Genomic DNA, 72,089 nt, shown 5'->3' on the forward strand with positions numbered 1-72,089 from the left:
TTTCTGGAAATTCTCATTCTATTCTCTTTATTGACTCACTGTCTGTAGACCAAATTTCAGCTCATTCCGAGTTGATTTGGTCTGGTTTTTAAGCATTTTGTGAAAACAGCTTTTTCGGGTTTTTAAATTTCGGATCCTGCGATTTCCAAAATTATCCTGGTTTTGAAACGCTTATATCTGGAGTTCCAGATAGAATTTTTCCATTCTGTAAAAACTGTCAGAATTTTGAATCTGTTAATTACAGAACATAAGAAATTTTGGGAATTTTGGATTTCGTTTGCCTTGTCAAACAGTCCGGTTGCGAAAAGCTGTCAGAAATCATTTTTGCACTAGTTAGGTGTAAGATAGTCATTTCACTATTTTATTCAATTTTAGTTAATTTTCAGTGTTTTTTGCATTCTAGTTTGTGCATATGCATCCATTAACATAGTTATACTTAGATTAATTAGTTTTAGAAGTATTTTAATATTTTATTTGTTCTTTAGTGTTAATTAGGATTTAAATTAGTTAATTCCTTTAGAATTAAGTTTATTTTCATTTTTAGCTTTATTTGTTATAATTGATCACTGACTTTGTATTTTTCTTTGTGTTAGGTTGAAAAGCATACTAAAAATTCCAGGATATTCTTGTCCAAGCGTGAAAAGTTGATAATCGGTGAAAGAACATAATTGCCGTTGGCGTGCAGCAGTAGGCTTTAATTGCTTTTCTATTTAGTTTTAGTTCTAAATTGTAATTGTTATTAGAATTGTACTTGTTGACTTAGATTTTTGAATTAATAAATTGAATTTCTTATAAATAATTGACTAATTCTCGTTCCCTGTGGATTCGACCCGTGCTTGCCACTTCTGTGGAAAGTCGGTTATTTACTTTTGGCTGACGATTTTCCAAGTATTTTATTGAAAATTATCTTTTAAAAAGAGTGTTTACAAAAATCAACCAATAAGGGTTAAAACCTGAACTTTTTGCAAGAGGTCTTTTGTTGTTAAAAGTTGATTTAGTCTCAGCAATGAGGCGCCTAAGAACATCCCTTTTCCAAGCTTTAGGGAACCCCATTCTCCTCCTTTTGCAAAACCCTCATGGGTTTGTTGTGCAAAGTCTAGAGGTCCCATCACAGTTTTCCTCGCTCCTCGAGGATTCTGTATCCATTCAGGCTAAGGATTAAACCTGTTACCCCGCTCTTCGGGGTCCTACCCGCTCAGGTTTAGGGTCAAACTTGTACTTCTTGTGAAAGCCATTTCAAAAGATGATTTAGTCTAAGCAATGAGGCACCCCAGATCATCCATTTTCTCAGCTTTAGGGAACCCCATTTTCTCTCCTTTCGCAAAACCCCTTTCGGATTTGTTCGTCCAACTCCAGAGGTCTCATCATGGTCTCTTCATTTCGAGGATTCCGTATGGTCATCCCTCTCAGACTAAGGGATAATCCTCTTGCCTCGTGTTTTCACGAGGTATCTTCCTTTTCAGGTTCGGGTAAAACCTGAGCCTCGTTTCGACAAGGTATGCTCTCCCAGTCCCATCAGGGTCTTCCTCATCAAAGAAATCCATACCTTTTATATCCATCCAGGAAAGGATTATACTTGAGTTTCATATCATGAGGCATTTTCTCAAAAATGTCCCATTAAGATCCTCATGAATTCCTTTCCTCATTCAATTCATCTTGATATATCTTCGTCCTATCCAGGCTAAGGTCCAAACCTGAGTCATTTCAAAAAGCTGATCTTGTATCACCCATGAGACTTGATCAAAATTCTTATTCTGGGATCTTTGCCTAAAGTCCCATCACGATTTGCTCATTTTTTTGTTATCCAGTTATATCATTTTTTAGAATTTCGTCTCCCTAAAGCCATTCAGGATAAGGTTGTAAACCTGAAGAACCCTGTCTCTCAAGATAAATTCTTCCACACCCAGTTCAGATATGTTGACTGGAGCATTTTTCTAAATTTGGAGTGTTTTCTTTACCACTAAGCTCGGCTTTCAACCAGCTTAGTAGCAAAGAGGGGCATCTGTGAACACCTCAAATTTTTCAAAATTTTGTAAATATTCTCTTTTTGCCCCTGAGCCTCATTTTCTAAGTAAATTAAGTCATTTTCACTCAAAATTCCAGTTTATTTCTCAGATTTACTGGAATCAAATCCATTTTCTATATCTAACTTAATTTCGGATCCGGATCCAGTGTTAAAATCTAAATCTGAGCCTCATTATCTGAATTTTAAATTAAATTTACAAAAATGCCAAAAAAAAATTCTGAAAGGCTCAGACAGTCGATCCTGTGTCTATTTGGATCCAATGCTCTGTTTTTCTGGATTCGAGGTTCAAGACATGAACATTTTCTCAAAATTCGGATCTAAACCCATTTTCTGAAGAAATTTTAAGAGATTAACCCCGAATTCTCAAAAAGCCTTTCTTTTATAAATATTTCTCAAAAAAATACAAAAAAATAGTTTAAATCTCTTATTTTCCCCATGGTTTAGAGTTTTATTTCGAAAATACCAAAAAAATGTAGAAAATATAGAGGAAAAAAAACAAAAAAAATGGAAAAGGAAGACCCCAAAAGAAAGTAGTTTTAGAAAATCCTTTTGAAAGTATTTTTACTAAAACCTTTTTTAGAAAAGCTGTTGGAGAAGATCACCATTTTGAAAATATTTTCAAATATCAAGACCCCTGAAAAAAATGTGCAATGGCCTCCTGTGAGAAAACCGCCAAAGGGGATCGAAGGGTTGGCAACCCTGCGATCATCCTCACCTTCCTCAGCCATCCGATCCTAACTACCTTCCCTTTTCTCGATCCTTCTCATGCTTATAAAAATGAGCATCGAAAAGGGTAGAGGGATCCGTCTTCTGCCTCCCCATGTGCTCTTCTCATCGCCCTCCTCACACGATCGCCTTCTCCCTTGCCCTCCTCCTGGCTTCCTCCCTCTGGCGCCTCCTCTATGCTATTGAAGATCAACCTCCCTCCTTTAGGAATCCATCGATCAAGTAAGTACCCCTCCTCCTTTCATTTTGATTTTTTTTTTTGCTTTTATCCCCTTAAAGCACACTTGATAGCATCGGATTGCCTATGACAATATCGATCTATCTCCGTGCCATATCGAGGGAGTCTTAGAACTCCAATATTTTCTGCCATTTTTATTTATTACATGATTTTTGAGCTTTCCTTTTCTATTTTGCATTCTTACTTCCTTCTTGTCACTTGCTGATCATTGAATTTTCATTTTAATCGAATGACCAATCAATATGGATGATCACAGGGATTTTGATTTCTTGCTTTAACCTTTAAGCTCTGGTTTAGTGTTTGGTTTCTGTTTTTCTTTTCTTCTTTTGCACTTTCAATTATCCCCCTACATCTTGTTAGCTCCTTTGATTTTTCTGTTTAACATATTTAGCTCATATTCCAGACCCCAATTCATATTTGATGCCCATTTTGATAGCAATCTCGTTTCCTCATTTTAAGGATGATTCTGCATATTATTCATAGGTGTCTGAGTGTTGTGTTATATGTTCTGTATTTTATCCACCCATCAACTCGTCTGCAATTTTCGATGATCGTCCAATATTGTCCTGTGAGTTGGGGATTGATATGCGATCATTGATTTGGCTACTTGAGGTTTCCTCTCAGTATAATCCTTGGTTTCATTGATGGCCAATATGCAACTGGTATTATTTTCTGTATATCTGCAATTTCACATTCTCTGTTTTGCAAGACTTAATGCATTGCCCATCTTCCTTTTGTTTTCCTTATTTCTGCGATTTTGCTATATGATGTACCTCTGTCATTAGTATTAAAGTAATACACCGTAGTCACCAAAACCACCAGCCATCAGTGATTGATCAATCACTGAGTCTGCAAGCTCTATAACTTCAGTTCGAGATTGATCGTTCACCCCCATCCCTTTCGTGCCACCCGATTCCATTCTCATTCAGGAAAAGTCGGTTGCAACAACACCATTTGCATTCCACATCATATTCTTCTTCTTCTTTTACTTATACATAATAACAGTTCATGGACACTCAATAGTACTGGTCCGATTCAGTAATACAGTTTCAAGTTAGCACTGTTCTTTTGTTGTTTGTGTGCTTTCTCCTACATTGGGAAAATATACCAGTGATAGATCGTGTGATAAAATGCTGAACAGAGATTAAATGAGGTCCTTCAGCATGCTCTGCTGATACCTTATGCTAACACCGGAGTCTCTGGGGGATATGCGTATAGATGTTGCCTTTATTTCAGAAAATTCCTTACACTGTTGTTGTGAATCTCAGCTGTCACTAAATGCCCCTAACATCGTGATCAATCATTCAGGTTGATGGGTTGGTGGCCACTGTTCACCAAATTTTTTTTATTCAAATCTTGCATTTTGAGCCCTACTGAGTTCTCATAATTAGGCTTCATTATGTCCTTCTGACTGAAATTCACCATGTTTTCTCCCATCACACTACTATACTAAAAATTGGTTTTTATCTGCATCTGCGTGCTGCCTACATATTATTCAACATCAAAGGCGTTCATTTGTATGTAAGTAGGATCCACATTGATCATTTAGTAATTGTCATGTCTGGAGAAGCCAAAAATCACCATGGTAATTTTAAAAGTATCTGAAACAAAAAGATATGGTGAAGAATTTGGCAATGTTTAGATAAGCAATACAATGTGTATGCGTCCCTTGACAGTGAGACCTTCCTTACAACAACATTGTTCCAATATATATATATATATATATATATATATATATATATATATATATATATATACATGCCCATGTCTAACACTGATATGCACATATGTGTCCCGGAATGCGAATCCATTCATTTCCATGTATCATATCTTATTTACATTTTTTTTTTGAAGCACGACGTTGTTGGAAAGTATAGTTTCTTTAATCTCGATGATCAGAGCTAATTGGGCATAAGTTGGAGGAGTTGGGAGCAGGTGAGTGATGTATCACTGTGAACACCCCAAATTTTCCAAAAAATCCAAAAAATCCTTCTTTGCCCCTGACCTTCGTCTTCTGAATAATCGGGTAAATTTTTAACCAAAAATTCCATTCATTCCTTAGATTCGTTAGAATTCGGACCCAAAGTCTTATCTCTGACCCACTTTTGATCCGAATCGGATCAAAACCCCTCTTTGAGAAAAATTTCAAAAATAAAAACCCGAATTCTCATAAAATTCTCTTTTGTAAATATTTTACAAAAACACAAAAAAAATAGTTTAATCTTTGGTTTCTCGTAAAACTTTAGGATTTTATTCTAAAAACGCCAAAAAATAGAAAAATCAAGAGAAAATACAATATATATATATATATATATATATAGAAAAACTCAAGAAAAGAACAAGGAAATCAAAGAAGAAAATACAAAAAAAGTGAACTTTAAAAAAAAAAAAAAAGAAAGAAGAAAAGCACCCTTTTGAAAAATCGAAATTTGTTAAGGATCCCTCTTTATGAAAAATCTCGAAAATGAGGGGACCCCTTTTGCAAAATCTTTTTTTTTAGGGTTTGGGAACCCTTCGTAAAAATCGGAAAAGGGAGACGGCGCCTCTCTCTCCCTCTACCTCTCTCTCTCGTTCGCTTGATCCGGAACTTCTCCATCGATCGATCGATCGATCGCCCTTCGATTGATGATCGCCCTTCATCTTCAACTATCTCCCCTTCTCGAATCACCTCCTTCTTCCTTAAAAGGGCACGCAGGGAAAACCCCTTCCGGACCATCTTCTACCCCTCCACCTTCTTTCTTCTTCTCGATCTGTCCCCTCCATACGTATCCTTTCTCCTTCTGTCTTCTCTGGAGATCCGTGCTTTTCTCTTCCGATCAGCCGAAGAAAGCCCACCATCCTACAGCGCCAAAGCTAAGGTAAGCGACTCTCTCTCTTTTTTTTTTCTTTTTTCCCTTTTTCCTATTTTTTTTTTAATTATTTATTTGTCTCGTTTTCCTGATTTTTCCTTCCTTTTTCTTTCTTTCAATCGAAGCCCCCACGTAGAATCGATCTGTTTGCAATAAGATCGACATACGTATGTGCAACAGTAAAGGAATACTTAGGTTCCAACACTTTCTTTCTCATATATATATATATATATATATATATATATATATATATATATATATATATATATATATATATATATATATTTATCCTGAGCCGTGCCTTTCTTTTTTCTGTCTTGATTGTAGTTTGCGTTGGGATTTCTCCTCTGATTTTGATTTCCTTTTTTTTCCTTTTTTTTTATGTTGATTGTCTTTTAACCCTGAGCCTCCGTTTATATTCCTACTTCTTGTTTTCATCCCGATGGTCAAATCGTGCTGGATTTCCAGCTTATATTTCCTGTTCTAATTACGTTTGATTTTTTTTTTGTCTCTTTTGTTTCGTATCTTTAATTTTGCATTCTTTTATATCTGATCTGAAGGCGCGTTTTATGTTTTCAATAGCTTACATTTCACTTGCATCAGTAACTTGATTGCCCCCTTTTTTTTTTCTCGTATGTCTTCTGCTTAAATTTTATGTCGTGATTGTGAATACCCTGGTTCAGACCCTGAAAGGAAGCAGGTTATGGCCTATCTAAATCAGTGAGATCTTTTCATTTTATATAACAGTTAACGTGGTTAAAAGTTCGTTTTATATTGGATCGAATTCCAATTAGTTTGACAGTCAGACTATGTCCCAAGATAATTGAAATCATCTTGCGCTGAGAGGGGGTTAACGACAAAGACAAAAAGTTCTTTCTGCAAAGAGTTGGAACCTCTCCATAAAGATGATCATCCCAGTTGGGTGTTGATATTTATACAAAGCTTATGAAACGTAGGAGTCTGATGGGTTGGATTCAAGCTGTCTGAGATATCCAAGTTGGTATGACTTTGTTCTTTCTGTTGGTATTTGGTTGTTATCACCATCCTCTTACATAGACCTTTCTTGACAACCAAGTTGATAATGTTGTTCCAACTAATGGAGACCACGCTGGGGAGGTATGTTCCGATTGCTTTCCTTTGGTTCATATAGTTCCCCATTTTCTGTCGCTTTCCACATTTCTGATAAAGCGGTATCTTTATTCTTGTTTCGTGGATACAAAAGGCTGTTGGCCTGAGAATGCATCAGCCTATGTTATTGCGTTTTGTCTTCTCTCATTGAAATATTATGTGGACAGTATTTTCTGTGGTTATCTTATTTTTCCTGGATAACTGGGCATGGGTAAAAAGTTCACATAGATATTTTCTGTTGGTTGACAACAGGTTTTAGTTTGCGGTGGAGTATGTATTCATATGAGCATGGCGCTGTTTCACTCAATTATTTAATCGTGAAATTCAAATACTTCAGGGAAGGAAAATAAAATGAGATGTGAATTTGGTATACATAGTCACAAATATTCCATTTGGTGTTTGGAAAACCCAGATGAAGGTTTCTGCATTATATAAAGTGCTATGCCTATTGCATTAGGATCCCTTTGTATCATATTTCTGCCTTCAACATGCTGCCGTTTATGAAGTGTCTTCACAGTAGCACTATTTCATTTCTCTTACCATTGTATTATCTATTTCACTTGTGGCTATTCTCGGTGTTTTGATTGGCATTTACCAGGCTGTCAACCTGTCTGAAACGGTAAGGGGTAATTGTTATCACCTTTTGACGTGGAATAAGATGTTTCTGTTACATTTTCCCTCTGTCAGAGTTTGTTTTCACTATCTTTTGATTGAAGGTTCAAAAGATGTGCGCTTTAGTATAGGCCTGTTTGGTCCCTGCACTGTCTTTCTTCCTGTTTATGTCTTTAAATGGGGATAGAGTATGTATTCCATTGTTTGGTTGATGTACTTGTAGTTTTTTTTTTACTTTATGTATCTTACAGTTGCCACTTATTGCACATCATGTCCACCACACAACACATTTTGTTGTGCACCCATCTTCCTGTTTCACAGCACTTGCATATTTTCTATTACTTCATGATCCACAGTATGAATCACAACTTCATCGGAAACATTCTTTGATATCTGTCTTCAACAGTTGGTGATAGCCTATTAGTGAGAAAGGATGAAAGCCATGTCCCAAGGATGCTGTTGCCGATCCTTGATCATAGGAAAACCAACTAGTTCTGGTTTGTCAATCACGGAAAACGACTATTTTCCAGAAGTGTTTTGTTTGAATTTCATGGGGATTCAATTCCCTGTGTAGAACTCCCCTGACTTTCGAAGTTCCATTCCAGTTCCATCACCTCATGATATCAATTATATACCACCTACCCAGCTGCACCCTTGTAGCACCACTTTATTCCGATTCTCATCCCATACTGCACCTACTTATGTGTTCATATTTTCTTTCCTACCACTTACACCTTTACAGCATATCACGTGGCACCCCAACACTTCATTGCTACATTGGAAGCAGTAGCCTCCAGCATCCTCCTTACGCTTCTTATCGTTATGTTGGTGACTCCCACAGCATGTCATGCATGTTCCATCGGTTGAGGTAGGTGTCGCCTTCTCATCTGAATGAGAGTATCTCTATATACATTTTCCATATGATCATAACATCTTAGATTCGGTTTAATATCTTCTACCATCTCTCATATTTTTGCAATCTCGCTCTATACTAACTCTGTTTTGCAGGTAGTAAGTTAAAAAATGTTATCTTAGGAATATTTAGTTGAAGATTGCAAATAGCTAGATGTAATGAGAATTCTTTATATTTTCAGTCTTAGATTAGAATGAATGAGCATAGTAAATATCATAAATTGCTTGTTTTTCATGCATTTTTCCTTTATTTCTTAAATTCTCACAATGGTGAAACACGAATGGCACGTGCACCATTTCGTAAGAGGTAATGGATGTTAAGTCGATGATCCACATCAATGGCCATAGTCAGGGTGTGGACAAAACTTAGCATTTTTACCTTTTACAAAATAACACTGGATCCGCATTGGATCCACTTTCAAAATCATCATATTTTCTTTAAATATTTTCCTCTTTTATTAGAATCTAACCTGAAATTAATTCAACATATATACCAATGGCCATAGTCAGGGTATATTGAGAACTAATTTCATTTTAAATTCTATAAAAGCACCAAAATGTATTACATTCTTCACTTGAATTTAAATGTGGTTATTATATAATATATTCAATGACCATAGTCAGGGATATATTATATCTTCAACCCCATTTTTAATTCACTTAAAGAATGAAATAGCTTTTCAAAAACCAATTTCAAAGGTTTAAATTCATTCATCATGGAATTGCATCATATTTTCAAAAATTTCCTTTTCAAAAATTCCAAGTGATTCTCCTTCTTCATTTCTCAGATCAAATCTTATTCAAATCCAATTCTATCTCATTTCAATATTCAAAAGTTCAAATTTCAAAGTCCAATTTGACTTTGAAATTCCAAAAATCATTTTATATTTAAACTTTCAAAATTCCAACTCAATTCAAAATTCAAAGTTCGATTCAACTTTGAAGTTATCTTCTGATTCCAAAATCAACTTCACCCCCTTATCTTTAAATAGGGTTTGGATTTGAATCTCAAAACTTAAATTTAAATCTGAGTTTCTAAAACCCAGATCCATCTTTAAATGTCCTATTTGGACTTTTTCATAACCCAAATCCAAAGTTAAATCCTAATCTCAACTTGGATCCATATTTCCAAGTATAAACTCAATTCCACTTTGGATCTCCAATTACAGATCCAAATTCCATTTAGGATCCAGATCCTCATTCTACTTTGGATCTCGAATTACAGATCCAGATTCCATTTAGGATCCAGATCCCCATTCTACTTTGGATCTCAAATTACAGATCCAAATTCCATTTAGGATCCAGAACCCAATTCTACTTTGGATCTCAGACCTCAGATCCAAATCCATTCTAGGATCCAGGACCCAATTCTACCTTGGATCTCAGACTTCAGATCCAATTTCATTCTAGAATCCAGAATCCAACTTCATCTTGGATCTCAAATTGAAGATCCGAATTCCATTTAAGTTCTAGAATCCAACTTTACTTTGGATCCCTGACTTCAGATCCAAATTTCATCTTGGATTCCAAATCTCGGATCCAATTCCATTCAAAACTTCAGATCCAATTCCATCTAGGATCCAAAGATCCAACTTTACTTTGGATCTCCAACTTCAGATCCCAATTCCATTTTGGATTCCAAATCTTTAATCCGATTCCATTCAAAATTCCAAATCCAAATTCCACTTTAATTCCAAAAGCCAATTCCATTTCATTCCTGATTTCAAATCAAGTTCCCATTTCAGATCCTAAATTCAAAATTCAACTTTAAACTCTATTCAGAATCCAGATATTGGATTCGGATTTCATCTTGAAAATCCAACTTTTAAATCAATTCCATTTCTCAATTTTGTTCAAATTTCCCAATTCTATATTTCCTTCTGATTCAATTCCATTTTCATTTTTATTCTAATTCAAAGTCCATTTATGACTTTGAAAATTCTTTTTTCTCAAAACTTCAAAATCATTTTCCAAAATCCAGATTTGTTTTCCCAAGCTCATGATTATTCTAAAGACTTAGAACTTTAATCTTAAGTTCTAAGTTAGAAATCGTTTCTTCACATTATCAGATTCACTTGGAAATTCTTCAAAACATTTTCAAAAGAGCATACATCTTTGCATTTGCACAAGCATGATTCTTTGTGCATTTAGACTTAGGATAAATACTTAGATAATTTCTTTGCAAAGCAAAAAGCATAAAATTTGACCCTTGGTTCGATTACCCCTGGTAAAGGCGACAGGAACGGTCGAACCTCGTACCGACGAGCGGATCCCGTCTCCCAGTTTTCCCGCAAATATTTCAAAAACGGAGGCGAGTTATTTCAAAAAAATTTCAAATTAAGGTCAAGTGAGACCCGCAAAAGAGTTCCTCTCCTTCTTTTCTCTTCTCTTCTTTTTCTCTTCTCTCTTTCTTTCTATCTTTTATCTTTCTCCCTTCAAAAAGGAGGAAAATAAGAGGTTAGAAAGGAAAAGAGAAGGAAGAGAGAGAGAGAATATTACAAGAGGAAAAATTTTGCGATGATCACAGTTTTGGCGACCGAGATGGGACTCATCTTCGTCTGGTCGAATTTAATGTCTTTTCTTTTGCTTTGATATTATCTAAGTCTTTATTCTAAACATATGTCAGCTTCATTTCCATGCAAACCTTAGGAGCCTAAATTTTGTCCTAAGCTGACATCATTGCATATAGGATTTAAGTATGGTTTGGTAGGACCATATTGAGGAGATTATTCCATGCTCACATTAGACTTAGGTCTGAAATACAACTCTCCTCAATTTTAGGGATTGAATGCAAAACAATGAATACAAGTGTATGCTTTTCTTCATTTTAATTTATCTCTTTAGGACTTGCATTAGAGTCATCTGATTTCTTGCATGTTGCACATATTTTTGAAAACCTCCTTACCTATATTGTCCCGGTCTTCACGTTGCTGGGTTGTCTCACTGAACCATAGTTCGGGAGAGAGCCTCACAACTGGACCACTTATTTGGGTTTGCGCCCCCCTACCACGTACCTAAGGGCCATAGTCCGAGGTATATCGGTTGGTGCTCAAGGATGTTGGGAAGCCATTACCTTAGAACCGGAGGAATATTTCTATGCCACGTACTTCGAGCTTCGGCTTGGGTATATCGGCGTATCTTGATTGAAATCAGATAATCTGAATCCTAGAGTTAGGATTAAGGTCCTACAAGCCATTTCAAAATATTGCATTTAGAGTCAGCCTCTAGGGATTGTTGTTTGTGCATCCTTGTTTGTATATCTATGATTGTATGATATTCCCCATATTTTTCAAAATCCTGGGTATATATTATTCAAAATTTCCTCTTTATTTTAAAACCCAGGTGTATTTTCCTTTTTCTTCTCTTAATTTCTTCTAATTCTTTTTAATCCTGCCTGCAATTCTTTAAAAATTTCGAAATCGTTTTCTATATTCTATTCCTTATCCTCATTTACAATAAAACATCTTTTGTCAGGAGATGTCCTTTTCGAAATTAATCTTTTGTTCATATTTTATTTTTTCAGAAAAACAATGCGGTTGTCGCAAATTTTGGGTGACAACCCGATCCCTCGTAATGGGATGTTTTCATTGTCAAATTGTGATTTCTTCCTTTATTAAAATCTCCTTCCTAGATCTTTTCTAAAAACCCTCCATTTATTCATCAGTGAAAACGTCAACGTTTCATCATGGTTCAAACGAGAGCGAGAAGAAGGGCAGCTCAGCAGCACAATGACAGCGAAGTAAACTCTTCCAGATTGTTTCAAAAACATAATTCAAAGGAAGATGATGTTGACCCGGCGATGTATAAGATCTTTCAAAAAATGATGGCAAAGATGATGTCTGAGCAAGGAGGGGCAAGTTCAAAGAAGACATCTTCTAAAAGCAAGACCAAGAGAAAGCCAGTGAAGATGCATGCCAGGATCAGCAAGAAGAAGGTCCAGCAGGACAACACGTCTGAGGGCACAGAATCAGCAGAAGAGGATTCCGAAGAAGAACAATTTGTGTTCATCCCAAAACATCTGCGACAGCCCAAGAAAGTGGCAGAAGAACTTGACTCAGTCAACAAGCCTAAAGATGGAACCCCGACAGTAGATTCAGTTCAAGTATTGACTAAGATGGTCAAAGATCTGCAGATTCGAGATAAGGGAAAGAGGGTATATACCAGACAGGACTTCTACCTTGGTCTAGATGGGGACAACAACTTAAAAGATCTCCCCCAAAAATTTATTAAGTTCGATGGGTCCGGCAACCCAAAGGCCCATCTCGCAATGTTCTTTGCCGAATGTGCCAGGTTCAGTGAAGACAACCGGGCCCTCTTCTTATGCTTTCCTCGCAGTTTGGAGGGCGTAGCAGCTAAGTGGTATGCAGAGCACATCAACCCCGTCGAGCTGCGTGATTTTGATAAAGTTGTTAACCTGTTTGTAGAGAGATTCATGTTCAATACTGAGGCACTGCCAACCCTTAATCACTTATGCAATTTGAGGCAGGATGACAACGAAAAGGCCATAGATTTTATTCGTAGGTGGAGAGATACATGCAACAAGATGAGAACCCCCGTCTCAGAAGAACATGCCCTTCAACTCATCCTCAATAACTTCTCTCAACCGCTGAAAAGCCTCATTTTCCCATACCCTTCCAAGTCATTTATTGAGTTGATTGAGCGAGCTGAATGGCTCGAGATGGGAATAGATAACGGATTCTATGACGGTACCACCTTGGCAAGGGGCAATCAAGATGCAAAGAAGAAAACCCATTTCACTCTTTCCGCTGGTCCCTTGTCCGACAACAAGGGTAACAAGGATGATCATGTCAGCAATTCAGAAGGATCGAGAGGTCAAAAAGGAAGGTCTTCTAGCAGCAATAAGCCTTCCCAACCTAATTCTCAACAGCGGGAAAAGAATCAGGAAAAACCAAAGCGTAAGGATTGGGGTCCTGACCGCGAATTCACCCCTTTAGAGTAGACACTCGATGAGGTTCTGGAATATATGCTCACAAAGAATATGATTCGTCTGCCAAAAGCTGGCAATCCTTCAGTAGTCTTGGGCAGATGCAAGGAACAGTTCTGCAAGTATCATTGAGCAGTGGGGCACGACACAGAGCATTGCTTCATTCTGAAAAATATCGTCCAGGACTGCATCGATAAACACCTTCTGATAGAGGAGAAAACTGAAGAGCAGCCCGCCATCCAGACATAGCCTTTTTCGGATCATTCAAAAAGCTGATGACACTAGAGTCTTTTTCTATTGTCCTCCCTTTTCTTTACCAAACCATCATGTAAGGGCAAGTCAGCCCGAGTCTTTTGTGACCTTTTGGTCAAAAATACCTGTAAATATTTCAGTCTTTGCTGTCAATTTTGCTTATAAATGAAATGTCAATTTCCTTCCTATCTTTGAGGTTCAATTCTTATTTCTTTTCGCAATACTGGGGCATCTTTTATTTAAAATTTCACTTACACTTTAAAATATTCTTTTGCCATCAAATTCCTATTCTTTTCAAAAACGCGGGACAATCCTGACATCATTCATGAGAGAAATGATATTACCTATGAGGGTCTTTCAAAAACCATGAAAATTCTAGTTCAAATATTTTATTACAACCTATTTTTTTCAAAGGTCAACCCTCGTGTTGATCATTTTTTTTCTATAAATTGATTTCAAAACATTGCATTTCAAAGATCAACCCTTGTGTTGATCATATTTTCTAAAAAATGATTTTGAATCATTGCATTTCAAAGATCGACCCCTGTGTTGATCATATTGATTTCAAAACATTGCATTTCAAAGATCAACCCTTGTGTTGATGATATTTTCTGAAAATTGATTTCGAATTATTGCATTTCAAAAAAATCAACCCTTGTGTTGATCATATTTTCTAAAAAATTCGGTCTTCGAACCATTACATTTTAAAGATCAACCCTTGTGTTGATCATATTGATTTTGAATCATTGCATTTCAAAGATCGACCCCTGTGTTGATCATATTGATTTCGAATTATTGCATTTTAAAAATCAACCCTTGTGTTGATCATATCTTCCAAAATTGGTCTTTTAAGCCATTGCATTTCATAGATCAACCCTTGCATTGATCATATTTTCTAAAAATTTGGTTTTCGAATCATTACATTCAAAGATCAATCCCTTGTATTGATCTCATTTTCCCAAAATTTTTATTTCATTTCATTCAAAGATCAATCCCTTGTATTGATCTCATTTTCCAAAAAAAAAATTTGATTTCATTTCATTCAAAGATCAATCCCTTGTGTTGATCTCATTTTTCAAAAAATTGATTTCATTACATTCAAAGATCAACCCTTGTGTTGATCATATTTTCTAAAAAGATTAATTTCGAATAACACATTCAAAAATCAACCCTTGTTGATCATATTTTCTAAAAATTGATTTCAAATCATTACATTTAAATATCAACCCTCATGTTGGTCATACTTTCTAAAAAATTAGTTTTCAAATCATTGCTTCAAAAAATCAACCTTCATGATGATCTCTCATGAATGATCCCCTTTCAAAGATTAGCTCTCATGGTTAATCCTTCTTTCCAAAAAATGAATTTCTCATCTTCTTCTTTCATTTTAAAGATCCCACATGCAGGCAAGATCAAAACTCTTTTTCTCAATTTTTATCAACCTTTTGTTTATCCATCTTTATCAGTTTTATCAATTTTATTCATTTTTTAATTATTCATCCATTTCATTAATTCTTCTTGATTCTTATTTCAAAAATTACCCTTTCAGGTTAGGGGATAAACCTGATGCCTCTTTCCCATGAGGTATTTCTTTTTCCTTCTTTTCTTTTTCCAGGATAAGGGATAAACCTCAAACCTCATCCTACGAGGTCTTCATTTCTTCAAAACAAGGGATAGTCTTGAATGTCTTTCCTCTTCTTTTAGAGCTTCATTAATCTCTGCCAAATCCTTTTCTTTATCAATTTTTCAAGCTTTGCTGATTCTTTTGATTCTTTATCAAGCCTTTTATCAATTCTTGCCAAAATTTTATTTTTTCCCCATTCAGGATAAGGGGTTAATCCTGAGAATTAGGCCACATACAGCTTAACTACGATGGCCTATTTCAATCCATAAGTTGAATCCTTTCTTCTCAAATTGAGATCTTTAGGTTGAATTCCTATAGAATAAAAAAACCGTAGGTTAAACCCCTGTCAAACCAATATGGCTCACAAGTTAAATTCCTCTTGAACTAAAATTCCTTCTCAAAACAGACGAGCTTTAGGTTGAAGTCCTACTGATTCACAGTCCTTAGGTTGAAATCCTTTAGGACCTTTCTTTCGATCTTTAGGCTGAACCCCTACTGATCAGCGAGCTTTAGGTTGAAGTCCTACTGATTCGCAGTCCTTAGGCTGAAATCCTTTAGGACCATTCCTTCCCTCGATCTTTACGCTAAACCCCTACTGATCAGCGAGCTTTAGGTTGAAGTCCTACTGATTCGCAGTCCTTAGGCTGAAATCCTTTAGGACCATTTCTTCTGATCTTTAGGCTGAACCCCTACTGATCAGCGAGCTTTAGGTTGAAGTCCTACTGATTCCCAGTCCTTAGGTTGAAATCCTTTAGGACCATTCCTTCCCTCGATCTTTAGGCTGAACCCCTACTGATCAGCGTGCTTTAGGTTGAAGTCCTACTGATTCGCAGTCCTTAGGCTGAAATCCTTTAGGACCATTTCTTTCGATCTTTAGGCTGAACTCCTACTGATCAGCGAGCTTTAGGTTGAAGTCCTACTGATTCGCAGTCCTTAGGTTGAAATCCTTTAGGACCATTCCAGTTGATCTTTAGGCTGAACCCCTACTGATCATCGAGCTTTAGGTTGAAGTCCTACTGATTCGCAGTCCTTAGGTTGAAATCCTTTAGGACCATTCCAGTTGATCTTTAGGTTGAACCCCTACTGGTCAGTGAGCTTTAGGTTGAAGTCCTACTGATTCGCAGTCCTTAGGTTGAAATCCTTTAGGGCCATTTCTTTCAATCTTTAGGCTGAACCCTTACTGATCAGCGAGCTTTAGGTTGAAGTCCTACTGATTCACAGTCCTTAGGTTGAAATCCTTTAGGACCATTTCTTTCGATCTTTAGGCTGAACCCCTACTGATCATCGAGCTTTATGTTGAAATTCTACTGATTCGCAGTCCTTAGGTTGAAATCCTTTAGGACCTTTTCCTTCAGTTGATCTTTAGGTTGAGCCCCTACTAATCCGCGATCTTTAGGTTGAATTCCTACTAATTCGCAGTTCTCATTTTGAATCCCCTTCAAGACCATTCATAAGTCAAATTGTAGGTTGGATTCCTACCGATCTATATTCTTCTGCGGTTCTTAGGTTGAATTCCTATTGAACCAAATTCGTCTTTCAGAAAGCAAACCTGTAGGTTGAAACCCTACTGATCTTTATTTGGCGGTTTTTAGGTCGAATTCCTACTGAACCAAAATTCATTTATTTCCAAAATTTCAGTCTGTAGGTTGGATTCCTACCAATCTATATTCTTTTGCGGTTCTTAGGCTGAACTCCTATTAAACCAAAATTCGTTTTTCCAAATTTTTCTATAGGTTGAATTCCTACTAACCCATATTCTTTTACGGTTCTTAGGCTGAATTGCTATCGAACCACATTCATTCTTCAAAAAAATAAATCTGTAGTTTGAATTCCTACTAATGTGTATTCTTTTGGCGGTTCTTAGGTTGAATTCTTATTGAACCAAAAATTCATTTTTTCTTCTTTCAATCTAAAGGATAAAGTCCTACTGATCCATATTTCTTTTGTTGTTCTTAGGTTGAAAGCCTATTGAACCAAATTCGTTCTTCGAAAATTCAGTCTATAGATAAATTCTTATTTGCCACAAATCCTTTTTCAAAATTCTTAGGTTGGATTCCTATTAAATTAAACTTCATTTTTCAAAATTTCAATCTATAGGATGAATCCCTATGGATCCAATATTCTTTACGGCTCTAAGGTTGAGTCCATGTTAAGCCAATGTTGTGTGATAAAACCAATGTTTTCATGGTATTTCTTTCAAATTTCAGCTAAAGGTCCTATCAAAATCTATATTGAGTGATTATTTCATAAAAAGATTCTTTAAAACTTTTCCAATTTGCTAAAAATGTGTTGATTCCAATATTTTACTGCACAAAAAGAATCACCTCAGAGTACCTCTAGTATTCTTCTCAAAAGGGTGAAACTCTTTGCGAAAAAGAGTAAAATTCAAATCTTCTCTCTGTTGGTCAACCAAGAGGATGTAAGAAAGATCCTTGGTATGATTAGCGAAAGAAATATTCAATGATGTTGAAAAGCTAGAAGTGAATCAATATTGATCATGGCTATGACGCATGTTTTAAGACGACTTTCTGGCAATCAGGCAGTGGAAATATCCTGAGTGATAAAAAGAATCCACTCAATTCGTATCTCCTCATTCATTCATTGAAGCTTCAATCAAATATCCGCAAAAGGGATCTCACAATTGTCGTCAAGATGAAGGCGAATTAAGCGAGTATACCCCCGGGGCCAAAGAAGATTTGTAACATCTCCAAGATGACGGAGTTTGTAACGGATCCTTCTAGGGAACGTTCAGATCACCGCCAAGATGAAGGCGACTGCGTTGAGCCTCCCGACAAACCCTAAAAGATATTTGATTGCTGCCATCATTTAGAGATTTTTATCAATAAGCCAATATTCCCCAGTATAATCCCTGAGAAAAAGAAGGATCAGAGCATCTCCAAGATGAAGGAGTTTGTGACGTACCCTTCCCCGAAGAAAAAAGAAAAGCCAGGACATCTCCAGAATGAAGGATGATCTAATAAACTTCCCCTGAAACCCAAAAAGCTCAATGACTCAAAAGAGTGCCAAAAGATCATTATGGGAAAAGCCTCAAGATATCAAACTACCAAAGTTTCCAGGAATCATCTTTTCTTATACGAAATCCTTTCATCAATGTCTTTTCACTGCTTGCTTTTATGAAATTAAGAGTATTTCTTCTCTATTCATGTCAAGGAAATGGATAGCTTCCTTGAAGAAACTCAACAGCTTTAAAATTTGAATCTAACTCTAAAGATCCAAGGAGTTAACCTCATTTTGGAGGAAATACTCTAGGTAAAAGAGGGAATATCTTTCGCACATACGCGCACGTTTTCAAACATTTGAATCAATTACAATTTCATCTTATTGGCAAAATTTTCTAGTTATCCAAAAAAAAAAGAGATAAAAAGCTCAATATCCATTTTGATACAACCTAGCGTTGTTTGTATATTCTTTAAACGAGAGTTGCCTCATTCGGGTGAGGTATCTCTCCCAGTCCCATCATGGTCTTCCCCATCAAGGAATCCATGCTTTGTATATCCATTCAAATAAAGAACTATACCTGAACCTCGTCTCATGAGGTATTTTTCAAAAATGTTCCATCCTGGTTAAGGGTTAAAATCTGTGACTTTCAAAAAAATCCTTATCTTTGTCTCAGCCGTGAGACTTCTTCAAAATTTTTTCTTTTACCATTTCGGGATCTTCATCCGAAAGTCCCATCACAGAATTCTCTCCTTTTCCTTTATCTGATTATTTTCTTCTTGAGCATTTCATTTCCTTCCCAAAAACCTTTCAGAATAAGATACAAAACCTGAAAAATAAAGCTTTTCAAAAACAAATTCTTCCACACCCAGTTCAGACATTCTGACTGGGGCATTTTTAAAGAAAATTTGGCGTGTCTTCTTTGCCGCTAAGCTCGACTTACAACTGTCTTAGCAGCAAAGAGGGGCATCTGTGAACACCCCAAATTTTCCAAAAAATCCAAAAATTCCTTCTTTGCCTCTGACCTTCGTCTTCTGAATAACCAGGTAAATTTTTAACCAAAAATTCCATTCATTCCTTAGATTCGTTAGAATTCGGACCCAAAGTCTTATCTCTGACCCACTTTTGATCCGAATCGGATCAAAACCCCTCTTTGAGAAAAATTTCAAAAATAAAAACCCGAATTCTCAGAAAATTCTCTTTTGTAAATATTTTACAAAAACACAAAAAAATTAGTTTAATCTTTGGTTTCTCGTAAAACTTAATGATTTTATTCTAAAAACGCCAAAAAATAGAAAAACCAAGAGAAAATACAAAATATATATATAGAAAAACTCAAGAAAAGAACAAGGAAATCAAAGAAGAAAATACAAAAAAGTGAACTTTAAAAAAAAAAAAAAAAGAAAGAAAGAAAGAAGAAAAGCACCCTTTTGAAAAATCGAAATTTTTTAAGGATCCCTCTTTATGAAAAATCTCGAAAATGAGAGGGCCCCTTTTGCAAAATATTTTTTTTTAGGGTTTGGGAACCCTTCGTCAAAATCGAAAAAGGGAGACGGCGCCTCTCTCTCCCTCTACCTCTCTCTCTCGTTCGCTTGATCCGGAACTTCTTCATCGATCGATCGATCGATCGCCCTTCGATTGATGATCGCCCTTCATCTTCAACTGTCTCCCCTTCTCGAATCACCTCCTTCTTCCTTAAAAGGGCACGTAGGGAAACCCCCTTCCGGACCATCTTCTACCCCACCACCTTCTTTCTTCTTCTTGATTTGTCCCCTCCATACGTATCCTTTCTCCTTCTGTCTTCTCTGGAGATCCGTGCTTTTCTCTTCCGATCAGCCGAAGAAAGCCCACCATCCTACAGCGCCAAAGCTAAGGTAAGCGACTCTCTCTCTCTTTTTTTCCTTTTTTCCCTTTTTCTCGTTTTTTTTTTTATTTATTTGTCTCGTTTTCCTGATTTTTCCTTCCTTTTTCTTTCTTTCAATCGAAGCCCCCACGTAGAATTGATCTGTTTGCAATAAGATCGGCATACGTATGTGCAATAGCAAAGGAATACTTAGGTTCCAACACTTTCTTTCTCATTTATTTATATATATATATATATATATATATATATATATATATATATATATATATATATATATATATATATATATATATATATATATATATATATATATTATCCTGAGTCGTGCCTTTCTTATTTTTGTCTTGATTGTAGTTTGCGTTGGGATTTCTCCTCTGATTTTGATTTCCTTTTTTTTTCTTTTTTTTTATGTTGATTGTCTTTTAACCCTGAGCCTCCGTTTATATTCCTACTTCTTGTTTTCATCCCGATGGTCAAATCGTGCTGGATTTCCAGCTTATATTTCCTGTTCTAATTACGTTTGATTTTTTTTTTTTTTTGTATCTCTTTTGTTTCGTATCTTTAATTTTCTATTCTTTTATATCTGATCTGAAGGCGCGTTTTATGTTTTCAATAGCTTATATTTCACCTGCATCAGTAACTTGATTGCCCCCTTTTTTTTTTCTCGTATGTCTTCTGCTTAAATTTTATGCCGTGATTGTGAATACCCTGGTTCAGACCCTGAAAGGAAGCAGGTTATGGCCTATCTAAATCAGTGAGATCTTTTCATTTTATATAACAGTTAATGTGGTTAAAAGTTCGTTTTATGTTGGATCGAATTCCAATTAGTTTGACAGTCAGACTATGTCTCAAGATAATTGAAATCATCTTGCGCTAGGAGGGGGTTAACGACAAAGACAGAAAGTTCTTTCTGCAAAGAGTTGGAACCTCTCCATAAAGATGATCATCCCAGTTGGGTGTTGATATTTATACAAAGCTTATGAAATGTAGGAGTCAGATGGGTTGGATTCAAGCTGTCTGAGATATCCAAGTTGGTATGACTTTGTTCTTTCTATTGGTATTTGGTTGTTATCACCATCCTCTTACATGGACCTTTCTTGACAACCAAGTTGATAATGCTGTTCCAACTAATGGAGACCACGCTGGGGAGGTATGTTCCGATTGCTTTCCTTTGGTTCATATAGTTCCCCATTTTCTGTCGCTTTCACATTTCTGATAAAGCGGTATCTTTATGCTTGTTTCGTGGATACAAAAGGCAGTTGGCCTGAGAATGCATAAGCCTATGTTATTGCGTTTTGTCTTCTCTCATTGAAATATTATGTGGACAGTATTTTCTGTGGTTATCTTATTTTTCCTGGATAACTGGGCATGGGTAAAAAGTTCACATAGATATTTTCTGTTGGTTGACAGCAGGTTTTAGTTTGCGGTGGAGTATGTATTCATATGAGCATGGCGCTGTTTCACTCAATTATTTAATCGTGAAATTCAAATACTTCAGTGAAGGAAAATAAAATGAGATGTGAATTTGGTATACATAGTCACAAATATTCCATTTGGTGTTTGGAAAACCCAGATGAAGGTTTCTGCATTGTATAAAGTGCTATGCCTATTGCATTAGGATCCCTTTATATCATATTTCTGCCTTCAACATGCTGCCGTTTATGAAGTGTCTTCACAGTAGCACTATTTCATTTCTCTTACCATTGTATTATCTATCTCACTTGTGGCTATTCTCGGTGTTTTGATTGGCATTTACCAGGCTGTCAACCTGTCTGCACCGGTAAGGGGTAATTGTTATCACCTTTTGACGTGGAATAAGATGTTGCTGTTACATTTTCCCTCTGTCAGAGTTTGTTTTCACTATCTTTTGATTGAAGGTTCAAAAGATGTGCGCTTTAGTATAGGCCTGTTTGGTCCCTGCACTGTCTTTCTTCCTGTTTATGTCTTTAAATGGGGATAGAGTATGTATTCCATTGTTTGGTTGATGTACTTGTAGTTTTTTTTTTTACTTTATGTATCTTACAGTTGCCACTTATTGCACATCATGTCCACCACACAACACATTTTGTTGTGCACCCATCTTCCTGTTTCACAGCACTTGCATATTTTCTATTACTTCATGATCCACAGTATGAATCACAACTTCATCGGCAACATTCTTTGATATCTGTCTTCAACAGTTGGTGATAGCCTATTAGTGAGAAAGGATGAAAGCCATGTCCCAAGGATGTTGTTGTCGATCCTTGATCATAGGAAAACCAGCTAGTTCTGGTTTGTCAATCACGAAAAACGACTATTTTCCAGAAGTGTTTTGTTTGAATTTCATGGGGATTCAATTCCCTGTGTAGAACTCCCCTGACTTTGGAAGTTCCATTCCAGTTCCATCACCTCATGATATCAATTATATACCACCTACCCAGCTGCACCCTTGTAGCACCACTTTATTCCGATTCTCATCCCATACTGCACCTACTTATGTGTTCATATTTTCTTTCCTACCACTTACACCTTTACAGCATATCACGTGGCACCCCAACACTTCATTGCTACATTGGCAGCAGTAGCCTCCAGCATCCTCCTTACGCTTCTTATCGTTATGTTGGTGACTCCCACAGCATGTCATGCATGTTCCATCGGTTGAGGTAGGTGTCGCCTTCTCATCTGAATGAGAGTATCTCTATATACATTTTCCATATGATCATAACATCTTAGATTCAGTTTAATATCTTCTACCATCTCTCATATTTTTGCAATCTCGCTCTATACTAACTCTGTTTTGCAGGTAGTAAGTTAAAAAATGTTATCTTAGGAATATTTAGTTGAAGATTGCAAATAGCTAGATGTAATGAGAATTCTTTATATTTTCAGTCTTAGATTAGAATGAATGAGCATAGTAAATATCATAAATTGCTTGTTTTTCATGCATTTTCCCTTTATTTCTTAAATTCTCACAATGGTGAAACACGAATGGCACGTGCACCATTTCGTAAGAGGTAATGGATGTTAAGTCGATGATCCACATCAATGGCCATAGTCAGGGTGTGGACAAAACTTAGCATTTTTACCTTTTACAAAATAACACTGGATCCGCATTGGATCCACTTTCAAAATCATCATATTTTCTTTAAATATTTTCCTCTTTTATTAGAATCTAACCTGAAATTAATTCAACATATATACCAATGGCCATAGTCAGGGTATATTGACAACTAATTTCATTTTAAATTCTATAAAAGCACCAAAATGTATTACATTCTTCACTTGAATTTAAATGTGGTTATTATATAATATATTCAATGACCATAGTCAGGGATATATTATATCTTCAACCCCATTCTTAATTCACTTAAAGAATGAAATAGCTTTTCAAAAACCAATTTCAAAGGTTTAAATTCATTCATCATGGAATTGCATCATATTTTCAAAAATTTCCTTTTCAAAAATTCCAAGTGATTCTCCTTCTTCATTTCTCAGATCAAATCTTATTCAAATCCAATTCTATCTCATTTCAATATTCAAAAGTTCAAATTTCAAAGTCCAATTTGACTTTGAAATTCCAAAAATCATTTTATATTTAAACTTTCAAAATTCCAACTCAATTCAAAATTCAAAGTTCGATTCAACTTTGAAGTTATCTTCTGATTCCAAAATCAAGTTCACCCCCTTATCTTTAAATAGGGTTTGGATTTGAATCTCAAAACTTAAATTTAAATCTGAGTTTCTAAAACCCAGATCCATCTTTAAATGTCCTATTTGGACTTTTTCATAACCCAAATCCAAAGTTAAATCCTAATCTCAACTTGGATCCATATTTCCAAGTATAAACTCAATTCCACTTTGGATCTCCAATTACAGATCCAAATTCCATTTAGGATTCAGATCCTCATTCTACTTTGGATCTCGAATTACAGATCCAGATTCCATTTAGGATCCAGATCCCCATTTTACTTTGGATCTCAAATTACAGATCCAAATTCCATTTAGGATCCAGAACCCAATTCTACTTTGGATCTCAGACCTCAGATCCAAATCCATTCTAGGATCTAGGACCCAATTCTACCTTGGATCTCATACTTCAGATCCAATTTCATTCTAGAATCCAGAATCCAACTTCATCTTGGATCTCAAATTGAAGATCCGAATTCCATTTAGGATCTAGAATCCAACTTTACTTTGGATCCCTTACTTCAGATCCAAATTTCGGATCCAATTCCATCTAGGATCCAAAGATCCAACTTTACTTTGGATCTACAACTTCAGATCCCAATTCCATTTTGGATTCCAAATCTTGAATCCGATTCCATTCAAAATTCCAAATCCAAATTCCACTTTAATTCCAAAACCCAATTCCATTTCATTCCTGATTTCAAATCAAGTTCCCATTTCAGATCCTAAATTCAAAATTCAACTTTGAACTCTATTCAGAATCCAGATATTGGATTCGGATTTTATCTTGAAAATCCAACTTTTAAATCAATTCCATTTCTCAATTTTGTTCAAATTTCCCAATTCTATATTTCCTTCTGATTCAATTCCATTTTCATTTTTATTCTAATTCAAAGTCCATTTATGACTTTGAAAATTCCTTTTTCTCAAAACTTCAAAATCATTTCCCAAGCTCATGATTATTCTAAAGACTTAGAACTTTAATCTTAAGTTCTAAGTTAGAAATCGTTTCTTCACTTTATTAGATTCACTTGGAAATTCTTCAAAACATTTTCAAAAGAGCATACATCTTTGCATTTGCACAAGCATGATTCTTTGTGCATTTAGACTTAGGATAAATACTTAGATAATTTCTTTGCAAAGAAAAAGGCATAAAATTCGACCCTTGGTTCGATTACCTCTGTTAAAGGCGTCAGGAACGGTCGAACCTCGTACCGACGAGCGGATCCCGTCTCCCAGTTTTTCCGCAAATATTTCAAAAACGGAGGCGAGTTATTTCAAAAAAATTTCAAATTAAGGTCAAGTGAGACCCGCAAAAGAGTTCCTCTCCTTCTTTTCTCTTCTCTCTTTCTTTCTATCTTTTATCTTTCTCCCTTCAAAAAGGAGGAAAATAGGAGGTTAGAAAGGAAAAGAGAAGGAAGAGAGAGAATATTATAAGAGGAAAAATTTTGCGATGATCACAATCCCTTAGGGCATTATTACTAATCAGGCTTTGGTGAATAAGTTCTTTACTGTATTTTATCAGTTACATTGCCTCAGAACATTTTTTTTTATAATATGAGAGACTATCTTGTGATGAAAATTACTTTTGCTTTCAGTCCTGCCTTTGTTCAGAACTCTTGTATTGTTGAAGACTGTCATAACATATAGCTATTGAATCTTACTTAAACGGTTGATCAACGATTTCATCATTATGAAGTTTTGCTTTGACTAAGCTATTTCTGGTTTTAAATATTGACAGTGTGCATAGTCTACATTGCGTCGGGTTTTAGGTAAGGTTCAGGTTGCTTCAGTTTGGAATTCAAGAAGAAAGGCAGATACTTTGTTGGGTATAAGCCCATTAGCTAAAATTTTCCCAGGTTTTGTATAGTTAATACATCTTAGATACTGAAAAGACTTGCAATTTTGTTGTTTATTATGATCTCTTGTGTGTTTAAGCATATTCCATTACCCACTCTAATACACTTCACTTTTGCATTTTCTTTTATTTCTGCATATATCCTACATAGCAACCCACCTAGGCATCCATCTGCATTTTATAGCCATCACGCAGGTACACTTTACCACAACACCATGCTACATCCAAATATATTTCAGCATGTTTCCTGCATTTACTCTCTAAGTCTGTTTGTTAGCCCATTTATCAAAGTATTTTTTTTATCCACTGTGTTTGCCCTTATCACCTGCATTTTACTTCATTTCCCTGCATGTCAACATCCACTTTCACTACCATTGCCTTTACTTCTACCCCACGCCACACCAACAACATTCATACAATATAATTCTATGCTACCACATGTTGTATACCAGTAGCTACACTCATCTCACCTTCTCTATTCTGCTGCACCTGTCTTCTGAAATTAATTTGCAGGAACCCATCAGCAAGCCAATTTGTCGTACTGCTCCATGGATCCATTATCACATTGACCTATTGAAATCGATATGTTGGCTAAAAGTAAATCACTGTTAACCGATGCATCTGCTAAAGGGTTCATAGGTCTACTCCTGCTGAGAGGAAGAAATTCCCCGGTTTGTCAAAGCAATCTTGATTTGCTATAAAAGTATAAGTTGGGTCATTGATTCAGTCATTGAATTCTCTAGTGCAAGATTGCATGTTCACCTCTGTAGCCAGATTCATCCACAGTCCACTTCGTTACTCTTTTACAATAACACCATCATAGTGTAAACACCCCAAATTTTCACTCACCTCCCCAACATTTCCACCAAGCATCATCATCCAGCCTCTGAAATCGCTGGAGGGCAAAATGGTCATTTTCTGAGCCCGGACCTTGCAAAAGTCCAAATTTCATCTGGAACTCTCAAAATTTCCCTATTTTTAGCTCAGATGTTCAAAATTTTACTTCTGACAGGAGACAGACATCTCCAAGTCTTAATTCAAGATTGCATTTCATAAGACATGACATTGCATATCATTGCATGAGCATTTCATATCACTGCACTGCACAACATGTCATTTTGAGGTCCAGAACTCTTGATTTCAAAATTTTCAATCCAGATTAGAATTTTAACTCTTTTCAAAATAGATTTCAAAACCCTGGGTCTTCAAAATTATCAACTCTTCCCATTTTACCCCAGGGCTTTGAATTTCAAAATATTTCCTCAGGAAAACAATCTGGATAATTTTCAATAAATTTCAACTCAGATTTTGCCTTTTGTCAGCTATTTCAACTATCTTCCTTTTACAAAATCGCCCTACAGGGGCCAACTCTTTCTAAAATTTCCTGTTTTACCAATTAGTCCAGATTTTATAAAAATTCCAAAAAGAGGTTTTGTTGTTTTATCCTTATTTCAATAAAAAAGCAATGTGGGACCCAAATTGAGGTGGTGTCACACATGCTTTCTTTTGAAAAATTTGAATTTTGAAAAACCCAAAAATATAGGAGCCTTGTCCCCTGGATTGGTGCCACTTGTCCTTTCTCTCTCCTCCCATTTACCTGCCATGTGTCAGCATAGGGTTCACCTAGAGTTGGCGCCACATGTCACCTTCTCTCTTCTGCCATCCTTTGTCACGTGTCAGTGTGGGGCCACCTTAAGATGCCGCCACATGTCATTAGTCATCCTCTTCATTTTATGCCACGTGTCAATGTCTACCATCTTCACCCTGTGCCATGTGTCATTCCAAGGTCACCATGAGATGCCATGTGTCATGTGTTGTCCTGTTCAGAAAAAGTAGAACTTGTCTCCTCTGAGGTGGCACCATTTGAATTATGTCTCCTGCAAGTGACACATGTCACTCTCTCCTTTCCTCAGGCAAAGCAAGTGACATGTGTCAATCTCTGCTCCTTTCAGAAAAAGTATAAGACACATGTCACCCTCTGCTCTTCTAAGAAAAAGCAAGGGACACGTGTCTCTCTCTGCTTTCTTCAGAAAAAGCAAATGACACATGTCATTCTCTGCTTAGAAAAAGTAGAGGACAGATGTCATTTTCTGCCTCCTTCAGAGAAAGCTAGAATTCAAATGTTCAAACTCCAGGCTGAGGTGGCGCAAATCCTGAACTTCACCTTTTCTATTTTGTGTGAGATGGTGCCACGTGTCCCTTTCCCTCCTTTTCCTCCCTCTTGCCACATGGCATTGTAGGAGCCACCCTGAGTGGCGCCACATGTCCATCCTCCATTCCTCCAGGGCCAACCTCCATTTGAAATTCAAATTCTCCTCTGAGGTGGCGCCATTTGAGAAGGCCTCTCCAGATAGCTGACACTTGTCCGCCACATGTCCAGACCTCCCTGCATCAGAAAAAGTAGAAAAACCCCCCCTATGAGGTGGCGCATTTTGCTTCCTCCCTTCATGTTCTCCTGCCACATGGCATCGTAGGAGCCACTCTGAGGAAATGCCACATGTCAGCCTCTCCTTTCCTGCAGAAAAGTAAAATTTGAATTCCTCTGAGGTGGCACAGTCTGCTTCCTCCACTCCTGGCCTTCTGACACATGTCAAGAGCCTCCAGAGGTGGCGCCACATGGCATGCTCCTACTGCTTCCAACTTTACACCTCAGAACACCTTTTGAGGTGGCGCCAATCCAGAGTCCCACTTGGCTTCAAATTTTATTTTTATTTTATTTTTAATAAAAGTAGCCCACCATGAGGTGGCGCCACCTGAGGGCTCCCTACAAAAGCCAAATCCGAATTTCAAAACCCCCAGATGGCACCCTCTGAGATGGCGCCACATGGAGGGCTCAGATTGAGCCTGTTTGAAATTCAAATTTTTCAGAAAAATCTATAAAAACAAGGCTCCATGCCCAGCATAGGGAGACCATCTTTTTGGACTTGGAAATTCGACCTAACCTTCTTGAGAAACCCGATTTTGAACTTTGGAATTCACGCCCCTTTTGGCTCAGTGGAGAAGGTACAGTGGATCGAACTTGGTGGATCATTCGAAGCCCGAAGCGAAGGACGAACGAAGCTCGTGATATCCGTCCCTTTCAAGAGCTTCTACGCTGCGTAACGAAGCAAGGTGCACCTCTTTTTCCCTTGATTTGATTCCATAATTCGATTCGGGAGTCGTTTGAAGAAAGAGCTCATCTGAGAGATGGATTGAGCTATTCTCATAAACCGACATATATAAAAATACTCAATTGTGCTTCTTTGATGATTTTTAACATTCATGCATTTAGCTAGATTTAATTTGCATTTTATTTCATTAATTTAGCACGTTTCATGAATTAATTAGGATTAATTTAGCATTTATTTCAATTCTGCTCATTTTCAGTAGTTCTCTGTTTTTGTCAGTCAGTCTACACGTCATTTCATGCATTTATGTTTTATTAAAAAACCCAAAAAAATCACTGAATGCGCCCTTAGATGTCCCTGAAATTTTGCCAAAAATTCGAAGGCATTTGAATTTGTTTACTATGGTAAACATTTAAAATGGCAAGTCGGGTTTTGTTACCCGGGATGCGTTTTGAAAATCATTTGCCGACTTGTAAAATCGAGATTTCCCTCATGGGAGATCCGATTTTCAATCCGAAGAATGTTATGAACTCGGGAAAATGTATATTGTTTAATAGGATTTTTTAAGAATTTTCTGATTTTTTTTCATATCTGACAAAAATCCGAGAGTTAGGGACATGTGTCAGAGCCTAATTTGGGCCTCTGAGATTTTGGATCGACTTAGGGCTATGGTTTCTCTTTGTATGTTGCTCCAAATCCAAAACTGTAAAAAATGAAAGTTATGTCCGAGTGTCCTCTGTTTTCATCTAAAAGCCTGTGATTTTTAGAACAGTGTTGACACCTGCTTCGGATTTTTCTTGTCAGCCCTTTGTTTTGCTACATTTGTCTGTTCTGTTGATTTAGGCAGAAATAGTTATATTTTTATCTGTGTTTCCGTTGATCAAATGCCAAAGTAATGAACATGAAAGTTGTTCATGTAGGTGTCGTGAGTAGCTCTGATTAATGTCATAAATTTCCATGGCTGTTTTATATTTTGTTAGCGTTTTACATCAGATTAGTGTGATTTTTACCTCTGTCAGAACTAAATCCCTGTTATTGAACTCACCATGGCTCAAATCCCAAGGCTGTGAAAACCAAAAATGTTTCATTTCGGGTCTTTTAGCAGTATGAAAAATATCAGAAGTTTCCATGGTGTAAATCTTGCATTATCATATTAGGCATTGCATTTGGTTTGGATCCATAGGCAAAATCCACCATTTTAGGACCTTCTTTGAATTTTAGCATTTAAATCATATCATTTCGTGAATTGTAGCATTCTAAGTTGTTTATCAGAGTAAGTAGATGCTTCATACCGAATTTGGTGCAATTTGGAATCCATTTGAGGTTCGGATTAGCCATAATACCAAAACAGGGTCCCGCAGGACCAGGATCCAAGTGAAAAACAAGCGAAATTCGTTATTTTGGATAAATTGCAAAATGTCAAATTCTGATTTTATAGTCCTAATGTGTTTAATTTTAAAGGTATAACTTTATAATTAGGGGTATTTTGGTCATTTTGACCACCATTCCGAATTTCAAACTATTTTCTACTGAATTTCCTGCATTTACATCATTTCAAATATCAAGGAAGCATGAGAATAGGGTTTATATCCAATTAAATCCAATAATTTCATAATATCATTGGAAAATCTTGGAAAAACCCACATAGTTGAGCTAACCCTATTTCAAGTTTGGCAGGGACATTCAAAAAAAGGAGTTGAAGTCTGCAATTTTCTTTTATTTCATTTATTTAGTGATGTAATAATGTAAATTTTGGAATAAGAGATTTAATTTCCTGCTTAGACTAGGATGCATATCATATACTTTGAATTTATGCAATATCCTATTTCTATGATTCATGCATTTTATTTCAAAAGCACTATGGATGTTCACGAATGGCACGTGCACCAACTCTTAGGGAGTTGATGAACTCGGTGGAATCCATATTTACGGCCCTAGTCGGAATATGGACGAGACCCAGATCCATCATCTTTCTATTAGTCACATTGAGCCTACACTCTTAGGCTATCTTAAAATGCACATCATATTTCCAAAGTTTTCAAAATCATGTGCATCAAATCAACTAAATTCTGAACATATTCATGGCCACAGTCAGAATATGTGAAGTATTTATCTTGACTTAATGCATATTTTTCCAACAAATCTCTTAGAAAATCTTTTCAAAGTGCATTCATTCACTCATGTCATTTGCATCATGAAATCATTGATTTTCTCAAGATTTTCTCAAGAAAACTTCATTCTCAAGAAATCGATTTCTCAAGAAACTCTAAGGATTTTTCAAAATCGGTTTTCCAAAGACAAGTTTTTCCACTGTTTTCCCTAGAAAATGATATTTTCTTAAGAGATTCAAAAGAGTTTTCCAATCTTTCTCCAAGATCCAAAATCGATTTCCAAGGATTCCAAGGGTAAAATTCCCAGGATTTCAAATTTCCCAAGTTTTGAATTTCTTTCTCCAATGAGTTTTCCTATAAATTTTCCCTCATTTTCCTAAGAAAACTCTCGAAGTCCAAGTTTTCCTAAGAAGTGTTTCCTTTTTCAAAAGGTTCATCTTTTCTCAAGAATCACTTCCATTTTCTCAGGATTTTCAACCATTCATGATTTTCCCAAGTCTTTATGAACTTTCTCGGGATTTCAAAACCCTTTTTTTTTTATCTGAGTTTCCTGAGGAATTGACTTTCATCCTTTTCCTGAGAGATTCTTTCCAACTCCAAATGTTTTCTAAACATACATCATGTTTTCCAACTGGCATTTTCCAAAATCTCATAGCACATGCCTGAATTCTCTGTGCATTTAGGATAGAACATAATTTTGGTCCTTGGTTCGATTACCCCTGTTAAAGGCGGCAGGAACGGTCGAACCTCGTACCGACAGGTCGAGCCCCATCCCATGGATTTTCCCGTAATTTTCAAAACGGAGGCGAGTATTTCAAAACTATTTCCAAAATTCGGTCAAGTTTGAAGCACGAAAGCGTTTCTCTCCCTCTCTCTTCCGCAAGGAAGGGAAGACGGGGGAAAAATTTCCCGACGACAACAGGTTTGGCGACCGTGATGGGACCTGTCCTCGTCTGATCAAAGTAGTGCTTGACTTAGTTCAATTATCAAAATTATGTTCACAAAATGTTAGCTCTTTACTTTTGCTATCATGTGAACCTAGGAGCCTAGATTCTGACCTAGCTGACATTGACTGCATATAGCTTAGGCATGGTTTGGTAGGACCAGATTGAGGAGAAATTTTCATGCTCACATAGACTTAGGTCTAAATACAACCCTCCTCAATTTAGGATCTGAATGTAAACAATGTATCCTTCTTCAAAGATTTCAAAATCTATCTCTCTAGGATTTAGAGCCCTCTATTTCTTGCATGTGATCATTTTTCAAAATCTCCATTACCTATCATTACCCGGTCTTCACGTTGCTGGGCTCTCTTCCAGAACCCTAGTTCGGGACAGAGCCTCACAACTGGGCCAACTATTTGGGTTAACACCCCCCTACCACGTACCGCGGGCCACAGTCCGAAGTATATCGGTAGGCGCTCAAGGATGTTGGAAAACCTTACCTTAGAACCGGAGTTGAAATTATATGCCACGTACCTCAGATTTCGATTCGGGTATATCGGCATAACTGGATTAGACAAAGATGATCTGAACCTAGAGTTAGGATTAGGGTCCTAGAGCTGTTTTCAAAATGATGCATTTAGAGTTAGCCTTTTAGGGAGTACTGTGTGTGCATAAATGTTTGTGCAGGATGTGATTGTTTATACGCTACCTCTATTTTCTTACATTTTCCCAAAATAGTTTCAAATACCCATATTTCTCACCCTTTCCATCATTTTCTCAAACCCTGGATGATTTTCTCAAAATACCCCATTTCTTCAAAACTCCAGGTGATTTTTTATTCTCCCGTTCTACTGGATCTCGAATTTCCAGCTGCATTTTTATCCTGCCTGCGATTTTCCAAAATCATATGTTTTCTCTCATTGGATTTCAATCCTTTTATCTATTTGCAAAATTCTTCATCTTATTTTCCTCATGCATACCTTGATTATTGTGGTGAAAATTGTTTACCCACTTGCCTTCTTCTTACTTTAAATCTGTTTCCGGATTGTTTTTCCAAGAGGTATCTCTTTCCTTCAAAATGGTATTTTTCTCGTGGTTGACGACCTCGCCTAGGTAACAAGGCACATTTTCCGTTGTTCATTTCTCTTACAAAGAATGACAACATAATTGTCGTGACTCCAACGACGACTCCATCCCTAGTAATGGGATATTCTTCCAATTGTCCACCATATAATTTTCTTCCCAATCCAAAAATTTCCCCAGAGTCTAGTCAAGACTTTATCCTGTAGAGAGCCTTCGCAACATTTGATGGTTCAGACAAGGTCAGGGAAGAAGACCGCACCAATTCAGCGTATCAGCTACTCATCAACATCAGAAGGAGAGATGAATTCGCCAAGGTCAGACAAAGACCAAGAGCAGCCAGAAGATGACGATATCGACCCTCAGATGTATGCAATGTTTCAGAAAATGATGAAGAGGATGATGAGTGAGCAGGCTGGCACCAGCTCAGACAAAAATCCATTCAGTCAGAGAATTAGAGATCGTGTGGCCAAGAGGTCAACCAAGTCCTCTGAGGAGAATGTTCAAGATACTTCAGACGAAGATGATACCAATGAAGAATATGAGGTGCCTCCGGCATTTCAGAAATGTGGCCAAAGGAGGAGTCACAAATCAAAAAGCCAGGTCGCAGAAGAGCCCCTGCAAGCACAATTCAAGGAAATGGCCAGAGTGGTCAAGGATCTGCAAGCCCGCGACAAGGGCAAGAAAGTCTTCACCAGCGAGGACTTCTACGATGGTTTAGAAGGGGATGATGATATGGAGAATCTTCCCCGAAAATTCATCAAGTTCGATGGTTCTGGCGACCCAAAAGCCCATCTCGCCATGTTCTTCGCTGAATGCTCTAGGTTCAAGAGAGACAACAGAGCATTGTTCTTATGCTTTCCCCGCAGCCTGGAAGGAGTCGCGGCCAAATGGTACGCGGAACATGTCAATCCTATAGAACTGAAAGAGTTCGACAAAGTCGTGAATTTGTTCGTTGAACGATTCTTGTTCAATACTGAAGCGCTCCCAACATTGAGCCATCTCTGCAATCTAAGGCAGAATGAAAATGAAAAGGCAAGGGACTTCATTCGCAGATGGAGAGAGACCTGCAACAAAATGAGGGATCCTATATCAGAAAGACATGCTTTATCATTGATCCTCAATAATTTTTCGCAACCTCTGAGAGGATTAATTTCTACCTCACCATCCAAATCTTTCGTTGAACTCATTGAACGAGCAGAATGGCTCGAGTTGAGTGTGGAGAATGGAGTCTATGAAGGCTTCACATTTTCCAAGAACAACCCTCAAGGTGAACAAAAGAAGAAGGCTCACTTCACTTTTGCGGCTAAATCTTTCAATAATAGCAAAGGCAACAAGAATGATCATAGTTTGGAGAGAATCAAAAAGCAAAGAGGAAAGGACATCAACAGTGATAAACCTCTCCAATCCTGCCGTCAGCATCAAAAGAAAGATCAGGAAAAATCAAAGCGCAAGGACTGGAGAACTGGTCGAGAATTCACCCCTCTGGATCAGACACTCGAGAGTATCCTCAAGTATATGCTTGAGAAAGACCTTGTCCGGTTGCCTAAAGCCAATGATCCTCCAGCAATTATGGGCAGATTCAAAGAACAATTTTGCAAGTTTCATCGAGCAGTAGGGCATGATACAGAAAACTGCTTCGTCCTTAAGAACATTGTTTAAGACTGCATTGACAAGAAGCTCATCGTTGAAGATGAAAAGGAGGACTAGTCATCCTAACAAAGTTTTTTCTATAATCATTCAGGAAGATGACAATGCCAACAATTTCCCATTTCCCATCTTGCTTTTTCAAAAGAATAATGTAATCCCAATCTCTTTCCTTGATTTTAAAGCATCAATAAAGTCATCAAATTTTTTTCAATAGCTTGGTGTCGTCTTATTTACTTCCTCTTCCTTTTCATTATGTCTCTCTTGTGAAGAATATCTTGAGGACATCTATCAGTCAAGAAGCTTGGCGCCTTATTCATCAATTATCCTTCTTTTATTCAAAATTTTCTCCCTAGTTACACTGGAGCATTTTTTTTGGAAAATTTATCTTTACCTCAAAACATCCTGTATGCAGGCAGGATAAACCATTCTCTCATTTTGCATATATATGCACTCATTTGCATTCATTTGCACTTCATGTGCATGTGCATTGCATTTTCATTGACTATGCACCCAATTCCATTTCCCCTTCAGGTTAAAGGATAAACCTGAATCATTTTCCATAATTCTTCAATTTCGATCTCTGGGTCATCCAATTTCCAATTTTCAAATTACCAAAATTCTCAATTTTGACCGCCAAGTCATCCAATTTCCATTCCCTGTTCAGGATAAGGGGATAATCCTGAAACCATTCATAGAAGCAATCCAACTCTCTATAATGGTCCTTGTTCTTCACTGAACTGATAGTGTTCCAAGCGAACTGATAGTCGTTCCAAGCGAACTGATAGTCGTTCCAAACGAACTGATAGTCGTTCTTCATTGAACTGATAGTGTTCCAAGTGAACTGATAGTCGTTATTCATTGAACTGATATTATTCCAAGTGAACTGATAGTCGTTCTTCATTGAACTGATATTGTTCCCAGTGAACTGATAGTCGTTCTTCATTGAACTGATAGTATTCCAAGCGAACTGATAGTCGTTCTTTATCGAACTGATAGTGTTCCAAGTGAACTGATAGTCGTTCTTCATCGAACTGATAGTGTTCCAAGTGAACTGATAGTTGTTCCTCATCGAATTGATAGTGTTCCAAGCGAACTGATAGTCGTTCTTAATTGAACTGATATTATTCCCACCGATGGTTGTTCTTAATTGAACTGATATTGTTCCCAGCAAACCGATGGGCGTTCTTAATTGAACTGATATTGTTTCCAGCGAACCGATGGTCGTTCTTAATTGAACTGATATTGTTCCCAGTGAACTGATAGTCACCTCCTTTGAGGAAAAGAGAGGAGAATTTTCGTCACGGATGCGTTAAGCTGGACCTCATGTGCTCTCTTTCATCAAGGATTTCAAGAAAATTTTGTCAATTTGTCAATCAATTGTTGATTTCAGAATCTTTATTGCACAAACCTTTATCTCAATTTACCTTTAGCATTACTCCCAAAAGAGTGAAGCTTTTGCGAAAAGAGATTCAAACTTCAAATTCTTTCTATTGGCCAACCAAAAGGATGAAGGATAAGTCCTCGATATGGCCAGAAAAGAAGATTCAAGGTTATTGAAAAGTCGTAGGTGATCGATATTGATCGCATTCAATGGCGCATCTTTAAAGGCTATTCTTGTAAAGACGAGGCAGTGGAAATATCCTGAGTGCTAGAAAAGAGAGCATTTACCCAAGCCCCGTTTTCTCAAAATCACCTAAGCTGCAATTAAATATCCGCAAAAGGGATCTCTCACCTGTCGTCAAGATGAAGGCGAATTAGGCGAATAGACCCCCGGGGCCAAAGAAGATTCAAAACATCTCCAAGATGACAGAGTTTGTGATGGATCCTTCCAGGGAAAGTCCAAAGCACTGTCAAGATGAAGGCAGATGCGATGGACCTCTCGACAATCCCTAAAAGATATTTAATTTCAGCTATCGCCCAAAGATCTCCAAACCCATCATCCAAGAAGGATCGAAACATCTCCAAGTTGAAGAAGTTTGTGACGTACCCTTCCCAAAAGAGAGAAAGAGAGGAAAAAGAAAGAGAGAAAAAGTCAGAACATCTCCAAAATAAAGGAGAATGTAGCAAAAACCCAGAGAGCCAAAAGAGTGCAGAAAGATTATCATGAGAGAAGCCCTCAGAATATCAAACTGCCAGGTCTATCAAGAATCCTCTTTAATCTTGTGGAATTCTATTATCAATACTCTTTCATCAATTGCTTTCATAAATATCAAATTCTCTTTCCTGCTCATATCAAGGAAATTGATGACTTCCTTGAAGGTCAATTGCGAGCAATTTGGATTTCAAGTCTCGATTCTACAAAGTGAACCTTGTTTGGAGGTAATGCTTTGGGTAGAAAAGAAAGAATATCTTTGCAAAAATGTGCAACATTTTCAAATATTTTGAATCAACAATAAAATTCCCAACATTTTGACAATATTTTCTAGCTATCCTGACATGAAGTGAGAGCTTGATGTTCGTTTTCGATGCATCCTGACACCAATTTTAAATCCTTCTTAAGGACTTGATTCCTTCCCTTCTTTGAGAGCATAAACTCTCATATTTGCACACTTCCCTGTGTCCCCACTGTCCCACCATAGACAGTCCCATTTCGGTTTGAGGTCGAACCACCAATCATTTCCTGCAAAAGGCAATTTCAAAAGCTGATTTTAGTCTCAGCAATGAGACGCCCAAAATCAATCCCTTTTCAAGCTTTAGGGACCCCATTTTCCTTTCTTTTGCAAAAACCCTATTGGATTTATTCCGCAAAATCCAAAGGTTCCATCATGGTCTCTTCCTTCGAGGATTCCATTTCATTTTCCACCCGATCAGGTTAAGGGTACAAACCTGAGCCTCCTTCAAAGAGGTATTCTATTTTTCGCCTGATCAGGATAAGGGTACAAACCTGAGCCTCAATCAAAGAGGTATTTCATTTTCCGCCCGATCAGGATAAGGGTATAAACCTGAGCCTCAATCAAAGAGGTATTTCATCTTCCGCCCGATCAGGATAAGGGTATAAACCTGAGCCTCAATCAAAGAGGTATTTCATTTTCCACCCGATCAGGTTAAGGGTACAAACCTGAGCCTCAATCAAAGAGGTATTTCATCTTCTACCCGATCAGGATAAGGGTACAAACCTGAGCCTCCGTCGATGAGGTATTTCATTTTCTGCCCGATCAGGATAAGGGTACAAACTTGAGCCTCAATCAAAGAGGTATTTCATGTTCCGCCCGATCAGGATAAGGGTACAAACCTGAGCCTCCGTCGAAGAGGTATTTCATTTTCCGCCCGATCAGGATAAGGGTACAAACCTGAGCCTCAATCAAAGAGGTATTTCATCTTCCGCCCAATCAGGTTAAGGGTACAAACCTGAGTCTCATTTCGATGAGATATTCCATTCCCCAATCAGGTCAAGGGTCAAAACCTGAGCTTCGTTCCATGCAAGATATTTCTGTCCCATCCATGTTAAGGGCAAAAACCTGAACTTTGCTCTCACAAAGCAAATCTCTCCTCTTCATTCTTCGTTCCATATCTACCATCTTTCACGGGCTAATTTCTTCACACCCAGTCAGATCCTTCTAACTGGGGCATTTTTTTATGTATAGCCCAAATTTGGTGTGTTTTTCTTTGCCACTAAGCTCGGCCATGAGCCGGCTTAGTAGCAAAGAGGGGCATCTGTAAACACCCCAAATTTTCACTCACCTCCCCAACATTTCCACCAAGCATCATCATCCAGCCTCTGAAATCGCTGGAGGGCAAAATGGTCATTTTTTGAGCCCGAACCTTGCAAAAGTCCAAATTTCATCTGGAACTCTCAAAATTTCCCTATTTTTAGCTCAGATGTTCAAAATTTTACTCCTGACAGGAGACAGACATCTCCAAGTCTTGATTCAAGATTGCATTTCATAAGACATGACATTGCATATCATTGCATGAGCATTTCATATCACTGCACTGCACAGCATGTCATTTTGAGGTCCAGAACTCTTGATTTCAAAATTTTCAATCCAGATTAGAATTTTAACTCTTTTCAAAATAGATTTCAAAACCCTGGGTCTTCAAAATTATCAACTCTTCCCATTTTACCCCAGGGCTCTGAATTTCAAAATATTTCCTCAGGAAAACAATCTGGATAATTTTCAATAAATTTCAACTCAGATTTTGCCTTTTGTCAGCTATTTCAACTATCTTCCTTTTACAAAATCGCCCTACAGGGGCCAACTCTTTCTAAAATTTCTTGTTTTACCAATTAGTCCAGATTTTATAAAAATTCCAAAAAGAGGTTTTGTTGTTTTATCCTTATTTCAATAAAAAAGCAATGTGGGACCCACATTGAGGTGGTGTCACACATGCTTTCTTTTGAAAAATTTGAATTTTGAAAAACCCAAAAATATAGGAGCCTTGTCCCCTGGATTGGTGCCACTTGTCCTTTCTCTCTCCTCCCATTTACCTACCATGTGTCAGCATAGGGTTCACCTAGAGTTGGCATGTCACCTTCTCTCTTCTGCCATCCTTTGACACGTGTCAGTGTGGGGCCACATTAAGATGCCGCCACATGTCATTAGTCATCCTCTTCATTTTATGCCACGTGTCAATGTCTACCATCTTCACCATGTGCCATGTGTCATTCCAAGGTCACCATGAGATGCCACGTGTCATGTGTTGTCCTGTTCAGAAAAAGTAGAACTTGTCTCCTCTGAGGTGGCACCATTTGAATTATGTCTCCTGCAAGTGACACATGTCACTCTCTCCTTTCCTCAGGAAAAGCAAGCGACACGTGTCAATCTCTGCTCCTTTCAGAAAAAGTAGAAGACACATGTCACCCTCTGCTCTTCTAAGAAAAAGCAAGGGACACGTGTCTCTCTCTGCTTTCTTCAGAAAAAGCAAATGACACATGTCATTCTCTGCTTAAAAAAAGTAGAGGACACATGTCATTTTCTGCCTCCTTCAGAGAAAGCTAGAATTCAAATGTTCAAACTCCAGGCTGAGGTGGCGCAAATCCTGAACTTCACCTTTTCTATTTTGTGTGAGATGGTGCCACGTGTCCCTTTCCCTCCTTTTCCTCCCTCTTGCCACATGGCATTGTAGGAGCCACCCTGAGGTGGCGCCACATGTCCATCCTCCATTCCTCCAGGGCCAACCTCCATTTGAAATTTAAATTCTCCTCTGAGGTGGCGCCATTTGAGAAGGCCTCTCCAGATAGCTGACACTTGTCTGCCACATGTCCAGACCTCCCTGCATCAGAAAAAGTAGAAAAACCCCCCTATGAGGTGGCGCATTTTGCTTCCTCCCTTCATGTTCTCCTGCCACATGGCATCGTAGGAGCCACTCTGAGGAAATGCCACATGTCAGCCTCTCCTTTCCTGCAGAAAAGTAAAATTTGAATTCCTCTGAGGTGGCACAGTCTGCTTCCTCCACTCCTGGCCTTCTGACACATGTCAAGAGCCTCCAGAGGTGGCGCCACATGGCATGCTTCTACTGCTTCCAACTTTACACCTCAGAACACCTTTTGAGGTGGCGCCAATCCAGAGTCCCACTTGGCTTCAAATTTTATTTTTATTTTATTTTTAATAAAAGTAGCCCACCATGAGGTGGCGCCACCTGAGGGCTCCCTGCAAAAACCAAATTCGAATTTCAAAACCCCCAGATAGCACCCTCTGAGATGGCGCCACATGGAGGGCTCAGATTGAGCCCTATTTGAAATTCAAATTTTTCAGAAAAATCTATAAAAACAAGGCTCCATGCCCAGCATAGGGAGACCATCTTTTTGGACTTGGAAATTCGACCTAACCTTCTTGAGAAACCCGATTTTGAACTTTGGAATTCACGCCCCTTTTGGCTCAGTGGAGAAGGTGCAGTGGATCGAACTTGGTGGATCATTCGAAGCCCGAAGCGAAGGACGAACGAAGCTCGTGATAGCCGTCCCTTTCAAGAGCTTCTACGCTGCGTAACGAAGCAAGGTGCACCTCTTTTCCCCTTGATTTGATTCCATAATTCGATTCGGGAGTCGTTTGAAGAAAGAGCTCATCCGAGAGATGGATTGAGCTATTCTCATAAAACGACATATATAAAAATACTCAATTATGCTTCTTTGATGATTTTTAACATTCATGCATTTAGCTAGATTTAATTTGCATTTTATTTCATTAATTTAGCACGTTTCATGAATTAATTAGGATTAATTTAGCATTTATTTCAATTCTGCTCATTTTCAGTAGTTCTCTGTTTTTGTCAGTCAGTCCACACGTCATTTCATGCATTTATTTTTTATTAAAAATCCCAAAAAAATCACGGAATGCGACCTTAGGTGTCCCTGAAATTTTGCCAAAAATTCGGAGGCATTTGAATTTGTTTACTGCAGTAAACATTCAAAATGGCAAGTGGGGTTTTGTTACCCGGGATGCGTTTTGAAAATCATTTGCCGACTTGTAAAATCGAGATATCCCTCATGGGAGATCCGATTTTCGATCCGAAAAATGTTATGAACTCGGGAGAATGTCTAGTTTTTTGTAATTTGGGCCTCTGAGATTTTGGATCGACTTAGGGCTATGGTTTCTCTTTGTGTGTTGCTCCAAATCCAAAACTGTAAAAAGTGAAAGTTATGTCCGAGGTGTCCTCTGTTTTCATCTAAAAGCCTGTGATTTTTAGAACAGTGTTGACACCTGCTTCGGATTTTTCTTGTCAGCCCCCTATTTTGCTACATTTGTCTGTTCTGTTGATTTAGGCAGAAATAGTTATATTTTTATCTGTGTTTCCGTTGATCAAATGCCAAAGTCATGAACATAAAAGTTGTTCATGTAGGTGTCGTGAGTAGCTCTGATTAATTTCATAAATTTCCATGGCTGTTTGATATTTTTTTAGCGTTTTACATCATATTAGTGTGATTTTTACCTCTGTCAGAGCTAAATCCCTGTTATTGAACTCACCATGGCTCAAATCCCGAGGCTGTAAAAACCAAAAATGTTCCATTTCGGGTCTTTTAGCAGTATGAAAAATATCAGAAGTTTCCATGGCGTAAATCTTGCATTATCATATTAGGCATTGCATTTGGTTTGGATCCATAGGCAAAATCCACCATTTTAGGACCTTCTTTGAATTTTAGCATTTAAATCATATCATTTCATGATTTGTAGCATTCTAAGTTGTTTATCAGAGTAAGTAGATGCTTCATACCGAATTTGGTGTAATTTGGAATCCATTTGAGGTTCGGATTAGCCATAATACCAAAACAGGGTCCCGCAGGACTCGGATCCAAGTGAAAAACAAGCGAAATTCGTTATTTTGGATAAATTGCAAAATGTCAAATTCTGATTTTACAGTCCTAATGTGTTTAGCAGCATGTCATACTGCATTTCATCATCATTTGATTCAATTTGAACTTCAAAATCTCAATTTTACCAAGTTTTCCTTCAAAAAACCCTGATTTTAAAGGTATAACTTTATAATTAGGGGTATTTTGGTCATTTTGACCACCATTCCGAATTTCAAACTATTTTCTACTGAATTTCCTGCATTTACATCATTTCAAATATCAAGGAAGCATGAGAATAGGGTTTATATCCAATTAAATCCAATAATTTCATAATATCATTGGAAAATCTTGGAAAAACCCACATAGTTGAGCTAACCCTATTTCAAGTTTGGCAGGGACATTCAAAAGAAGGAGTTGAAGTCTGAAATTTTCTTTTATTTCATTTATTTAGTGATGTAATATTGTAAATTTTGAAATAAGAGATTTAATTTCCTGCTTAGACTAGGATGCATATCATATAGTTTGAATTTATGCAATATCCTGTTTCTATGATTCATGCATTTTATTTCAAAAGCACTATGGATGTTCACGAATGGCACATGCACCAACTCTTAGGGAGTTGATGAACTCGGTGGAATCCATATTTACGGCCCTAGTCGGAATATGGACGAGACCCAGATCCATCATCTTTCTATTAGTCACATTGAGCCTACACTCTTAGGCTATCTTAAAATGCACGTCATATTTCCAAAGTTTTCAAAATCATGTGCATCAAATCAACTAAATTCTGAACATATTCATGGCCACAGTCAGAATATGTGAAGGATTTATCTTGACTTAATGCATATTTTTCCAACAAATCTCTTAGAAAATCTTTTCAAAGTGCATTCATTCACTCATGTCATTTGCATCATGAAATCATTGATTTTCTCAATATTTTCTCAAGAAAACTTCATTCTCAAGAAATCGATTTCTCAAGAAACTCTAAGGATTTTTCAAAATCGGTTTTCCAAAGACAAGTTTTTCCACAGTTTTCCCTGGAAAATGATATTTTCTTATGAGATTCAAAAGAGTTTTCCAATCTTTCTCCAAGATCCAAAATCGATTTCCAAGGATTCCAAGGGTAAAATTCCCAGGATTTCAAATTTCTCAAGTTTTGAATTTCCTTCTCCAATGAGTTTTCCTATAAATTTTCCCTCATTTTCCTAAGAAAACTCTCGAAGTCCAAGTTTTCCTAAGAAGTGTTTCCTTTTTCAAAAGGTTCATCTTTTCTCAAGAATCACTTCCATTTTCTCAGGATTTTCAACCATTCATGATTTTCCCAAGTCTTTATGAACTTTCTCGGGATTTCAAAACCCTTTTTTTTTTTATCTGAGTTTCCTGAGGAATTGACTTTCATCCTTTTCCTGAGAGATTCTTTCCAACTCCAAATGTTTTCTAAACATACATCATGTTTTCCAACTGGCATTTTCCAAAATCTCATAGCACATGCCTGAATTCTCTGTGCATTTAGGATAGAACATAATTTTGATGATTTAACCGAGTCAAGCACAATTTTTGTCCTTGGTTCGATTACCCCTGTTAAAGGCGGCAGGAACGGTCGAACCTCATACCGACAGGTCGAGCCCCATCCCATGGATTTTCCCGCAATTTTCAAAACGGAGGCGAGTATTTCAAAACCATTTCCAAAATCCGGTCAAGTTTGAAGCGCGAAAGCGTTTCTCTCCCTCTCTCTTCCGCAAGGAAGGGAAGACGGGGGAAAAATTTCGCGACGACAACACATAGTCACATTGCCTTTTTCACAAGCACTTCATCACTTCCAGCCATCGTGTTTTCACAATACTGCCACTGCATGTTTCCCCAGCTACATACTCCCTGCAACTATCACCACACGTTCACTTAGGCATTATTACCATCTTCATTACATTTACAACATCACTTCAATCTTCAGCACCTTCCCTGTTCACTACCCATTTAGGTCCTACTCTATGACATCCATGGCCATGCACATTCTACCATATGCATTATAAACTGTCAGATTCTTGAACTGTCAGAAACAGAATAGAACAAATTTCAGGAAACTTGGACTTTTTGTGCCCCTTCAACCACTCTGTTTGTGAAAAGCCGTCAGAATGCACTTTTGCACTAGTTAGGGGTAAAATAGTCATTTTAGTGTTTTATTGATTTTCGTGAGTTTTCTGTATTTTTCTGCATTTTAGCTAGTGCATCTGTATTAATCAAGTAGTTAGATCTAGATTAATTCACGAGTAGGGTTATTTTGATATTTTATTTGATTTTTAGTGTTAGTTAGAATTTAAGTTATTTAATTTCTGCAGAATTAGGTTTATTTTAATTTTTAGAATTTATTTTCTATAATTGTTTACTGAATTTTTATTTTATTTGTTTTTAGGTTGAAAAGCTACTCAATATTACAAGGTTAATTTTGTCCAGCATGAAAAAGTGACATTTGAGTGAAAGGACAGAATTGCCCTTGGCAAGCAGAAGAAGAATTTAAATTAGCTTTTCTAGTTAATTGTAATTGTTATTTTGTTATTTCATTAGAATTGTATTTATTGACTTAGATTTAGAAGAGTAAATTAATAAATTGAAATTTTTAGAATTAACTTGAATATTTCCCGTTCCCTGTGGATTCGACCCGTACTTGCCACTTCTGTGGAAAGTCGGTTTTATTACTTTTGGTTGATGATTTTTCACTTGTTTTTATTGAAAAATTATTTTAAAAATATCATTTGCAAAAACCCAACCAAATTTTGGCACCGTTGCCAGGGAACGGCGAATATATTTTGTTATTTCTTAAATTTCAGTTTATTAATTTGTGTTAGATAATTAGTTAATTAGTTGTTCTTATTTTTCTAGTTAGTAGGATTAGTAAGTAAATATAGGCTTAACATAGTTAGTACATATAGGATTCACGTGCTGTTTCTCTAGGATTCACTGAAAAATACATTCTGCAAGAAGCGATTAGATAGATGGGTTTTTGTGAACACCCCAAATTTTTCAAAATGTTGTAAATATTCCCCTTTTTGCCCTTGATTCCATTTTTTGAGTAATTGAGTCAGCTTTGAATCTAAATTCTAGTTTATTTCTCAGATTTTATTGAAATTAAGTTCATTTTATACATCTGACTCAGTTTCGGATCCAGATCTGGGAAAAAGATCCAGATCTGAACATTATTGTCCAAATTTTCAAATTAAAACTACAAAAATACCAAAAATAGTTTTGAATAGCTCGGACATCCCATTCGACATCCATTTGGATTCATTGCTCGATATTTCCTCAATTCGAGGTTAAAGACTCGAAAATCTCCTAAAATTCTCAATCCAAACCCATTTTCTGAAGAAATTTCCTCAAAATAACCCCGATTTCTTAGAAAACCCTTCTTTTTGCAAATATTTCTCAAGAAAAATAATAATTTTAAGTCCCTTATTTTCTTAGTTTCATAGTTTTTACAAAAAAAAAAAATGGAAAATATAAAAGAAAAGAAATATATATATATATATATATATATATATATATATATATATATATATATATATATATATAATAGAAAAGAAACAAAAATCGGTTTTTGAAAAAACCTCCTTTTGAAAAAACACCTTTTTAACTAAAACCGTTTTTTTGGAAAGGACCACTCTTTTGAAAAGGTTTTTTTTTTTTACGAATATTGTTAGGGTTTCTCTCTCTCCATTTTGGCTCCATCGCCCTCCTTCCAGAAACTCTCTCTCCCTCTCGCTCCCTTTCGCAATACCCTCCTTCTGGAGGCTTCCCCATCGCCAACGGCCTCACAGGCCTTCCCCCATCCTCCGAACCCTCCATCGCCTTCCACCCTTCATCTCTAATGGAAGCCCCTTTCTAGAGGCTTCTTCTTCTTCTTCTTCCTTAAAAGGGGCACAAGGGGGAGGTAAAAAAGGGGCATTGGTTTTTCCCTTGGATAGCATTGCATCTTCCCTTTTTTTTGAACAAATCCCTACATCTGATCGCGCCTCACTGGCTACCCTCTCCATCCATTGAAGAAAGCCGACCGACTACCATTGCAACACCAACTAGTCCGAACAGCTGCAGAGCTACAAGGGTTCACTCAGTTCCAGTTACTCCGATCATCCAGAAGCCCCAACGAATCAGATAAGCAACCATCGAAGACCATTCATTTTTTGATCCATCGCCATCGTCTTCAACACCTTTTTCTCATTCCTCTACCGGTTACCTTCTAGCCTCTGCAACGTAAGACCATCTGGTAAGTCTGATACCCCCCGTTTTTTTTTTCTTAAATAACCCCTGTGAAGTTCTCTTCTTGTTTGTTTTGCCCCATTGACGCACCGTAGGTAGTGCTTGGGTTGCCTATAGCAACTTCAACACATCTCTGTGCAATAGTGACAGGATAGTATTAGCCCAACATTATCTTAGACTTTTACATTTTTGTTCGTTCCTGCTGATGCGCCTTACGTCTGTCTTCTTGCTTTGGTAATGTTTTGATTATATATATCATTTCCCCTCGTTCCATTGTCTCAATTCTCCATTCATACCAGCATTTTAGTTTCCATCCTTTTGATTCATTTTTAAGTTAAAGTAGTGATTCCCCATATACATTTGATTTCCCGATTTGATAATTCTGAATCCATCATCTTATTTTGTTTATTCATTTATTTGTTGATATACTTGAAACTTTGTTCTGTTTTGCCTTCACTGATCCCTCTATTCGCACTTTAGGGTTCACCGAATCCCCTCCATTTAATTACTCCTTTATTTCCTTGCATTCTTATGGTATCTGATATCTTTTTTGATAGGGTTTTACTGTTTTACGTCATTCGGATTTTCTATTGCTTATACATCATCTTGTTCCATTAATTCGATTGGCGTCGTTATTTTTAGCATCTTATTCCATTTACATCTGTCTTGTTTATAGCATGATTGTTTACCATTCGCACGGATCATATAACCCCCTCCCATATGGTATCATCAATGGGTTGACATTAGCACTCGATATTACACAACTATTGCATTAACCTGTTCAGGTTCCAGTTTCGTTTTTCTCATGCTCGTATCATAACTATATTCTGCTGAGTTTTGTTGTTTCTTTATGTGTCATATTTTATCTGAGTATAGCATTTCTTTTTTTTTTCTGTATCTTTCTCATTTCCATATGTCTTTCTGTAATGATGGATTCAGTATCATTGTGTCGTTTATGTGTTCTCTTTATACCCTGCCTACACCTACAACAAAGATAACCAGTCCAGAGAGACTTGAGAAACCTCGAGCCTAGGACAGGATGTTCACCATTATGATGAGTTCAGTTGCCGAGTATGTCTTATATTAGCAGCTACTTTGTTTTCGAATCCGGAGAATGAGATACCACGCACTTGAATACTCTTGGCTGGTGTCATAGACAATTGACTTGCCGTTTTACTTTTCTTAACTGGGGTTCATCAGAATTTTGATAAACAGGTAATGTGGGTGGTCTGGAATCTCGCTGATCGTGATGACTTTTCTTTTTTTTTCTTCTAATATTTGGTCTTTGGCTGATGATGTTGTTGAAACAAAAATCGGAGAAGCCATTTCAACTTGTTGCAGATAAAGGGACATTTGATGCAATAAGGCTGCATCCTGATGGCCCTGACAAATGGATCAGTCGAAAAGTTGGTTGCTCCTGACAAGTTACTGTTGATCACCTTATGTAACCTTACCAAAAAAAAAAGATGACTTGATACAGAAAGATGAGAGCCTTTTCTTAGCAATCGTGGTTCTGTCACAAGTTGCATTGAGAAAATCCTGTGTATAGTGATAACAATGCTAAAAAAAAGGGGACGCCCTGTGAGATTCAGCTTTTCTTTTATATATATCTAATTTGTTAAATCTGGACCACCTTTTCCCTATTTCATGTTGCTCTGGCAGGCTAGTAGCATGTTTGTTTCGGTTGATCAAATAAGGAGATTCATTTTCCCAGAATTTCACATTTGACCAATGCCTGTTGCAGACTCCAGTGCCTCAGTATTAAGATAATTCTCTGGTCGTGCTCATGATTTTGCCTTCAAATTTCCTGATTTTTGTATATAGGCCTCTTCTCCTCTCGACAGTGGCATCTGGGAGGTATGCCTGACCTAGGATCATGAAGAATATATGTTCAGAATTATGTCTATGGTCTTCTGTGCTTCCATGATACAATAATGCTAATGCTAACATTTTTGTTTTGCCTTCTCTTTCTTTTCTTTGTCATTTAGCACCAGCATGGTTCATTTTTCAATACACTATTTATTGTGTCTTTTTTTTTATTTACTGCCAACACTATTGCATCAGCACTCCTGCATATTCTCATCAGATTTTTTTTTTTACAGCCCTTGATCAGTTCAATTTTTCTGCTGATTCAATACCTGCATATTTTGTGTTGAATAAGATGGTCACAAGCAAGTTAGTAGTGGCTACTACATTAGTGGTTCCTGAAAATCCTTTTCTTGGAAACCGTCAGAGAAATATAGCAACCTCATATCTGTAAACACCCCAAATTTTCACTCACCTCCCCAACATTTCCACCAAGCATCAACATCCAGCCTCTGAAATCGCCGGAGGGCAAAATGGTCATTTTTTGAGCCCGGACCTTGCAAAAGTCCAAATTTCATCTGAAACTCTCAATTTTTCTCTATTTTTATCTCAGATGTTCAAGATTTTACTCCTGACAGGAGACAGACATCTCCAGAGTCTTGGTTCAAAATTATATTGCATAAGACATGACATTGCATATCATTGCATGAGCATTTCAAATCACTGCACTGCACAGCATGTCATTTCGAGGTCCAGAACTCTTGATTTCAAAATTTTCAATCCAAATTAGAATTTCAACTCTTTTCAAAATTGATTTCAAAACCCTGGGTCTTCAAAATTATCAATTCTTCCCATTTTACCCCCAGGACTCTGAATGTCAAAAATATTTCTCAGGAAGACGATCTGGATAGTTTTTAATGTGGATTTCAGTCACTTCACCTCAGATTTTGCCCTTTTTGACAATTTCAAATATCTTTCTCTTACAAAATCGCCCTACAAGGGCCAACTCTTTCCAAAATTCCTGTTTTGCCCATTAGTCCAGATTTTATGAAAATTCCAAAAAGAAGTGGTTTTATCCTTATTTCAATAAAGAAGCAATGTGGGACCCACACTGAGGTGGTGTCACACAAGCTTTTCTTTTGAAAAATTTGAATTTTGAAAAACCCAAAAATATAGGAGCCTTGTCCCCTGGATTGGTGCCACTTGTCTTCTCTCTCTCCTCCCATTTCCATGCCAAGTGTCAGTGTAAGGGCTACCCTAAGAAGCCGCCACATGTCATCCCATTTATCTGCCAGTATCCACCCTATCCATCCAGCGCCATGTGTCATTCCAAGATTACCAGGAGATGCCAAGTGTCATAGGTTGTCCTGTCTAGAAAAGTGGGGGCTTGTCTCCTCTGAGGTGGCACCACTTGAAGTGTGTCTCCTGCAGGGGACACGTGTCAACCCCTCCCTCCTTCTAGAAAAGTAGCCTGACACATGTCACGTGTCACTCCTAGCTTCCTCCAGAAAAGGTAGGCTTGTCTCCTCTGAGGTGGCGCCATTTAGAGTGTGTCTCCTGCAGAGGACACATGGCAATCTCTCAGCTTCTCAGAAAAAGTAGACGCCATGTGTCGTTTTCTGCTTTCTTCAGAAAAACTAGAATTCAAAAGTTCAAATCTCCTCATAGGTGGTGCAAATCCTGAACTTCTACCTTTTCCATGTTGTCTGAGATGGCGCCACATGGCTTGGCCCTCCTTCTCTCCCCTCTGCCACGTGTCATCTTCTGGTTCTTTCAGAAAAAGCAGGTGACACATGTCTCCTTTTCACTCCTTCAGAAAAAGTAGAGGACACGTGTCTTCTCCCTACTCTTTTCAGAAAAGTAGGAGACACATGTCACTCCTGGCTTTCTTCAAAAAAAGCAAACCATTCAAATATTCAAATCTCCTCCTAGGTGGCGCAAATCCAGAGCTCTGATTTTTCCAGATGGCCTGAGGTGGCGCCACATGTCCTTTCCCTCCTTTTCCTCCCTCTTGCCACATGGCATCGTAGGAGCCACCCTGAGGTGGCGCCACATGTCCACCCTCCATTCCTCCAGGGCCAACCTCCATTTGAATTTCAAACTTCCCCCTGAGGTGGCGCCATTTGAGAAAGCCTCTCCAGACAGCTGACACTTGTCTGCCACATGTCCAGACCTCCCTCCACCAGAAAAAGCAGAAACCCCCCCTATGAGGTGGCACATTTTGCTTCCTCCCTTCATGTTCTCCTGCCACATGGCATCGTAGGAGCCACTCTGAGGAAATGCCACATGTCAGCCCCTCCTTTCCTGCAGAAAAAGCAAAATTTCAAACATTTGAACTCCCCCAGAGGTGGCGCCACATGGCATGCCCCTACTGTTCCAACTTTACACCTCAGAACACCTTTTGAGGTGGCGCCATTCCAGGACTCCACTTGGCTCCATTTTGATTTTTATTTTATTTTTAATAAAAGTAGCCCACCATGAGGTGGCGCCACCTGAGGACTCCCTACAAAAGGTGAGTTTGAATTTCAAATTCCAAGAGAACACCCTCTGAGGTGGCGCCTTCTCGGAGTTCCCTGCAGAGAGAATCAAACAAACTTTTGAAAAATTCCAAATTCCCCCTACTGAGGTGTCTCACCCACAAAATTTCCATTTTTTTTATTTTTCTCAAAAATCAAAATAGCCTCATGAGGTGGCGCCACCTGAGGGCTCCCTGCAAAAGCCAAATTCGAATTTCAAACCCCCAGATGGCACCCCCTGAGATGGCGCCACATGGAGGGCTCAGATTGATCCTGTTTGAATTTCAAATTTCTTCAGAAAAGTTATAAAAACAAGGCTCCACGCCCAGGAGAAAGAGAGACCATCTTTGGAGACCATTTTTGTGAACTTGAAAATCCGACCTAGCCTCCCTAAAATCTGATTTTGAACTTTGGAAATCGTGCCCCCTTTGGCTCATTGGAGAAGGTGGAGTAAAGTTCGTGCAGTGGCCAATTTGATTCAAGCATAGGTCGATTTTGGTGAACCATCCGAAGCTCGGAGCGAAGGACGCAGGAAGCTCGTGATAGCCGCCCCTTTCAAGAGCTCCTACGCTGCGTAACGAAGCAAGGTGCACTTCTTTTCCCCTTGATTTGATGCCATAATTCGATTCGGGAGTCGTTTGAAGAAAGAGCTCATCCGAGAGATGGATTGAGCTATTCTCATAAAACGACATATATAAAAATGTTTAATTATGCTTCCTTGATGATTTTTAACCTTCATGCATTTAGCTAGGTTTAATTTGCATTTTATTTCATTCATTTAGCATATTTCATGAATTAATTAGGATTAATTTAGCATTTATTTCAATTCTGCTTATTTTCAGTAGGTCTCTGTTTTTGTCAGTCAGTCCACACATCATTTCATGCATTTATTTTTTATTAAAAATCCCAAAAAAATCACGGAATGCGCCCTGAGGTGTCCCTGAAATTTTGCCAAAAATTCGGAGGCATTTGAATTTGTTTACTATGGTAAAAATTCAAAATGAAAAGTAGGGTTTTGTTACCCGGGATGCATTTTGAAAATCATTTGCAGAATTGTAAAATCGAGATATCCCTCACGGGAGATTCGATTTTTGATCCGAAAGATGTTCTGAACTCGGGAGAATGTCTAATTTTTAATATGATATTTTCAGAGTTTTCTGATTTTTTTTTATGTCTGACAAAAATCCAAGAGTTCGGGACACGTGTCAGAGCCTAATTTGGGCCTCTGAGATTTTGGATCAACTTAGGGCTATAGTTTCTATTTGTGTGTTGCTCCAAATGCAAAACTGTAAAAAGTGAAAGTTGTGTCCGAGATGTCCTCTGTTTGCATCTGAAAGCCTGTGATTTTTACAATAGTTTTGATACCTGATTCGGATTTTTTTTGTTAGTCCTATGTTTTGCTACATTTGTCTACTCTGTTAGTTTAGGCAGGAATAGTTATATTTTTATATGTGTTTCCGTTGATCAAATGCCAAATTCATAAACATGAAAGTTGTTCATGTAGGTGTCGTTCATAGCTCTGATTAATTCCATAAATTTCCATGGCTGTTTTATATTTTTTTGGCATTTTACATCAGATTAAGGTGATTTTTACCTCTGTCAGAACTAAATCCCTGTTTCTGAACTCACCATGGCTCAAATCCCGAGGCTGTAAAAACCAAAAATGTTCCATTTCGGGTCCTTTAGCAGTTTGCAAAATATCAGAAGTTTTCATGGTGTAAATCTTGCATTATCATATTAGGCATTGCATTTGGTTCGGATCCATAGGCAAAATCCACCATTTTAGGACTTTCTTTGAATTTTAGCATTCAAAATCATATCATTTCGTGATTTTTAGCATTCTAGGTTGTTTATCAGAGTAAGTAGATGCTTCATACTGAATTTGGTGCAATTTGGAATCCATTTGATGTTCGGATTAGCCATAATACCAAAACAGGGTCCCGTAGGACCCGGATCCAAGTGAAAAACAAGCGAAAATCATTATTTTTGATAAATTGCAAAATATCAAATTCTGATTTTACAGCCTTAGTGTGTTTAGCAGTATGTCATCATGTCTCTTACTGCATTTCATCATCATTTAATTCAATTTGAATTTCGAAATCTCAGTTTTACCAAGTTTTCGTTCAAAAAACCCTGATTTTAAAGGTGTAACTTTAATTTTAGGGGTATTTTGGTCATTTTGACCACCAATTCCGAATTTCAAACTGTTTTCTACTGAGTTTCTTGCATTTTCAACATTTCAAAATATCAAGGAAGCATGAGAATAGGGTTTATATCCAATTAAATCCAATAATTTCATAATATTATTGGAAAATCTTGGAAAAACCCACATATTTGAGCTAACCCAATTTCAAGTTTGGCAGGAACAATCAAAAGAAGGAGCTGAAGTCTGCAAATTTCTTTTACTTCCTTTATTTAGTGATGTAATAATGTAAATTTTGGAATAAGAGAGTTAATTTCCTGCTTAGACTAGGATGCATATCATATAGTTTGAATTTATGCAAATATCCTGCTTATGTGATGCATACATCTTATTTCAAAAACACTATGGATGTTCACGAATGGCACGTGCACCAACTCTTAGGGAGTTGATGAACTCGGTGGGATCCATATTTACGGCCCTAGTCGGAATATGGACGAGACCCAGATCCGTCATCTTTCTACTAGTCACATAGAGCCTACACTCTTAGGCTATCTTAAAATGCACATCATATTTCCAAAGTTTTCAAAATCACGTGCATTAAATCAATCAAGTTCTGAACATATTCATGGCCACAGTCAGGATATGTGAAGGATTTATTTGGACTTACTGCACATTTTCCAACCAATTCCTTAGAAAGTCTTTTCAAAGGGCATTCATTCACTCATGTCATTGGCATCATGAAATCATTAGTTTTCCCACGATTTTCTTAAGAAAACTTCATTCTCAAGAAATCGATTTCTCAAGAAACTCTGAGGATTTTCCAAAATCGGTTTTCCAAAGTCAAGTTTTTCCACAGTTTTCCCAGGAAAATGATATTTTCTTAAGAAATTCAAAAGAGTTTTCCAATCTTTCTCCAAGATCCAAAATCGATTTTCAAGTATTTCAAAAGGTAAAATTTCCAGGATTTCGATTCCCCAAGTTTTGAATTTCCTTCTCCAATGAGTTTTCCTATAAATCTTCTATCATTTTCCTAAGAAAACTCTCAAAGTCCAGGTTTTCCTAAGAAGTGTTTCCTCTTTTCAAAAGGTTCATCTTTTCTCAAGAATCACTTCCATTTTCCCAGGATTTTGAACCATTCATAATTTTCCCAAGTCTCTATGAACTTTCCTGAGATTTCAAATCTTTTTCATCTGAGTTTCTTGAGAAATTGACTTTCATCTTTTTTCTGAGAGAATCTTTTCAACTCCAAATATTTTCCAAGCATACATCATGTTTTCCCAAGCTGCATTTTCCCAAAACCTCATAGCACATGCCTGAATTCTCTGTGCATTTAGGATAGAACATAACTTCGATGATTTAACTAAGTCAAGCATAGTTTTGGTCCTTGGTTCGATTACCCCTGTTAAAGGCGGCAGGAACGGTCGAACCTCGTACCGACAGGTCGAGCCCCATCCCATGGATTTTCCCGCAATTTTCAAAAACAGAGGCGAGTATTTCAAAAGCAATTTCCAAAATCCGGTCAAGTTTGAAGCGCGAAAGCGTTTTCTCTTTTTCTCTTCCGCAAGGAAGGGAAGACGGGGGAAAAATTTCGCGACGATAACAATATCCCTTCTATATCTCCTGACCTTAATGATGATTGTTGAAATAACTCAACACGCATTACAGGAGAGGCAAGCTCTCACTTTCAGTCCTGGGTTTCGATCTCAGTCCCACTTGGCATGCGTTGATTCCTTTGATCTATACTATTGTTTCCAAAGCTAGAGCAAATCACTGCCCAAATTGTTGAGGTCGACCATTTCGGTTGCATAGCTAGGTTTACATACTCCATGATCCATTTCCCCCCCCCCCCCTTTTTTTTTCTTCTTAGCACAGTGGATTCCCAGATGGCCAGATTGAATTAAGGGTTAGCATTGTTATAAGTGCCCATATTTTAGATTGCAGGAACTTTCTTTTCTTATACTATTGGATAGGTTTCATTGGCCTCATACATTGGTTCCCATGCCTTCCCTCTTCATTTAGCATAATGCAAGGATACAGTAGTTCATCCCATAGCCATCTCTTAATTTCTACAGTGCAACCTGTTAGATGATTTGAAGCATCATATTCATTCACACTGATGCTTGGTACCACTTTGCACATCAATGCAGTATACTTCATTAATCACACAAGTCACCTGCACATTATACTCAATGCCATTTCACATCAATATTCAACCACAATATTTATTCCCTTATATATCTTACATTCAACCCTCTACTCTTATACCTGTCTCCACTTCCAATACACAGTGCACATCACTAAAAGCTCACCACAAGCAGCTATGGTTGTTACATTTGTGATGGTCCACCTTGGATTATCTGGGCTCTTGCCTTCATCCATTGCATATGACCCTTTCACATAGGTTTTTGTTTACCTATGGTGTTATATATATATATATATATATATATATATATATATATATATATATATATATATATACATGCATATATCCACATTCTCTCATAAATACAGAATATGCCACTGCCTCTCATATATGCATTCTTTTCTTAATTAAATATGAATATCTATTTTGGCATGTCTATCTAATTATCGGTATTCTTAGATTCAATGTAAGTATTTTGCCATTTTCATCTTTCTCTCACTTTATACTAATTAAGTATTTTGCAGGAAATATTCAGAAATTGTTGAAATTTCCTTAGATTTAGGATTTTATTATTTCTTTGCATTCCCAAACTTGTAATAAGTTAGATGCTAATGAAAACTCTACATTTCCAGTCTTAGATTAGAATGGATGAGCATGTAAATAATATTTGTTTTCATTGTTTTCCTTTATTTCTGAAAATTCACAAATGGAAACACGAATGACAGGTGCACCATGTTGAGAAACTCTGTTTTGATTTTATATGATATGATAATATGTCCTCTTGAAAAATGTTATATTATGACTGAATATGTTTTGCCATAAATCTAACGAGTATTTGATGCAAGGATATCTCACCCAAAAAGGATGAAGACTTCCTGTTCAAGTACAACTAGAGCAATCATACTCCTTGAAGAAAAAGCTTGATAAGCCATGCATTCCTAAAGTTCAACTAAAGAGATCGGCTACCTCAAGATGAAGATTTTTTTCTTCTTTAGAGTCATATGTAACAGAACCTTCAGGAACATGCATATTGCATATTACATACTCATTCATAAAACCTATATCATAAAAGTATACGATAGTTTCAAAAAGCTCCTTTTTGAAAACTAATAATTGTACCTTCTTACAACCCTTTATGAAAAAGGTATTTTTGACATGATTTCAAAATGTAATAATTGTACCTTACATCATATACAAGACAACATGAAAAGAAATATAGGAAAAAGACAAAACATGAAATCGGCTACATAAAGAAAAACAAATATAATATGTTTTGAAAAGACTCTAGTTACATTCTTTAAAAAAATGATTTTAAATATAGGAAAAAGACAAAACATGAAATCGGCTACATAACAAATATAATATGTTTTGAAAAGACTATAGTTACCATCTTTAAAGAAATGTTTTCAAATATAGGAAAAAGACAAAACATAAAAATCGGCTACACAAAGAAAATAAATATAATAAAGGTTTTGAAAAGACTCTAGTTACCTTTTTACAAACCCATAGAATGTCGACTTACTTGAAGTCATCATTCTCTTTGTATAGCATTAAATACCTCCTGTAACAAATCCTTGTTAAATATCCTTCTCAAGAATGTCGACTTTCTTGTAGTCCTCATTCTCTCTGAAGACTTTGAAAAACACAACATAAAGAAAACACTTGACATGACTATGTACAAATAAATATCTCAAAGCACTCATTGTACTTACACTCATTTAAAGTAAAGAAGTACTTATGTACCTCAAATCATTAATTAGAATAAAGACAAAACCACAATCCAACATTCAATGTACTATTGTAAGAAATAGACTTTTTACATAAAATATGTATTACCTAAAATATTACAACGACTAGTGTACCCTATATTTTACTTTTATGGAAAAAGACTTTTTCGAATTTCTCCAAAGATGTTTTTGAAATGACATATCATTTCACATCTCAAGAAGGCTACGATTTCAAAATGTAACGACTACTTTTTTAAAAAGCTCAAATAAACTATTCAACATGGAATGAAATGGACATGTGAGCTTACAACGAGAAAAATTCCTATTCGATATTTGAAAAGAGAGCCTTGAAAAAGAAAGAGAAAAAAGAAAAGAAACAAAAGAGAAAAAGTCAAGTATAGCTCTTTGACAAAGAGTATCCTCTGAGTGACAAACAGAACATTCTGAGAATTCTTCATTCGTGCATTCATATCATTCTGAAGGTTCTATAGGAAGTATTGTAACTCTGTTATTCACTGTTTTCCTTCTTTGTTGAAAGAAGTAGACCTCTGTGAAAGAGGGTGTTGTCCTTCTCTGTTGAAAGAAGAAGACCTCTGTGGAAGAGGGTGTGCCCCTTCTCTGTTGAGAGAAGAAGACCTTTGAGGAAGAGGGTGTTGTACTATTTATCCGGTGACTCAGATGTTATAGTGGAAAGCTCAAGTGGTTTGCTTGGGGACTGGATGTAGGTCTGGGTATTGACCGAACCAGTATAAATTCTGTGTTTTATGTGTTGTGCCTTATTGCCTGATTATTTTATTTTATCGATCTTTATCGTATTTCACTATTCACCCCCCTCTAGTGGAATTTTATTTGGTATCAGAGCAGGTTTGCTGGTTTCGACATAACAAGTCTTCGAGCACGAATGACATCTACCTCTTATGCTCGTGATATTGAAGGTGAACACGCATCTCGTCCTCATTTCTTCAATGGCTCCAACTATGGATACTGGAAGTGCAGAATGGCTATATTTCTCAAATCCATAGATTTTACTGTATGTAAAATTGTTGAGCATCCATACACATCTCCATCCACAGACTATAACTTATGGTCTGATGAAGAAAAGAAAATGGCAAACCTGAATGCTAAGGCTATGAATGCCTTATATTGTGCCATTGATCAGAATGAATTCAATAGAATATATATATGTGAATCTGCATATGATATTTGACATTCTTTGGAGGTTATTCATAAAAGAACCAACAAAGTGAAAGAAGCCAAAATCTCATCTCTTGTCAGAAAATATGAGTTGTTCAAAATGAACAAAGATGAACCCATCATCGAGATGTTTACCAGATTCACCAACATCACCAACGATCTGAAATCTCTGAGTGTAACATATTCCCAGACAGAAAAGGTGAAGAAAATCTTGAGATCTCTCACAACTGATTGGGAGAAAAAGACTACAGCTATTGAAGAAGCTCAAGATTTATCTAAGCTTACTCCGGACGACTTAATAGGCAATCTTATGACCTATGAAGTCCACATGAAAGAAAGAAGGGAAGAAGAACAACCGATAAAGAAAACTCTAGCTTTCCCAGCTCTATCTGAGAATGAAGACTCAGATAAAGAATCCGAAATTACTCTACTAACCAGAAAATTCCAGCGCTTCATGAGAAGGAACCGGCTTCCAAACAAGCACAAGGAAAGAAAAGATCCTAAGGAAGATCCCATGTGCTATCAGTGTAATAAGCCAGGTCACTTGAGGCGTGACTGTCCCCTTCTCAAAAGAAAATCCAAGACCGAGGAACCAAAGAAGAGGTTCTTCAAGAAAAATGCTCTACATGCTCAATGGGATGACTTAGAACCATCCACTAGTGAAGAGTCAAGTGATGATGAAGTCGAAACTGCAAACATGTGCTTCATGGAAAACGAAAGCTCTGTAAGTGAAATTTCTGATTTTTCCTTTGAAGAACTTTTAGATGCTTTTCAAGAACTATTTGAAGAATCTAGAAAATTAAGCTCCAAAAATAAAACTTTAAAATCTGAAAATTTAAAGCTTTTCCAGAAAAATGAAAAACTCAACAGTGAAAACTCTGAGTTGAAAAAGAAAAATCTTCTTATTACTTCTGAAATCTTATCTACTAGCTTCAAGACTAAAAATCTGCAAGTAGAAATTTCAGAATTAAAAAGTAAAACTGAAAACCTTATGAAAACGGTTTTCAAGTTTACTAAAGGAAAAGAGAACTTGGATAAACTCCTATCTTCTCAAAAAGTCTCTTTCTACAAGAATGGTATTGGCCACTCTCATTTCAACAAGCCTTCTTGTATGAATCAAAAGACCACTTTTGTGAAAAGTTTGTCTGAACCAAATAAAGAGTATTATAATGTTAATTTTTTTAACTCCTCTAAGGTTGTAGACAAACCCAAATCCAAATGGATATAGGTTCCAAGGTCTAACAAAAAGGGACCCGATTGGGTACCAAAAAGAAATTTTACTTAATGATTTGCAGGCTCCAAACAAGAAGAACAAATGGATACTAGATAGTGGATGTTCAAAGCACATGACAGGACATCCAGACCTTTTTGCTGTTCTTCATCATAAAGAAAGAGGAACCGTCACCTTTGGAGATAACAACAAAGGATTGATAATTGGCATTGGTAATATTGGTAACATAAATAAACCTCTTATCAAAGACGTTCTCCTTGTTAAAGGCTTAAAACATAACCTACTAAGTATCAGTCAAATATGTGACACAGGTTATAATGTTAGCTTTAATCATGATGCATGCCTCATAACAGACACCAACGAAAACATCATCTTAAAAGGTATAAGAAAGAATAATATATATGAACTATACCTAGAAAACATCACAGAACATTGCCTTATAGCTAATAATGGCTCTCAACATTTATGGAACATGAGAATGGGTCATGTAAATTCTAAGTACATGTCTAAATTAGCTAAAAATAAGTTAGTACGTGGGTTACCCAAAATATCTTTTAAAAAGGATTATTTTTGTGATGCATGTCAATTAGGAAAACTGTCCAAATCATCTTTTAAATCAAAAAATATCATTTCAAGCAAAAGACCTCTAGAGCTTCTCCACCTGGATCTTTTTGGTCCTTCTAGAGTAGCTAGTCATAATCACAATAAATACGTTTTTGTCATTGTAGATGACTACTCAAGATTTACTTGGGTAATATTTTTGAAAAATAAAAGTGATACGTTTTGTCAATTTGAAATTTTATGTAAAAAATTAAAAAATGAAAAATCTTGTTCTATTGTTAAAATCCGCAGTGACCATGGAGGAGAATTTGAAAATGAACTTTTTGAAAATTTTTGTAACTTGCATGGTATTTCTCATAACTTTGCCTTTCCTAGAGCTGCACCTCAAAATGGTGTAGTAGAAAGAAAGAATAGAACCCTTTAAGAATCTGCTAGAACTATGCTCCAACACAATAATCTTGCTAAATCTTTTTGGGCAGAAGCTGCTAATACTGCATGCTACATAACAAATAGAGTTCTCATTAGACCCTTATTAAATAAAACTCCATATGAACTATTCTATGACAGAACTCTAAGAATAGACTATTTCAAAGTCTTTGGTTGTAAATGCTTTATCCTAAACACAAAAGATAGCCTAGATAAATTTGATGCTAAATCTATTGAAGGCATATTTTTAGGATATTCAAGTTATAGTAAAGCATACAGGGTTTTCAATAAGTGTTCTAAGTCTATTGAAGAATCTATGCATGTTAGTTTCTGTGAATCTATTGATCAATCTGTTCATAAGCAAACTAACGATGATGATGTTGAAAGTACAGATTTATTTTTAGATAACACAGCTAAGTCTAATGAAGATGATCATCAAAGAACATTTGTCGATATCAAAGATCATCCTCAAAAGCAGATTTGGGGAGAACTGATAAAGGGAGTTCAGACTAGAGCTCAGCTAGAACGGATTGCAAATATGGCATTCATTTCTCAACTTGAACAAAAGAAGATTGATGAAGCCATCATTGATGAGTTCTGGATGCTAGCCATGATTGAAGAGCTGAATCAATTCCAAAGGAATGAAGTTTGGGATCTTGTAACAAGACCAAAGGATCATCCAATCATTGGGACAAGATGGATCTTCAGAAACAAGCTAGATGAAACAGGTAATGTTATAAGAAACAAGGCAAGACTAGTAGCTCAAGGATACAACCAGGAGGAAGGTATTGATTTTGATGAAACATTTGCTCCTGTTGCTAGACTTGAATCTATTAGAATGTTTTTAGCATATGCAAGCTGTATGGATTTCAAATTATATCAAATGGATGTTAAAAGTGTTTTTCTAAATGGTTTTATAAATGAAAAAGTTTATGTAAAACAACCTCCAGAATTTGAAAATGAACAATATCCAGATCATGTTTTCAAACTCAAACGTGCTTCGTATGGTTTAAAACAAGCACCTCGTGCTTGGTATGATAGACTTAAAACCTTTTTGTTAAAAACTGGCTTTTCTGTAGGCAAAGCAGACTCTACATTATTTGTAAAAATAGTGAATAATCATACCCTAATTGTTCAAATATATATAGACGATATCATCTTTGGATCATCTAACAACACTCTTTGTGAAGAATTTTCTAAGTCCATGTAGAAAGAATTTGAAATGAGTATGATGGGAGAACTCTCTTACTTTCTTGGAGTGCATATTAAGCAAACCAAGGATGGAGTTTTCATCAATCAATCTAAGTATGCTCGTGAACTTCTGAAGAGGTTCAACATGAACTCAACTGCTTCAAAAACAACACCTATGAGCACTACTACTGTTTTGGACAAAGATGAAGATGGTAAGTCTGTTGATACAAAGGTATACCGAGGTATGATAGGATCACTTCTCTATTTAACTGCTAGCCGTCCAGATATTATGTTCAGTGTTTGCTTGTGTGCTAGATTTCAGTCAAATCCAAAAGAATCACATCTTAAGGCTGTAAAAAGAATAATGAGATATTTAAAAGACACAGTTGATTTTGGATTATTCTATTCAAAATCCTCTACATTTGATTTAATCTCATACAATGATGCTGACTTTGCTAGAAGTAGGTCTGACAGAAAAAACACAAGTGGAACATGTCATATGCTAGGGCACTCACTTGTATCATGGTTCAGTAAGAAACAAAACTGTGTATCCTTATCAACTACTGAAGCCGAATACATTGCTGCTAGCCTAGCCTGTACACAAGTTATCTGGATGAAACAAACCTTAAAAGATTTTGGTTTAAATTTTGAAAATACAATTATTTTCTGTGATAATACTAGTGCTATAAACTTATCTAAGAATCCTATTTTACACTCACGAACTAAGCATATTCAAATAAGACACCACTTCTTAAGAGAACAAGTCTTAAACAACATAATTAAACTGGAATTCATACCCACTAATCAACAGTTAGCAGACATATTCACTAAACCATTGAAACATGAAGACTTTACACGAATTAGAAGAGAACTAGGAATATGCAAACTAAGTGACTTATAAATTAATCACATTTATTATAATACTTCTTATAAGTTTTGTTAAAATCTTATTTTAAAGTTTTTCTTCTTATCGATTTTTGTTAGTCAAACTAGGTTTCCATATTCACGTACACTTTAAACTCTTATAAGACACATTCTTTATGTCTTTCAACTTGTCATCTTTCAAGTAAACATCCATTATGACTCCTTGTCCTATCTCCTTTCACTCATATCCATAAAAACTAATTATATTAAAAGCTATCATAATATTGTTCACATCACTCATCTCATAACTCCTTTATTATTTTTGTCCTTTTGTGAAAACTTCTCTTACGATAAATTGATTCACCTTCTACATGATAACATATTAGTTTATGAGAACTCTTGCTTTTCAAATTATTAGTTAAAATCGAATGATTATTATTATTATTTTTTTGTTACCTTTTTCTAAAGATCTAGTTGCTATGTTCTCACGTAAATTTTTACTATATCATTTGATATATCATAGATTACGTACACTCTATTATATCTCTCGTAAATTTTTACTATATCATCTTTTATATCTTAGCCTAAAGAACTATCTATTATTATCTCTTCATGCTTTACATCTTTTACAAAAAGTATTTGTACTCCACCCATTAGTACGTTTTGTATCACCTTTTTATCTATCTCTCTCTCTATATTATACGAAGCTCCTTCTCATATATTTTATATCTCTCTCCAATCGAGACTCATTAAAACCTTGTCCTTTAAATTTTTTATTCTCATTAATACCTTTAGTACTTTCTCTCTCTCTCATACGAATTGAGCCTCCATTCTTGACAATTCGTGTTTGTGACTCCTTTACTAGTTTAAAACTTAACTTTATTCTCTAAAAACTATGAACTTCCTCAAATCGAGTTTCTTTAAAAATATGTTTATCAAATAAACATTATATCATGTCAATCATAACTTTATCTCATGTCTTTCATCTCATATCAATCATGAATTTTTTATTACTTCTTATCCTACTCGAAAATCCATATATGTCATCTCACTTTTCTCTATGACTACTCTCACTCCTTCCACACATATCCATAAAAATATTTCTTATATAAGCAATTATTACTCTTCATTCATAAATATCTTTTTGTCCCATCACTATTCATAGTCAAAGTGTGTCCCTCTCATCTTTACGTATACTCATAAAACAATACAAATGTGAAGACACATTAATCATGACACATTTTTTTAAGGCATTCTTTTCTTTCAAAAATGTCATATCTTTCAAACCACATATCCATATCACCCTTCTTTATGTCTATTCATTCTTTTTCCACACATATCAAAATATATACTTATTAAAAAACAAATTATTGCCTCTCACTCTCTTATCTTTGTTTGTCTTATTCCAAAATCACTCTTCACGAATTTGGAATGCTTCCACATCAAGTAATATCATGTAGAAAAAGTTGTTTGTTTTATTAGGCCATTATTTTCTTCACTCTCTTGAATATGACACTCCATACTCAATTCATGACATTTCACACCACTCGATAAACTCTCCCATAGTATATTTGTTTAAATCTGTCCTTCTTAACTTACATACCAATATGATACACTATCTTCCACCATTGATTTGATTTGATTTGTCATTCACAAGCCCCTTAACTTACAACTCACGAATTTCCTTATTCAAACTACAATCCAAAAATCATTCACTTCCATTGTCATTCAATTATTATCACAATTATTTTCTCTCTTCTATTTAATCGATTGGTTCATTCCTCACCAATACCACTCGTAGCTCACTATCTTCATACATACCTTCAAACTCGTTCATCCTCTCTCAACTCTCTTTTGCAATGGCTTCCTCTTCAAACTCTGCAATCACTGCCGCAGATCTTAGGTATCCAGATCTTTTTCATGACTACAACTTACTGTGTTCTCGACCCATTCATGAAGAAAAATTAGTTCACTATGAAGACTTCATGTTATTTGACCTAGACAGCTATCTCCCCGAACTCAAACACCTACTAGGATCTTCATCCCAAGCTGCCTACTATCCTGAACTAGTTCGACTATTCTATACAAACTTTTCTTCTAATCATGAACAAACTACAATCACCAGTAAAGTGCGAGGAAAGCTGATGTTCTTCGATGCTTCCGACCAAGGTAGAATTCTTAACCTACCTTCCACCGGCACAGACCTCAACAACATAGTACCAATCGAACGATCGGTACTTCAAAAAATTCTTCTCTACACCAACTGCTACCCACTTCCCTGGCACATGAGGAATCTCCAACCTCTTGCTCAATTACTTGCCCAGATTCTTCTCCACAACATCTATCTCAAGCTTCCTCGCAAGGGATTAGTTCCACAAAAAATCTCTCTCCTTATCTACGCAATTTTTTCTTCTACTCCGATAAACTGGTCCTCCATTCTTTTCGACCTTTTTATTCGTTATAAAAAATTCAAGCCTCTTCTTTTCGGGTGTTTTATAACTCCCATCCTAAAATACTTCAAAGTACCCCTTCACAACGAAGTTATCCTCCATCCCTCTCAGGTCCTCGATGCTACTACCTTCAATCTAAGGTCCCTGCACCTGCCCGGCTCTGATAAAGAAGATCCAACATCCACCTTTAATTACTTGCCTGCTTTGATGGATGTCCAGCGTTCTCAGGATCGTATTCTTCGCCGTCAAGCCTCGTTGCATCAAACTCTACATACCCTCCAGTCGGATCAAGTCAACCGAACACATCAACCTACTCCACCTTCGGGATAAACTTATTTCTTTTGACTATAATATTTATTATTGGTCTGTAATAACTCTGTTACTCTGATCCCTTCCTTTTTGTCTATGACAAAGGGGGAGAAAAACCTGTCTCCATTATTGGAGAAATACTCTCTTTAAACATTTTTCAATATTTTATAATATTATTATTTCTATGCATAATGTCTTTTTGACAGGGGGAGCATATTTTGTCATCATAAAAAAGGGGAAGAATGTTGAGAATCTCTGTTTTGATGTCACATAATATGATACACTATCGTATTTGATTTTATATGATATGATAATATGTCCTCTTGAAAAATGTTATATTATGACTGAATATGTTTTGCCATAAATCTAACGAGTATTTGATGCAAGGATATCTCACCCAAAAAGGATGGCGACTTCCTGTTCAAGTACAACTAGAGCAATCATACTCCTTGAAGAAAAAGCTTGATGAGCCATGCATTCCTAAAGTTCAACTGAAGAGATCGGCTACCTCAAGATGAAGATTTTTTTCTTCTTTAGAGTCATATGTAACAGAACCTTCAGGAACATGCATATTGCATATTACATACTCATTCATAAAACCTATATCATAAAAGTATACGATAGTTTCAAAAAGCTCCTTTTTGAAAACTAATAATTGTACCTTCTTACAACCCTTTATGAAAAAGGTATTTTTGACATGATTTCAAAATGTAATAATTGTACCTTACATCATATACAAGACAACATGAAAAGAAATGTAGGAAAAAGACAAAACATGAAATCGGCTACATAAAGAAAAACAAATATAATATGTTTTGAAAAGACTCTAATTACCTTCTTTAAAGAAATGATTTTAAATATAGGAAAAAGACAAAACATGAAATCGGCTACATAACAAATATAATCTGTTTTGAAAAGACTCTAGTTACCATCTTTAAAGAAATGTTTTCAAATATAGAAAAAAGACAAAACATGAAAATTGGCTACACAAAGAAAACAAATATAATAAAGGTTTTGAAAAGACTCTAGTTACCTTTTTACAAACCCATAGAATGTCGACTTACTTGAAGTCATCATTCTCTTTGTATAACATTAAATACCTCCTGTAACAAATCCTTGTTAAATATCCTTCTCAAGAATGTCTACTTTCTTGTTGTCCTCATTCTCTCTGAAGACTTTGAAAAACACAACATAAAGAAAACACTTGACATGACTATGTACAAATAAATATCTCAAAGCACTCATTGTACTTACACTCATTTAAAGTAAAGAAGTACTTATGTACCTCAAATCATTAATTAGAATAAAGACAAAACCACAATCCAACATTCAATGTACTATTGTAAGAAATAGACTTTTTATATAAAATATGTATTACCTAAAATATTACAACGACTAGTGTACCCTATATTTTACTTTTATGAAAAAAGACTTTTTCGAATTTCTCTAAAGATGTTTTTGAAATGACATATCATTTCACATCTCAAGAAGGCTACGATTTCAAAATGTAACGACTACTTTTTTAAAAAGCTCAAATAAACTATTCAACATGGAATGGAATGGACATGTGAGCTTACAACGAGAAAAATTCCTATTAGATATTTGAAAAGAGAGCCTTGAAAAAGAAAGAGAAAAAAGAAAAGAAAAAAATGAGAAAAAGTCAAGTATAGCTCTTTGACAAAGAGTATCCTCTGAGTGACAAACAGAACATTCTGAGAATCCTTCATTCGTGCATTCATATCATTCTGAAGGTTCTATAGGAAGTATTGTAACTCTGTTATTCACTGTTTTCCTTCTTTGTTGAAAGAAGTAGACCTCTGTGAAAGAGGGTGTTGTCCTTCTCTGTTGAGAGAAGAAGACCTCTGTGGAAGAGGGTGTGCCCCTTCTCTGTTGAGAGAAGAAGACCTCTGAGGAAGAGGGTGTTGTACTATTTATCCGGTGACTCGGATGTTATAGTGGAAAGCTCAAGTGGTTTGCTTGGGGACTGGATGTAGGTCTGGGTATTGACCGAACCAGTATAAATTCTGTGTTTTATGTGTTGTGCCTTATTGCCTGATTATTTTATTTTATCGATCTTTATCGTATTTCACTATTCACCCCCCCTCTAGTGGAATTTCACACCATTCTAATAAGAGGTGATTAAATTCTATGTTGACGATTTGCATCAATGGTCGTAGTCAAGATGTGAACAAGACTTAGGATTTTCATCTTTTATGGAATAACATTGGATCCACACTAGATCCTCTTAAAAAATCATCATATTTTTAAATATTTTCTTTTTTTATTAGAGTTTAATTTAAAATTGGCTCAAAATATATATCAATGGTCATAGTCAGGATATATTGAGAGTTAATTTCATTTTAAACTCTATAAAAGCACTAAAATATGTTTTATTCTTCATGTGAATTTAAGTACAGATTATTATATAATACATTCAATGGCCATAGTCAGGGATGTATTATATTCTTAATCTTATTTTAATTAACTTAAAGAATGAAATATGATTTTCAAAGTCAATTTCAAATTCTTTAAATTCATTTCATCATTTAGGATAGAATTGCATCATATTTTTCAAAATTCCTTTTCCAAAACTCCAAGTGATCTCAAATATCTTTCTTCAATCTCTATTTCAATTCATTCTTCTATCTTATTTCAAGGATTCAAAATTTCGATTTCAAAGTCCAAATTTCAAATTCAATGTTATATTCAACATACCATTTCCAAATTTAAGTCCAATTTCAAAGTTCAATTTAACTTTGAAATTTCTGATTCATCTTTTGATTTTCAAAAACTCAAATCAAATTTACCTTTATCCTTCATTGAGTCTTGATTCTCAAATTCAAAATCCAAGTTTTGAGATTGATTCTGAATCTCAAAAATTTGATTCTTTTCTAAAAGTTTTAAATTCAATCTGGGTTTTCAAAACCCAGACCCATCTTCAAAAGTCCCATTCAGACTTTCAAAACCCAAATCCAAAGTTAGAACCCAATTCTGTTTTTTATTACAGATCTTAGATCCAATTCCATTTAGAATCCAGAATTCAATTCTATCTTGGATTTTAGATTTCGGATCCAATTTCATTTAGGATCCATAATTCAACTTCATTTTGGATCTCAGACTTTAGATTCAAATTCCATTCTAGGTTCCAGATCTCAGATCCAACTCCATCTCGGATCTCAGACTTCAGATTCAATTCCATTTAGAATTTTAGAATTCAACCTCATCTTGGATCTCAGATTTCAGATCCAAATTCCATTTAGGATTCATACTTTGGATTTAAATTCTATCTCGTATCCCGGATTTCAAATCCAATTCCATTCCCAACCCTAGATTTCAAAATCCAAATCTATCTTGGTTTCTAGATTTCAAAATCCAATTTCATTCTCAATTCTAGATTTCAAATCTACATCTATCTTGGTTTCAGATTTCAAAGCCAAATCCATTTTCAATTCCCAGCTGAACTTCTTAAATCCATTTCTATTTTTAGATTTCAGTTGGATTTCCCAAATCCGAATTCCATTCTGATTTCAAACTTTAAATCTGAAATTTCATTTCATTTTAAATTTCATCTCTATCCAGATTCAAAATTCAATTCAAAATCCATTTCTGACTCTGAAACCTCATTTTCCTTTATCTCAGCTTCAAATCCTTCTTTTCAAAATCAAGATTTATTTTCCCAACTCTGATTATTTCAAAGACTTAGAACTTCACATATCTTTTCTGATCTATCTCAAGTTCTAAGTTAGAGATCATTTCTTTACTCTATTACCAAATTCATCTCAGAAACACTTAGAGATTTCAAAAATCATTTTTTAAAAAGAGCATACATCCTTGCATTGCACAATCATGATTCTTTGTGCATTTAGATTTAGGATAAATTCTTAGATGATATTTTAGCAAAGCAAAAAGGCATAAATTTGATCCTTGGTTCGATTACCCCTGGTAAAGGCGTCAGGAACGATCGAACCTCGTACCGACGAGCGAATCCCATCTTCTATTTTCCCGCAATATTTTCAAAATGGAGGTGAGTAATTTTTTTAAATATTTTCAAATCAAGGTCAAGTGAGACCCCGCAAAAAGAGTTTCTCTCTCTTCTCTCTTCTTTTTCTGTCTTTTATTTTCTCCCTTCAAAAAGGAGGAAATAGAGATTAGAAAGCAAAAAAAGGAAGAGAGAGAAAGATACAAGAAAGGAAAAATTTGGCGATGATCATAGATTTGGCGACCGTGATGGGACCCATCTTCGTCCGGTTGGATCTATGCCTTTTGCTTTGCTTTGATATTATCTAAGTCTTTATTCTTCAAAATGTCAGCTTCATTTTTCATGCAAACTTTAGGAGCCTAGACTCTGTCCTAAGCTGACATCATTGCATATAGGATTTAAGTATGGTTTAGTAGGACCATATTGAGGAGATTATTCCATGCTCACATTAGACTTAGGTCTGAAATACAACTCTCCTCAATTCTAGGGATTGAATACAAACAATATATGCAAGTGTATGCTTCTCTTCATTTAAATTCTATCTCTTTTAGGACTTGCATTAGAGCTTTCTGGTTTTATCTGCATGTTGAACTTGTTTTTGAAAACATCCCTACCTATATTGTCCCGGTCTTCACATTGCTGGGCTGTCTCACTGAACCATAGTTCGGGAGAGAGCCTCACAACTAGGCCACCTATTTGGGTTCGCGCCCCCCTACCACGTACCTAAGGGCCATAGTCCGAGGTATATCGGTAGGTGCTCAAGGATGTTGGAAAGCCTTTACCTTAGAACCGAAGAAATATTTTTTTATGCCACGTACTTCGAGCCTCGGCTTGAGTATATTGGCATATCTTGATTGGAATCAGATGATCTAAAACCATAGAGTTAGGATTAAGGTTCTATCAGCCATTTCAAATATTGCATTTAGAGTCAGCTTTAGGGAGTGTTGTTTGTGCATCCTTGTTTGTACATATGTGATTGTGTGATATTTTATATTTTCCTTATATATTTTCCAAAACCCTGGGTATATATCATTCAAAATTTCCTCTTTGTTTTAAAACCCAGGTGTATTTTTCTTTTCTTCTCCTGATTTCTTTAAATCTTTTTTGATCCTGCCTGTAATTTTTCAAATTTTTCGAAATTTACCATCTATTTTTTGAAAATTTTCTTCTATGTATCTTTTAAATCTATTCCTCGCCTTTAATAAATCTCTTTCATCAAGAGATGTCCTTTTGATCATATTCTAAATTGTTTATTTCTTCTCACGGGAAAATGATACGATTATCATGCCTTTCATGCAGACTCAATACCTAGTGGTGGGGTGTCTTTTGTTGAGAAACTCTGTTTTGATGTCACATAATATGATACACTATCGTATTTGATTTTATATGATATGATAATATGTCCTCTTGAAAAATGTTATATTATGACTGAATATGTTTTGCCAAAAATCTAACGAGTATTTGATGCAAGGATATCTCACCCAAAGAGGATGGAGACTTCCTGTTCAAGTACAACTAGTGCAATCATACTCCTTGAAGAAAAAGCTTGATGAGCCATGCATTCCTAAAGATCAACTGAAGAGATCGACTACCTCAAGATGAAGACTTTTTTTCTTCTTTAGAGTCATATGTAACAGAACCTTCAGGAACATGCATATTGCATATTACATACTCATTCATAAAAACTCTATCATAAAAGTATACGATAGTTTCAAAAAGCTCCTTTTTGAAAACTAATAATTGTACCTTCTTACAACCCTTTATGAAAAAGGTATTTTGACATGATTTCAAAATGTTATAATTGTACCTTACATCATATACAAGACAACATGAAAAGAAATGTAGGAAAAAGACAAAACATGAAATCGGCTACATAAAGAAAAACAAATATAATATGTTTTGAAAAGACTCTAGTTACCTTCTTTAAAAAAATGATTTTAAATATAGGAAAAAGACAAAACATGAAATCGGCTACATAACAAATATAATATGTTTTGAAAAGACCCTAGTTACCATCTTTAAAGAAATGTTTTCAAATATAGGAAAAAGACAAAACATGAAGATCGGCTACACAAAGAAAACAAATATAATAAAGGTTTTTGAAAAGACTCTAGTTACCTTTTTACAAACCCATAGAATGTCGACTTACTTGAAGTCATCATTCTCTTTGTATAACATTAAATACCTCCTGTAAGAAATCCTTGTTAAATATCCTTCTCAAGAATGTCGACTTTCTTGTAGTCCTCATTCTCTCTGAAGACTTTGAAAAACAAAACATAAAGAAAACACTTGACATGACTATGTACAAATAAATATCTCAAAGCACTCATTGTACTTACATTCATTTAAAGTAAAGAACTACTTATGTACCTCAAATCATTAATTAGGATAAAGACAAAACTACAATCCAATGTTCAATGTACTATTGTAAGAAATAGACTTTTTACATAAAATATGTATTACCTAAAATATTACAACGACTAGTGTACCCTATATTTTACTTTTATGGAAAAAGTCTTTTTTGAATTTCTCTAAAGATGTTTTTGAAATGACATATCATTTCACATCTCAAGAAGGCTACGATTTCAAAATGTAACGACTACTTTTTTAAAGCTATATAAACACACTCAAATAAACTATTCAACATGAAATGGAATGGACATGTCAGCTTACAACGAGAAAAATTCCTATTCGATATTTGAAAAGAGAGCCTTGAAAAAGAAAGAGAAAAAGAAAAGAAAGAAAAGAAAGAAAAGAAAGAAAAGAGAAAAAGTCAAGTCCAGCTCTTTGACAAAGAGTATCCTCTGAGTGACAAACAGAACATTCTCAGAATCCTTCATTCGTGCATTCATATCATTCTGAAGGTTCTATAGGAAGTATTGTAACTCTGTTATTCACTGTTTTCCTTCTTTGTTGAAAGAAGTAGACCTCTGTGAAAGAGGGTGTTGTCCTTCTCTATTGAGAGAAGAAGACCTCTGTGGAAGAGGGTGTGCCCTTTCTCTGTTGAGAGAAGAAGACCTCTGAGAAAGAGGGTGTTATACTATTTATCCGGTGACTCGTATGTTATAGTGGAAAGCTCAAGTGGTTTGCTTGGGGACTGGATGTAGGTCTGGGTATTGACCGAACCAGTATAAATTCTGTGTTTTATGTGTTGTGCCTTATTGCCTGATTATTTTATTTTATCGATCTTTATCGTATTTCACTATTCACCCCCCCTCTAGTGGAATTTCATTTGGTATCAGAGCAGGTTTGCTGGTTTCGACATAACAAGTCTTCGAGCACGAATGGCATCTACCTCTTATGCTCGTGATATTGAAGGTCAACACGTATCTCGTCCTCATTTCTTCAATGGCTCCAACTATGGATACTGGAAGTGCAGAACGACTATATTTCTCAAATCCATAGATTTACTGTATGTAAAATTGTTGAGCATCCATACACATCTCCATCCACAGACTATAACTTATGGTCTGATGAAGAAAAGAAAATGGCAAACCTGAATGCTAAGGCTATGAATGCC

This window comes from Nuphar pumila, chromosome 9, assembly GCF_984573655.1.
Source record: "Nuphar pumila chromosome 9, dmNupPumi1.hap1.1, whole genome shotgun sequence".
NCBI classification, from domain to species: domain Eukaryota; kingdom Viridiplantae; phylum Streptophyta; class Magnoliopsida; order Nymphaeales; family Nymphaeaceae; genus Nuphar; species Nuphar pumila.